The sequence below is a fragment of the Psammomys obesus genome, unplaced genomic scaffold (assembly GCF_907164565.1).
Source record: "Psammomys obesus unplaced genomic scaffold, mPsaObe1.curated_primary_1811, whole genome shotgun sequence".
Lineage (NCBI taxonomy): Eukaryota > Metazoa > Chordata > Mammalia > Rodentia > Muridae > Psammomys > Psammomys obesus.
Window position 1 is genome coordinate 10,904,711 of NW_026596085.1, and position 68,997 is coordinate 10,973,707.

A 68,997-nucleotide genomic window follows, 5' to 3' on the forward strand; every position below is an offset into this window, starting at 1 on the left:
AGCAGGATTAAAACACAAACTCAGAATTACAGTTTCTATTCACTTAAGAAAGAGACCTGTTGCCAAATGTGATAGAGTCTGCCTGTAACCCCAGTACTTGAAAGACTGAGACAGAAAGATCAAGAATTTTAAATCCAGCCTAGGATACATTGTTTTGTTTGGTTAGTTTTTGTCTATTTTGTTTCTTTGTTCAGATATCTGACTATTGTAACTGAAGTTGTCTTGGAATTCCTTATGCAGCCCTGGTTGGCCTCAAATTTGTGATGATCCTACTGTCTCTGAGAGGACCAGGCCTGACTCCAAAAGTCACCAATCCCAGGAATTAGGCCATAGGTCACCAATTCCAGAAGAATTCAATAAAATCCCCTACCCAAGGAATAGCCTGGAGAAAAAGCCACAAAAATGTGCTTCCACTACTCACCTCTGGTAATATTTAACCATCACCCCTAGCAATTGCTAATCAGTGAATTCCTGGAGTTTACCCAGGTGTTCTTTACAATATGTTGAGTTAAACAATTACAGTTTGGTCCCCTGGACACAATCACAGGACATTTGCTAAAATGTCAATCAATCATAGGCCCGCCAAGCTGTAATTCCCCTAACCTTGCTGTAACCCCAATAAAAACTCCTCACTCTGAGCTTGGGGCTCTACACTGCTGCGTTGGTGACAGTGTGGTCCCTAGCTTGAGCTTGTAATAAAGACCCTACTGTGTTTGCATCAGAATCGGCTCTTGGTGGTCTTTGAGGTCCGTGACCTCAAATTTAGACATTCTTAAGGAAATTTGATATTCATCTGGTGACTCGTCATCACAAAATATTTTCCCCCATTTATGTGTGCAGGTGTTTTATCTGCATTAATGGATGTCGCAGAAGCTGAAAGAGGGAACTGAATCCCCTCAGACTGTAGTTTTATAGGCTACCATGTGGGTGCTGGGAATTAAACCTGAGTCCTCCAGGAGAGCAACAAGTGCTCTTAACTAATGAGTTATCTCTTCACCTCCCCAGATCATTCATTTTCCTCTCCCGGAAACCAACTTCTATTTCCTCATCTTTCTAATGCTTTTTTGATGTGGGCATCTTATTTCCAACTTCTGTCCACATTCTTTTTTTTTTTTTAAGATTTATTTATTAACTATATATATATATATATATATATATATATATATATAGTGTTCTGCTTGCATGCATACTGCATGCCAGAAGAGGGCACCGGACCTTATTATAGATGGTTGTGAGCCACCATGTGGTTGCTGGGAACTGAACTCAGGACCTTTGGAAGAGCAGCCAGTGCTCTTAACCTCTGAGCCATCTCTCCAGCCCCTGTCCGCATTCTTATCTTTTGCCTCCTAGACATCCTTAAAACACAAGCTTTGAGATCCTGGTTTCAAGAATGTTCCAGATTTCACACTAGCTTACTCTGTTTCAGTTTCCTTTTCACTTTGTGTCTTCCGAGTTGGAATACACCCATAAAAAATCATTACATTGTTATTGGAATTTTAGTTGTTTTACAACAGAAGGGCTGTAGCTTATGTTGTTGGCAATCGGACTTTTTAAAATTCATCAGCCACATTCAGTACTTAGTGACTGTTTCTCAGATAGACAATAAGTGAATAAGTGAACGGGATTCTGCTTTGTTTATTATTTTTACAGTATCGAGGATTGAATCGAGGACTCTTCTGTACTGGACAATTATGCTACCATTGAGCTATTTCCCTAACTCACATTCTGAAACTTACAACATTTATTACACACAATGCAAGTAACAAAACACAGTAGCAGTAATCAAATTCATGCAGCCATGTCATACGCTGAGAATTTGTGTATCTGTCCAGCGTGTTGCCTGCTTATCCCAAGTTTTGTTTTGCAGTGCTGAAGATAAATCACCACGACTTCACAAATACTACCAGGGACTTATACTCAACTCTTACACCCAACTTTTGATGCTATCCACATCCCCTCAAGTAACCCCTCATGCCATAGTTTCTCAGGGTTTCTATGTTCTTAACAACTGTAAAATCCAGGCTTTAGGCAGGTTATAGATCCATGTGTGGCCAGTTTGAACAGGAAGGGATTTAATCAAAGGAAATAGTTCCTGTAGAATCACTGAAAGGTGTGATGGTTTGAATGAGAATGGCCCCCTTAGGCCCATATATTTGAATACATGGTCTACAGTTGGTGGAACTGTTTGGGAAGGAATAGGAGGTGTGGCCTTGTTGAAAGAGGTATGTCCTAGAGATGAACTTTGAGACTTCAAAATTCCATGCCATTCTCAGTTACTTCTCTCTCTAGTGGATCAGGTGTGAGCTCTCAGCTACTGCTCCAAAGTCGTGACTGCCTGCCTGCTGCCATGTTCCCTACCATGATGATCATAGACTCACCCTCAGAAACTATAAGCTCCCCAAAAACTCTTTCTTCTTCTTCCTCTTCTTCCTCTTCTTCCTCTTCTTCCTCTTCTTCCTCTTCTTCTTCTTCTTCTTCTTCTTCTTCTTCTTCTTCTTCTTCTTCTTCTTCTTCTTCTTCTTGAAGGAATACAATACAAGAACAATACTTTGGTCATGGTATTGTTACTGCAATAGGAAAGTAAGACAAGGATTGAAAGACAAGTATCTGTAGAACAACCTAGGAATATAATCTCCTCAAAACACCACCATTGAATCAATCCCTTAGAGAGTTACTCTTCACCACTCAGCAAACTGAAGAGTCAGAAAGTGACACTTCAGCTGTGGGTTCTGGATGGGCTACAATGTTCAACCAAAGTCGTAATCCCCTAGCTTATTCTGCACTTAAGCAGGATCTTGGGTGTGATTTGGGTAGTATCACTGTGCACCACTCCTAAGCCTACCCTATAAGCACAGGCTGACCCAGAGCCACACTCCGCTCAGTCCTGAATGTTCGCTCTTCATCCTTCTGATGATTGGTTACCGGAATCCAACATGCCTTTAAATCCATATATCAAAAAGTGGTATGGCTCCAGGGACGGTGAGACAGCTCAGCAGTTAAAAGCCTCGGCTGGCCCTTCAGTGGACCAGGGTTCAAAATCCAGCCGATGGCTATTCAAAGCTGTCTGTAACTCTAGTCCTAGGGAAACTGATGCCCTTTTTCAGCCTTCTCAGCCATTGCACACACATGCACACACAAAAAATAAAGTAAAATAATAATTTCAAAATATTTTAATGATACAGTTTTTCTTTTTTTTTTTAAAGCTGGATTTCTAAATGACTTAAGGGAGCAAAAAAGTATCCATAGTCCTTACCTATGTGATATAGACTTAATGTGACCGATAAATAAATACCGATTGTAAGCCACTAAGGTTTGGGGATTTTTGGTGGTGTTTGCTCACTTGATACAGGAGGAAAACACAAATAACTCCTATAGCCAGTAAGACAAAAGCACTGAGAAGCTATGGGATCACATGACGGGGTGTGAATGGTGTAAAAAGTTGATGTGAAAGCTGAGTATTGCTCTCTGGTGGTGTCTACTTAGCATTTGAAGGGTTCCAGAAAATAACAATCAAAAAGAGAGCTTGAAAGCTCTTTGTATGAGTCAGAAGACTGAGAACCAGGAAATTAACAGAGGATGTTCATATATCTATTATGTCCATTGTACGTCCCAGCCTATAGTCTCAACTATAACAAATACTAGGGAGGCTAAAGTGGGAGAGTCACTTGAGTCCATGAGTCTGTGGCCACCATGGTTATCAGCATAGCAAGACAGAGTCTCAAAAAACAACGCACGACACATCACCTAACCTCCAAAATCCCCATCTGGCCAGTGAACTCAAGGCCATCAGTGTTCGTTAAGGGCCATAAAACTCTTAGCCAAGGCCAATAACCTCTGAGTCCATGGAATCTCTTCCCCTAAGTCACGTCTTTTCTGCCTCAAGCCTGTATTTCCCCTGGTCGGGGAGGGGGTGGCCTTGAATGTCTCCCTTAGGAATGGCACTCAATATAGGGCTCCGGATCCAGGAATGAGTCATATCCAGGAATTGCTCCATTGTGTTGTAAATAAGTCCAGGACACATTCCTAAAACCCAGATCTTTTCCACCTTCCCCAGTGCTGCTTTCTGTTTTGTCCTAGGTTAGGGTGACTTTATAGCCAGTGGGTCAAAGGTATCTGGAGCTATCCAGTGCTGTTTGCCTGTCAAGGTGACCTCACCAGCCTGACTAGCCAGGTGGCCACTGGTCTACCAGCAGATCTTCACTCCTTCACTCTTCTTTTTGGCTGCATTTTCCTCCATTCCTGCCTCACAGTCAGCCTCTTCGGATCTTTCCGAGGATGACGCTGTGCTCTCCCTCCCATTCTGCGTGCATATGCACATGTGTGTTCATGTGTGTGAATGACATGTAATGAGTGTGTGAACATGCTGAGGACAGAGGTTACTGCTAGGTGACTTCCTTTATTGCTTTCCTCCTTATCTTGTTTTGTTTGTTTATTTTGAGACAGGGTTTCTCTGTATTGCCTGGAACTCTCTCTGTAGACCAGAAATTTGCCGGCCTCCACCTCCTGAGTGCTGGAATTAAAGGTGTGCGCTGCTGCCGCCCAGCTTTTCCTCTTTTTTTTTTTTTTTTTTTGAGACAGGATCTTTCCCTGAACCCGGTACTCACAGTTCTATCTAGACTGGCTGGCAGCAAGCCCCAGGATCCACCTGTCTCCCCCTCCCCCAGCGCTGCGGTTGTAGAAGCTGGCCTCCCAGATTTCATGGAGAGGCTGGGATCCGAACTCAGGTCCTCATGGTTGCACACCATGTACTTTTCCCCACTGAGCTGTTTGCCCCTCGACACACATCCACAGTATACCTCCTAATCTCTCGAGGGGCATCCTCCAGGCCCCCTCAGGAGACAACCAGGAGACAGCTGAACCGATGACGCACAACACGTACTCCCTGAGTGTGTGATGTCTTTCTCTCCACTAAACCAAGGAACCTGAAATATTTCACTATCATTCCCGCAGGTTTCTTGAACCCTGGCTTTAGTTACCCAAATAGAAACAGTCCTTCTAGCCATTCCAACCACCCTTACATTCCAAAATCCACGGTCACTGAATTGGCCCTACCTTCTTCCAATATCCGTTCTTTGAGACTTCCTTGAGTAAGATCTGTAAAATGGTTCAGTTGTTTTGGTGTTCAAGTCTTCTCCCCCCATACTCACTTTAAATGGCTCCAATCAGAGAGACCCGGTTGTCTCGTCTGATGGCTTTTGCATTTTGAGGGCCTTTAAACTTGTTTAGCACACCACTGTAGCTGTACCTCAACTCACCCTTATCACAGCTACCCTGATTTACACCATGACCACTGGCTGCCGTGACCACTAGATCTACTGTTCATTGTGGTTGCGCTGGGGCCTGGCTCTGCTGGAAGAATGTCCTTCTTGTGAGCTTTATTTAGTTCTTTGAAAGCCCTGGGAAAGAATTTTGCTGCAGCAGGATCAGCACTCCTAATAAGATGCTTACAAATTCTTCATTCTTCTCTAACGTTAGAAACTACAGTAGCAGTAGGACTTGCTTGTGGAAACTAGTTACCTACCTGCACTCACAGGTCAGGTGATTGATTACCAGAGGTTGTTTCCATGTGCGCTGACAGCAATTCCTGTTCTTCCCCTGAGTATATGCTTAAAGGGGTCTCTCAGGGTTCTCCCTGACCTTAGAGATTATGACAAAACCTGGCCCCTGATCATAGCGCAACTGAAAACTTGCCTTCTGCAAATCCAAGAGCCCCATCTTGTCAGCCAGCTAAGGCTCCATCAGGTCTCAGTCCTCACCTAAGATGTTTCCTCTTCTGGGAGAACTATCATTTCTGGTCCTGCTCAGCACCCACACACAACAATGACGTTATGGCCAGACAGTGGTGGCCTGCGCCTTTAATCCTAGCACTCGGGAGGCAGAGGCAGTCGGATCTCTGTGAGTTCAAAGCCAGCCTGGTCTACATAGTAAGTTCCAGGACAGCCAGGACTGAACAGGGAAAAGCCAAAAGCAAACAACAACTACAAAAACCAATGACATTCTGGAGAGGCAACGGGGTAGGGAAGGTGTTACACAGTACAAAACGAAGAGACCTGCCACACATTGCAAGGCTCCTTTCTCAACTGTGGGCGTTTGTCCAAAATTAGCAATGCCCCAGGCCCCAGGCAATCTGAAGCCACTTCCTGAACCCTAGCAGGCTACTTCCAACTGGGGCTCTGTTGTTGGGAAAAAAAAAAAAAAAAAAGGAGTTCACATCTCTAAAGACAGGCTGGCCTTCAGAGCTTGGCTTTGAACAGAGCTGACAGCATCCATACATATACCTCTTTCCAAGTTTCCCAAGGCTCGAGGTCAGAGCTGAGCCCAAGCCGCCTTCATGTGTCTATTCACCTGAGAGTCCTCAAGAACCTGGGAGAAAAGCACCACAATTTGCATAACATCACAACCCCACGCTGCCTCTCCAGAGAATAAGGGGTAGGTCCTGGGGTAGTTCCCAGCTAGCAACCGAAAGAGAAGAAAGTGCTTTTGGTTGATTCCTTTCAAATTACAATCCACAGTGCCCACCAGCTGTGAGAGCTCCAATTACAGTTTCAAAGATTTCTGGGCCACAGAAGAGCTTTCTGTCCTGACTCTAAATAGAAGGGCTATTGGCAACCCCCACCCCATGCACAGGCCCAGAAACCGTGCTGGAATGCGACACTAAGACAATCGCCAGCTGCACGCTGGCCCCCTGAACCCCACCCCATACTTCACATGAGGTCTGCTGTAGCCTCAGACCCCCTTTTCTTGTGCCACCTCTGGGGTCTCTGCCATTTAAACTTTGCTCCCGTGGTGCCCATTATCTTGCAGATTTCATCAGGAAAATTCCAAATGCCCTGGCAGCCAGGCTTCAGTGGAAGTCCATGACCAGTTTACTCCTCATTCTGAATCACTCTCATTCTGCCTGCCAGAGGGCACCTTCAAGCCAGTGTCACTCCCTATTTGCTTCTGACCCAACCCAAGCCTGTGTTAGGTCTCTGGGTGTACAGGGTCGTATCTCCTCATGTGAATCTGATTCCTGATTCACTGCTGTAGTCAGGAGGCCCTTCCAGGACCCTTTTTATCTTCCTCCTGGCTCCTGAGTTACAAACCAGGGAACGTCTACCCTTCCTGGGTGCTCAGGTCATGACCTTGTTGATGCCAGAGGTCTTAGAGGCCCACCCTAGCTTGTGTAGGAATCTGGACAAGGGACTGCCCTAGAAACAGCCACCTGCAAGGAAATACCCTGGAAGAGACTTGCCCGGAAAAATGACTCAGCTCAGGGGCTTTTGGGGGTGGGGTGATCTGGGAAGTCCAGTGACCAAGGGACCTCTAGATGTTAAAGTACACTAAAGAAAGTGTCCACTCTCCTACCCTCTGAGTGATAGATCTGTCATTCTTTCTTGACAGTTAAAACTGCTGACCAGGGCTTGGAGAGATGGCTTAGCGGTGAAGAGCACTGGCTGCTCTTCCAAGGAACAGGGTCCAATTCCCAGCACCCACAACTGTCTCTAACACCAGTCCCAGGGCTTCTGACACCCTGACACAGACATATGTGCAGGCAAGACACCAATGAACATTAAAATAAGTCATTAATTAGTTTTTTTAAAAAACTGGTGACAAAAAATGTTTATGCAGTTCAAGACTGTATAAATGGAGAATTAGAAACAAGTAATGTCTTCCCATGAGTTCCTCAATACTAATGTACCCTGAGCCATGCCACACAACCACCCAACAAGCCCTCTCACCTCCAAAACCAGACAGACACACACACACACACACACACACACACACATACACACACACCACACTACCTCTAACACTATGGACACACACATGCTAACTCAAACCCCACAGACACACACCCCACCTCTAGCATCACAGGTACACACACACACTCAACCTTAAACACCAGATGTACTCATGGAAGGGAGAGGATTTGATAGATCGTGTTTCACAAAAAAAGCACCAAAGGCGGTTGTGAGCAAAAAGCCAGCAAACAAATCTGATTTGTTTTCCTGATTTGTTTCAGACAGACTGCGCGGTTTTCTCTTTGCTTTGCTCATTCAGAAGAGGGATGCTGAGGTGTTTTAAACAAGGATCTTTCAAGCGTCTTATCAAGGGAAATGGGCCAAACAAACCACCATTCGCCAGAGGAACTCCAGACACGCACTATGCGCAAGACAGCAGGGGAGCCAGATAATTGATGTGGTGCACCGCTAGACAGCCCAGCAACCAAGCCTGCCGCGCAGGAGCATAAAGCTCAAGGTTACCAAGCCCAGCACCGGACGCGCCAACCGGCGCAGAGAAGGGTCCCGAGCGCGTGAGCAATCCCCAGCCTCACCCCACTCCTCTCGAGTCCCAGGTCCCCACAAGCCCCACCCAGGATGGGCCCACCGGCACACAAACCCGCCTTGCTCAGCTCCCCAGCACCGCCCCGTCCCGGCTCCACCCCGCCCCGAGTCCGTACCGCCCGGTCCCAGCGCCCGCCCTTCTCGAGCAGCCGAGTGTCACGTGACCGCCGGCGTATCCCAGAGGGCTTGAGACTGACGCTGTCTATGACCAGTTCCTTCTCAGTTCTGAACCGCCCTTATCCCGTGCCAGTGCCTCCCGGGTCAATGTGAAGTGCCGTCTGCTCCTGATCCCAAGCCTGTGCTGGGACTTCTGGGTGAACAGGGTCAGATCTCCCCGCGCGTGAATCTAAAGAAGCCCTGGTCCTTTAGGGGCTCTGTGGAGTTACAGCCCAGGGCACCCCTTCCCGAGTTCTGACAGATTGGCTGGAGCTTCAGAAAGTGGGCCTTTAGACCAGAGTGTTTGGGTCTGGGGAGGAGGAGGGCTGGGCAGGGGCCTCAGGCAGGGGCTGGCCTGGGGTCTCAGGGAACGAACGTGCTGGAATCGCTCTGCCTTCCCTACTAAGGGTCTGAGGACACAGGCCCATCTGTATCCCCGTCATGGGGACCCTGGGGGTCCTCGTTTTGGCATTGGCTGCAGGCCTGAGCACTGCTGGCCCACCTAACATCGTGTTGATCCTTGCTGATGACCTGGGCTATGGGGACCTGGGCTCCTATGGGCATCCCAGTTCCACCACCCCGAACCTGGATCAGTTGGCTGCAGGGGGACTGCGTTTCACAGATTTCTATGTGCCTATGTCTCTGTGCACACCATCTCGGTGAGTGAGGGACCCTCACCTCTGCCCCTGCTCATCCCATTTCTGTCTGTCTGTGGCTAAGTCTACACTACTCCCACCCTTCTCTGTGTTCCTCCCTGTGTTCATATCTGTGGGATTATGGATTATGTGGCTTGTACTCCAGGGCTGCCCTCCTGACTGGCCGGCTCCCAGTTCGATCCGGCATGTACCCTGGAGTTCTGGGGCCCACCTCCCAAGGGGGCCTGCCCCTGGATGAGATGACTCTGGCTGAGGTACTGGCTGCTGCAGGCTATCTTACAGGGATGGCTGGCAAGTGGCATCTTGGAGTGGGACCAGAGGGGGCCTACCTGCCCCCACATCAGGGCTTCCATCGATTCCTGGGCATCCCATATTCCCATGACCAGGTACAAACCATCCTCCACTGCCACCACCACACCCAAGCCTCATATCAAATGCCCCCTAGCCCATAGCCAGATCTCTCTCTCATTGGAACTGCTCTCCCCAGGGCCCCTGTCAGAACCTGACCTGCTTCCCACCAGACATTCTCTGCGATGGTGGCTGTGACCAAGGCGTGGTTCCCATCCCATTGCTAGCCAACCTGTCCGTGGAGGCCCAGCCCCCTTGGCTGCCTGGACTAGAGGCCCGGTATGTGTCTTTCTCCCAACACCTCATGGCTGATGCCCAGCGCCAGGGACGACCATTCTTCTTGTACTACGCTTCCCACGTGAGTTGACCCTGGCCCTGTCCACCTGGCTGCCCAAGACCTGTGCCCACCCAGTGCTGACTCTGGTCTCTGCCTCCAGCACACTCACTACCCTCAGTTCAGTGGACAAAGCTTCACAGAGCGCTCAAACCGTGGGCAATTTGGGGACGCCTTGATGGAGCTGGACGCAGCTGTAGGGGCCTTGATGACAACTGTGGGGGACCTAGGTCTGCTCGGAGATACACTGGTTTTCTTCACTTCAGATAACGGGTATGGGCCAGAGCAGGGATAATCACTGCACTGTCATAGGCCAGGACTCCAGGGTCCATCCACCCTAGCTATTGGTTGAAGACTGGTATAAAAGGCTCTTAAGGAAAGAGCCTTTAACATACTAGCCATGTTATAGTGATCTGTCGGGGGTCATAGACTGAGGGACCACAGGTACACAGAGTTACGAGTCTTGGTAAGCAAGGGAGGGAACGGGCAAGTTTATGTAATTCAAAAGACAGGGCTCGCTGGTCACCAGCATCTGATGACTTCCTTCTGTGTCCTAGTCCTGAATTGATGCGTATGTCCAATGGTGGCAACGCCGGCCTCTTGAAATGTGGGAAAGGAACAACTTTTGAAGGTGGTGTCCGAGAGCCTGCTGTGGCCTTCTGGCCAGGTCACATATCTCCTGGTCAGTCCACTGGCCCTCTCTTTTTGTAGACTCTTGCTCCCATTTCCCCAGCCTTGATGGTGACCTGAGTGATCAAGCAGCTGTCTGTCCACAGGTGTGACCCATGAGCTGGCCAGCTCTCTGGACCTGCTGCCCACCCTGGCTTCCCTGAGTGGGGCTTCACTGCCCACCACCATCTTGGATGGTTTTGACCTCAGCCCCGTGCTGCTAGGCACAGGCAAGGTAGGGCCAATAATCCATCCCTTAACACCAACTCCACTGCCCCACGCTTGGTCTTCCTTTAGGTCTGACTCTGGGCAATGCAGGAGAGTCCATGCCTCATGTCTCCTTTGATGAGTGGCCTCTGAGTACCATGTCTCAGGTTCCTGGGTGGGCCAAAAGGGGGGCCACAACCAGGGCCTTACACAAGAACTTTTGGGGATCTCTCCTACCCTGTGACCCTGACTTTGCCTTCAGAGCCCCCGGACATCTGTCTTCTTCTACCCGTCCTACCCAGACGAGGTCCATGGAGTCTTTGCTGTGCGGAATGGGAAATACAAGGCTCATTTCTACACCCAGGGTAACTCTCTCTCCCTTCTGGGCTTCCTCTCCCGAGTCCTGCTGACCCCCAGCCGCTCTCTATCTTCTGCCCCTTCTTGTGCAAAACGCTGACCCCTCCCCAGGCTCTGCCCACAGTGACACCACTTCAGATCCTGCCTGTCACGCCGCCAACCCTCTTACCGCTCATGAGCCCCCACTACTCTATGACTTGTCTGAGGACCCTGGTGAGAACTACAATCTTTTGGAAAGTATGGAGGATGTCTCCATGGAAGTTGTACAGGCTCTGAAGGACCTCCAGCTACTCAAGGCCCAGCATGATGCAACTGTGATCTTCAGCCCCAGCCAGATAGCCAAGGGTGAGGACCCTTCCTTGCAGATCTGCTGTCAGCCCAGCTGCTCTCCCCACCCAGTCTGCTGCCACTGCGCAGACACCCAGAACTGAGAGGATTGGAGAAATCACAGGGGTCCCCCAAGGGTAGCCCAGGACCCCCTATCCCTGTCCTGAGTGTGTGATGGTTCACCAGAGGGACAGGGGGTAAAGTGTGTAGTTTGTATCTGTAATGTAATAATATCCGCTGAGACTTGGAGGCGTGCTAATTCATCTAATCCTTGTGATAACTCTGAGATCAGTGCTGTCCGCCTGTGCCACAAACAAAGACATGGAGGCATGGGGAACCTCACGGACCTGTCCAAGTCCAATGTCACCTCAGCAGAAAGAGCTTGAACTAGGATTGGAACACAGGTATCCAGGGTCTGAAATTGTGTCCACGGACACATCATTGAAGCATGGGCCTGTCCATTCACAGAAGCAGCTAGTGCGTTCAGGTGCCAGGAACAACTGAGTGAGGGGTGGTGAGAGTATGATATCCAGAAAGACCCTAAAGATGCAAAGCACCTGGAAGATAGGTTTTCCTAGAAAAGCTTTGTTAGAGACCCTGGAGCTGGCCACCTTGGTTCTCACAGGAACTCAGGCATCTGGAATTAGGTGATAAACTGTTCATTCCAGGTAGAGTAAAAAAATAAAAAAAAAAAAAACAAAACTGGGGACTATGCTAGCTCCCAGGAAGGACCATTAGCAGCTCATGAGACTGTCCCCAAGGGGTTTTACCCATCCTCCCAAAGTCTGCATTTCTCCTTTGTGCATACTTCAAGTTTCCTTGTCCTGTCTAACTTTCTACAAAGTAATCTTTTAAAAATATCTATTGGGGGTCAATGAGATGACTCAGTGGGTAAAAGTACATGTCATGTAAGCCCACCAACCTGTGTTCAGTCCCCAGACACATCAGAAGGCCAGATACAGTGGCCCACATCTGTAATCCCAGCATTCTCAGGGAAGATAGGAAGGAAGAGAGAATTGTCCAGAACCTTGCAGACCAGCTAGCCTAGAGTATGCAGCATGGTAGAAACATGCCTCAACAAGGTAGAAAGAGAACCAGCTCCCCAAAGTTGTGCCCTGCCCTCTGCATATGCTCTGTGGCCTACACGTCTGAACTTACATACATCACACGCATTCGAGCAACAACAACAACAATAATAATAAATGTAAAAAAATGTATTGGGTTGGAGTCTACCATGTTCAAATTTCAAATAGTGACCCACCATTCCCTTGGGCCCACTGCAAGCTGGCCTGGGTGTTCTCTCCACTGTCAATATTCTGCCATAGATGTTAGCCTCTGTAGAAAGGGACCTTTTGACTACCTATCTGTGTTTACATGGCAGAGAGTGCTGTTACATCCCAGGTGCTCCTCGTTATTGGTTACATTGGAACAGCATCCCTAGAGTGTGCCAATATCTCTAGCAAATTATTGTTGCCTTTCTTCAGTGGGGAAAGTCTTCCAGAAGACAAGCATGCTAGCCTCTCTCCTTTAGGGTGGTTGACCATTCCAAGCTGGTTACATTTCAGTAACTGGTCCAGGAATGGCATGTAAGTGACTAGGAGTCCTGGTAGCGAAAGGTTGGGATGAGCTGGATGAGGACCTAGCTTTAGCTGTGGTGCTCACCCTGGGTGGGATCATGCAGTTATGCCAGTGTAGCCAGATGGCCTGCCCGGAGAGCATCAAAAGTAAAAAGGAAATCTTGCCTGTTGACGCTGCTGTTGCCACCAAATTATTTTGTCGCTTGTGGCTGATGCGGCCTGGCAGGAGTGAGGCCTGAATGGAGTGTATGGCATCCACTTAGAGGGGAGGGGACATTCGTGATACCAGATGCTTGCTCGGGGTCCTCCACATCTCCCTTTTCCATATAACTCTTCCATTACCCTCTTCCCTGGTTGAGAAGCTACACTGACCACGCTCCAAGGCCTGCTGTATCCCAGGCGGTGCACACAGGGTAGAAGTGTCTTTGGGTGTGTCCAGCAAGAACTGATCCTGGCTTACAGAGCCCCTGCATCACTTGTCTGAGTGGAGGGCTGGCCCCAGACGATCGGTACCCCAGTTCAAGGTGAAGAAGATAGAAAAGAACTGCAACAGATGGGTCACCCTCATGTCACGTTAAAAATACACACAAAAACAACGGCCTCTATACAAAGCTAGTAAATATCAGGACCTGGGTACAACCTTTGGGAAGAGTTTCTGCTCTCTTCTTTCACCAGCATACGGTATATTTTAATGATAATCCAATGATTTTTATTTTATGCTGTTGTGCTGGAGCAAGGATAAAGATAAGCTTAACATGAGGATGGCAGGTACACAAGAGATTTCAATGCCATGGAAACGATGGAATAGTGCAGAATATGGTGTATTGGTATTGCCTAGGCAATAGGAAACCTTGGGATGCTACAGTCTGAGTAGGGGGTGACATGAGGCATGTATGTAAATAAAACAGTCAATGTACACACTCAGGATTTTCATATCTTCTTATATAGTTCTGTAATTTGGCTTCAATCTTAGCGGTCCTCCAAAGCAGTAATACTGATCAGATGAAGTATGATCATAAAGTAGGAGTTGGCCGTGACAGTTTAAGCACCAAAATGTGTCTTTGCTATAATTCACACGAATGTGTAAGTGCTTGTTTCTCATTGTTTTAGCCCAATGCAACATATTCTCACATAGGCCATTTGCATGTACTTACATGTGCCAACACAAATAGGCAGACATGCCTATGTGCATATATGCTTAGGCACGTGTGCACACATTCACACAGGCATAGCAGGGATGTTTATGCAGACACATATAAGTATGTATACGTGCATTCACACATGGAGACAGGAACATATACACATGCACTTGAATATATATATGTATGTATGTATGTATGTATATATATATGTCATACACATACTCATAAACAGTTATGGCTCCCAGATGTTGTCCTCACACAATTATGATTTCATCATGTTTTCTTTGACATTCTGGAGCAAGGTGACCTCAAAGAACTGTTGATTTAAAAAACAAACAAACAAAAAGCCAAAAAACAAAACCAAAAACTAAGGACTGTGAGCTAGCTCTCATTTCCATGCATTTTTCCCAATTGACCAGAAGGGGGAGTAAAAGGGAACGTTTCATGGAATAACGTTTTATTCAATTCACCTCTTTTCTGAATGTTCTTAATTACAAAAGTAGTTTCAAGGAGGGCACAAGTCACTGGGATAAGTTCGTTCTGTCCCTCTCTGGCTCTATTTTTACTTATTTTACTTTTTTTAACTTATTTCCCTCCTGAGTCAATGTCTCCCGCAGTTACTTTGTATTGGGAATGACAGGACTGGTTAGAATTGCTTGATAAACATCTTTATATGAAGGGATTCAAACCACCCCCAGAACAACCTCTAAGCCTTGCAAGACAGATCACCCCTCAGATGAGAGCCATTGCCTCTGACAGCAAGATGGCGCCCTGGAGAATGAGCAGTCTTTTGGAAAGCAGATTGCTCTCACGTTAAAGGGTGGTCACTTCTCCAGAACCCCTTGCAGAACAAGAACTGAAATATAATGACCTGACCAAGACCATCTCCTCTCGCTTATGTAAACGCTCAAGCCCCCGTTTCTTGTTCTTTTCTATAAAATCTCCAGTTCCTGTTAGCCTCTTGAAGATGGTATCAAGATTCCAGAACCCCTTTGCTCTGCACATGGTTACAGTGATTAAATCTTTTTCTGCCCAACTCACTATTGTTGTCTTGGGATGGATGGCTCAGTCTCTTGGTACTGGTAAAGCTAGATACTGCCTGATACTTTTGCCAGCAACAATGTATCAACAGAGCAAACCACTCATTATTCTGGGAACTCAGTGCTGCGGGACCCAAACATCATTCTCTGTGGAGTTAAAATATTTAACCCTACAGGCTTTACTCAGCACTAACCTTACTGATGTTTCACCATGAACGCTCATCTTAGGAGTCAAAAAGCCCTATGTCTATTGTTTTAATTAGAGTTTTATTGCTGTGAAGAGACACCATGACTAAGGCAACTCTTATAGAGGCAAACATTTAATTGGGGCTGGCTTAGGGTTTCAGAGGTTTAGTTCATTATTGTCATGGCAGGAAGCATGGCAGAGCGAAGACAGATATGGTGCTGGAGACGGAGCTGAGAGTTCTACATCTTGATCCGTAGGCAGCGGGAAGCTATACCTCAAGAAGGGCAACTTGAGCATAGGAGACTTCAAAGCCCTCGCCCACAGTGATATACTTCCCCCAACAAGGCCACCCCTACTCCAACAAGGCCACACCTCCTAATAGTGCCCCTCCCTATGGGCCAAAAATATAAACACCTGAGTCTATGGAGGCCATTCCTATCCAAACCACCACATGTACCTATCTATCAGTAATGAAGGAAGAACACGAGTATTCATGTCCCTCCAGACTCCCTCAGACCCTTTGAGGGAGGAAAAGCCCATCCTCAGTGTATGGATACCATGCGGGTCCCAGGTTCCACCCAGTAATCACAGATGCTGCTAGGTCACACATAAACTATTCGTAAAGAAATCTTGTAGCCCAGTCTTAGGAGGGAGAGAGTTGCCCCCCCCCCCCTCAGGCAGCCTCAGGAGGAATGAACATGAGGGAGAAAAACTCTGGGGTCATTCAAGCTGCCACCCTTCCACAGCCAGGAGGGAAGGGAAACTTGGAAGTGACTGGATTCATGATTCCACAAGGAGTGGACACACTCCTCACCACCCTACAGACACTGCAACAATATGGACCAAGAAATACATTAGCTGTTGGATATCCAGAGCCTGCCCTCCTCAGAGAGTTTCCCATTCCCTGTGGGGCGGGGCGCTTCACCCCCTTCCAGAAAGTGAATCTCTACTCCCATGCATCAATTGTCCCCTAGCAGAGCTCAATACCCACCAATCCCTCAGAGGGCTAAACCCTATTTAGTGGCTTTTGCTCTTCCTTCTTTTGACCCCTTTATCCTCCCAATAAATCCCCTTTTAGAAATTTCTACTGGTTGGTTGTGGTCACAGAATATTAATTGGCACTGGAGGAAATTAAATACTCACACCCTAGCCTCCTAACCGCAGCAAAAGTGTGCCTGGTAAAAGAGACTAAAGTTGCCAAGGGCAGAGGTACAATATCAACAGAAGGTTCAGAATAAAGTGCCACATTCAGAATGGAGGAACAGAGGTCTTAGGGACCACCCTGTGCCCAGTGTGAGACCTCATCTTAGAAGAAGTTCCCTTCTGGGGACGGAGCCAGATCTGGACAGTATGACTTCCTTTTATACTACTCCTAACTGAATAAGGCTTTTAAATGAGATCACCCCAGTGTGAGTTGGTGTAAGACTCTGTCTTCCAGACAAGACATGGCCATTCCTGAAATGGAAGTTTCTGGTTTCTTTGAAGACTGAGTTTTGTCATGTGACAAGCTGAGGACATGATGTTTTGCTATGAGCACTCATATGTGAGGGGCATGACTTTGGCCAGCTGAGAACATCCATGGGTGGACTCTGAGGAAAGGACATATATAGAGGCCATGAACAGTGAGAGATCACTTTTTGGATTGTCATTGCTGTGCTGAACTTCATGCTTCAACACTTGACCTTAAAGAAAGAAACATTACAGAGAGCTTCTCTGGGCAATCCAAGTGAGTCCTGTGGCTTTCACTGACTTCGTGTTGCTGCTTGGTGTTGCCCTTTGGACTGGACTGTTGGTATCCTGATGACTGAGTCAAGTAATTAACCCTTAAAGACCCATCAACCCTTATCAGCAGGAAGTAGATAAAAGAGGTCTTTTCCCTACTAATCTACCTAAGGTTTCAGGGGTTGGAAGGGAAGTAAAGGTGCTTAAGAACCCTAAAAAAAAGTAGGTTTGGTGAAAAATCTAAGCCTATAAAACCCCTCACAAAATCAGGTAAAGTTACGATTACCAGTGTGAGATGAGACTCTCAGGAGATAGGCCCTTCTGACACTCCATTGTGGAAGAGGAGAGGAGGGTCACTATTGTTTATTTACAAGGTGTCCTGGCTAGATTTTTGTCAGCCTGACACAAGCTAGAGTCATTTGGGAAGAGGACATCTCAGCTGAGAAAATGCCTGCACCAAATTGGCCTGTAAGCAAGTCTGTGTGCATTTTCTTGGTTAATTTTTGGTGTGGGTTAGCCCAGACCACGGTGTGGGTGTGGACAGTGTCACCTTGGGCAGGTGGCCGTGGGCTGTATTAGAAAGCAGTAGAGCAAGCTAGGAAGTAGCATTCTTTCATGGTTCTACTTCATTCCCTGCCTTGAGTTCCTGCCCTGGCTTCCTTCATACTGCTCAGCTGACCGATCTGGAAACTTTTTTTTTTTTTTTTCTTTTTTAGGACAGGATTTCTCTGCATAATCTTGGCTGTCCTGGAACTCACTCTGTAGACCAAGGTGGCCTTAGACTCAGAGGTCCAGCCTCTGCCTCCTGAGTGTTGGGACTAACGGTGTGCCACCACTACCCAGCTTAAAATTGTTGATAAGCGAAATCAGTGTTCTGTTGGTGGTGGTTTTGCCTTTCTCTTGACTTCAGCTGTTGTTTTAAGATTTCTCTCAGCAGTTTTTAACTCATAAACTCTAACATACTATGTATAATTCTTCATAGTTCTCTTAACAGTGTTACAAGTGTTTTATTAAATATTTACAAGCATATTTTTCATATCTTGATAATCCAATTATGTAAATGCACCTCAATTTAGTAAATGCCATTGCTTAATAGTTAGATTACGTGTATGCTTTCTTTTGTTGTTTTCATTTGTGTGTTGCTGGGAATTGAACCCAGGACTTCATGCAGGGACACACACATTCCACCACTGAGTCACGCTCTAGCCTGCTTTTGGTAATTTAAGTGAGATATAAGTCATATCTTGTGCTTTGTTGAAAATAAAAACAAAAAACAAAAAACAAAAACCTGTGTTTAGGGTGCATCTCTTGAGCTGTTTCCAGGAGTTAGAGTATCAGAGTTGCAAGTATTCCACAGAGCTCTGAGGATTTTGCAACAAACCAGGTGCTACACTGGTATTGCAGCAACAAGAAAAAAAAAAAAGCTCAGGGCTCTTAATGCCCAGGTGGATGGTTACCAGGCAACAAACAAGGGCAGCAGGTGCTCATGAACACTGGTAATAGCAGGAGAAAAGGGAGCTGGAGAAGAGTTTAGATAGACCAGGCTGAGAGCTAAAAAGTATCACTGCAGCATTTACTGACAGTGATCTACCCAGGTGACTGAAGGTGCTAGAGCAATGAGCCCCAAGGAAGCTGGGTTTTGGACAACGGTCCAGGAGGAAACTCAAAGCAATTTGACCCAAGTTGAGAAGGTGGGGGCAATGGGCAGACTGCAGGGTGGCAAGGTGGAGGTTAGGGTGGCAAGAGGAATCAGGTTTATCCTCAACCCCAAGATCCAGGTGACTGAGAGAAAAAAAAAATGTAAGATGCAGAACACAAATGATTATAGTGGGTGGGAAAAAGTCTCTTGTAAGTTCAAACTCTAGTTCAGAGTGGGTGTTGTCCCCTGAGCAGTCCTTCTTCACATTAGCCCAGTGACCAACTGCTTGAGTGGCGACTCTGTGGGGCTGATTGTGCCGTCAGCTGGAGCTGGGAGTATGGCAACACGACACAGTAGTACCTGACCTGCCCTCGTGGCCAGTTCCATGGGAGGCACAACGCTATTACCAGTGGTCTTGGTCTGGGCTGGGCATTTTCAGGTTCTTGACATCTTATGTGAGAAACTGAAATAAGCACACACCTTATAAGCCAGGTTAATTTTATTCAAAGCAAAGCGATAGTACAGGTCAAATATGTTGTCAAGAGTGACCGAGGGCCATAGAGTGAAGATACCCAAGGGCTCCAGATTGCCAAGGAGAGGCCTCTTCTATGAAAACTAAAGGAAGGAGGAGATACTATTGGCATGGTTGGGGTGGTTCTCTAATTTGAAGGGCAGGCTTCAAATACATAAACCCTTTGTCCAAGTGCACAGGTCCCTTTCATGCCCATAAAATAGGGAAGTCTCCTGAAAGTTCACCTACAGAACAGTTTGCCTTAATGCACACACACCCCCAAACCAGTTCACACCAAATAAGCCTCCCTATTCTCATACGGGACATAAGTGGAATATGACTGAGCGGGATATAAAGTTTAGTAATCATTAAGGGAAGGAGAAACTTACTCCATTTTTTTCAGCATGGAATATATGTGCATCTCAGCACAGGTGGGAGTCCTAGGTCCATTATTTAGAAAGGGCTGTATGTGCATAGTGCATGCAGGTAAGGATCTCAGGCTGCGAAGTGCGCGTTATTGCAAGAGGGATGTGGCCCAAACCAAGTGGAGCCCCGGCTTGCTAAGCTATCCCCAAGCTTGTCTGCCTTAAAGCCAGTAAGGAAGACTCCAGGAAAGGACAGGGTTTGTGGGGCAGCTGGAGAGGTAGGAGGAAAGCAGCAAGGAAAGACCACCAAGCATGTCCCACAGCTGTCCTCATTGCCAGGCAGGAGGAAAAATGTTAACCATATAAAAAAAAAAAAAAAAAACAAGAGTCAGGGAGGGTCAGGGGAGGGAGGCCAGGCCCTAGGAGGGACACAGAACTGGAGGTGGAATGGTCTCTGCTGCAAAGCTGTGTGGGTCTGGAGACTATGCCTCCATCACCCAGCACAGAAGGACGGGTTTCATTCTACCCCTAGGCGGCTGTCTGCCTCTTACGGCATTGCCAAACAGCAGGAAGATATTTACAAATCTTCTTGGACATGTTGGATGTCCCGGCATATTAGCTAAAAAATCGACAATTCCACAGCAAACTGGTCTTCATCCCTGATCTTCACATGTATTGTTAATATTTCTGTTTGTTGGCACACTGAAGTAACATTTATGTAAAGATGATTTTTATAGTTACTACTCTTTTTTTTTTTCCAGACAGGATCACATCATAAAGCCTCGATTGGCCTTAAACTCACAGTCATTCTGTCTTGGCCTCCAATGTTCTTGGAAAAGTAGGTACTACCACGCCCAGCTAAGACAATACTTTTTTTTTCTTTCTTTTTTTTTTTTTAATTTTTATGTAGCAAACTGTCAAGCCTTCTCTTTGTTCACTGTTTCATTCACAACCTCCACCTGTTCTCTTACTGTAGTACTGAGTAAGGTCAGAAGGTACAGATCTACCCTCAGGGGCCACCTACTGTCATACTGAGAGATCCCCTGACGTTGGAGTCACTTGGGGGGGGGGGGTTCCAGGAGAGAATCTTGGTGAGGAACTAAAGTGACACACAGGCACGGTTTAAAGAGATAAAAAATAAAGTCACCTGTTTTCTTCTTGGCTTTCTGTGTAAGACTTTTAAAAAAATACCATTTTTAAGACCCACAGACATTGTTTCTCAAGTTCATGGCCCACACACAACACACACCCCACACCTCTCCGCACACCCTGCATGGGAAAGACACAGGGTCTAAGGCGAGTGTCTTCTTTCAGGCTGGGCTATCTCTGCAGAAAATCAAGTGTGTTTGGGGTCTGTGAGGGTCTTCAGACACCACCTCCAGCAAGGCTCTAGCATAGCACTCAGTGGCCCACCCTCAGCAGGACTTGAGAAAGCACCAAAGACCTCCCCCGGAGCCCCTCACCCTGGGTCCTCCCTTTCCACTGCCACAGGTAGTACCTAGGACCTGGACCCCACCGGGGCACCACCTTAAAAACAGCCAGGGTCACACAAGCAGAGTTTATTGAGGCCGTGGGTGGGGCCCACGTACACAGCAGGTGGCGCACGCAGGGCAGATACTCACTCGCTGGACTGTAGGGGTGTTGGCGGCAAAGCAGATGACCTGTGGGGAGCACCCTCTGGGGTGCCCTCCTTCTAGCAGCATTGGGGGCTTTGGGTGAGCATCAAGAACCACCTAGTTGCCCTAAGGTTCTCTTAGAAACCCCTCCCTCCTTCCCCTGAGCTCCTTGTGAGTTGGGGCTAGGGTCCCTTCCTGTGATCAAAGATGGGATGATCCCTTGAGGTTCACTATAAAAATTAAAATTCATTTATAAATCACAGGAGGAGGGCAGGAGGGAACCACCGGGGGACCTGACTTCATCAGTTACCTTGAGCCTACTCCCCTCCCTCAAGTTCTAACCCCAAAAGAGAGAGCGAAGAGCAAGGTCTACAGGCACAGAAAGGGGCGAGAGACAGAGGAAAGGGACTTGGAGGAACAGGACAAATGAGGACAAGAGAGAAAAGATGCATCGGAAGAAAAGTATGGCTGCCGAGGCTCCTCTCCCCAACAGCTCCCAAAAGCCAGGACCTGGGGATAAAGGATAAAAGTTCCCAGCCCAGGGACTCCCACAATGTAAGGTTCCAAAAGTCCCCAATCCAGTCCTTGCTCAAGCCATGGTGGCCTTGAGATACCCAGAGCTTGTAGACAGGAGCTGAGGGAGGTGGGCGCTACTCCAGGTAGATATCCTCTGTGGGGCAGGCAAATGCCAGGTGCTCCTGGTAGTACTCCAGGAAGGCCCGGCTGCAAAGAGGGAGATCACAGTCCTTAGCCCAGGGCTCCCTCCTATTTCTCCCCCAGCCATGCTCTACTGTCTTGATTCGCAATCATATCCACACAGCACACTTTGCAGCAACCTGTAGTCATGCCCTTCCCATGCACCCGAGCCTTTCCACGCCCTGTATCCCCCCTGGGCTCTTGCTCCATCTTCCTACTCACCCCACGCTCTGCGCCACTGGTCTCATAGACTCCTGGGACACAAAGACGTGGCAGGCAAAGCGGCTTAGCAGCGGGTGTTTGGTGATGAAGCCAAAATAGCTGTGGGGACATTGACAGAGGGGGTGTCAGAGCACTGACCTAGCCTGGGGCACCTCATTAATACTAATAGCAATTGTTATCCAGATGAACAGCTTGAGACTCCAGATTCCACCCTGTCCCCAGACTGTGGCCAATCAGATCTACTGCCCCATACCTAATGGATGTTATTTGTAAGTATTATTAAGGCATCATCTTGAAGCATTTATGTTAACTCACATGTTTCATAATAGCCCTATGAGGTAGGCATACCAACAAACAGCATTATCGTCTTGCCAAAGGCACGCAGCCAGACCATGGCAAAAACGAGATAAGGGAGGCAATCTGTGACCTTAATACCTAATACCATGTATCCCTAACCTTATATAGACCCAGATATTCCTCAGCCTCCACCTCCTTCACAGTAATGTAAACTAGCCATCCACCCACCCCAGTTTTCCTTAGGACTTGTCATAGTGGACCTGGGATGGATTCTGATGTGTCTCTGTAGAACTGCAGCTGGCCCAGTGTCTAGCCTGACTGGCATGGACTGGGCACCATGTCAGCATAAGTGGAGCCCTAAGGGTGGATGGGGGTTGGAGAGCAATACAGGAGGAACTGGTAAGCTCTTACCAGCTGTTTCGGGGGTGACAGCCACAGAAGGAGATGTTCTTCATCTGGAAGAAGTGGCTACAGCGCTGGAACTAGAGGAGAGGTGGGCAGAATCATCCCAATTTGACTAAGAGAAGCCTGTGGCCGCCCCTACTACATGCCTTCTTGCTGTCCCTGCCACACAGATTTCCTTGGCTTTAACCCCCCACACCTCCTCCAAATGTCCCTCTGGTCCCCCCAGTCTATCACTCCCACCTCAGGTCCTCCTCCGCTCAGACTCAGCTTGACCCCCCGAAGAGAGATCTCAAGGTCACAAGAGGCAGGAGGGCGCAGATGGACGGTTAGTTTCCGGGCTGTTGCAATCTGAGGGAGAAGTTAGAGGAGGGGGGGAGGTCTTGAGGAAGCCATCATGGGCCCTCTCTCTTCATGCCTCTGTTCATTCTAGATTATCTGAGTACTCTTGCCACCTCAGGGCCCCAGAGACAATTCTGGAAGACAAAAGGATGCCCTTGGCCATCTCTGCTCTCTGAACAAGCTGATGGTCACTCTGTTCCTAGCTTGCCTCCATTCTGTGCCAACCAGGCAGCTTCTCTTGGTCCAGGTGCCAAGCAGTTATTCTGCCCACACCTCACTGCCTGATCCCCATAACCTGGCAGGAGCTCTCTAATATAGAGCTGCTCCGCAGGGCCCATGAGCCTCAGTTTTGGTGGGCAGATCAGCAGGTACGGATAATTATCCACTGAGTGAACAAGGGAAGAAGAGAGAAGAGTTGGTTTTAATTTTCAGACAGAAGGTCGATGGCTTAAGGGAGGAAGAGTGAGCAGAGAGGTGAAAGCTTTACTGAAGAGACCAACAGAGCCTGAGGTAAAGGGGACAGCTGCTTCACTCTACCCTGGGTCTTTCTGACTGGGCTTCTCAATCAGGCCTGAGAGCCAGCCCTGTAACATCTCCCTTCAAGGCTGGAGGCCCGGGAACCACAGGAGCTGTGCCTCCCTGTAAGCGTGACACCCAGGTGGGCCTCCAGCCTGTGCCTGCCGCCACCTCCACACTGACCTTTTGCATGGCTGCACACAGGATGCCGTTGCCCTGGTGACACGGCACCTCCACGGAGCCCAAGAACTGCACATCGAAGCGCTCCACCCAGCAAGGGCTTCGTTTGCTCCCTGGGGGCGGGGGTGGGGGTTAGAGGAAAAGTCACGTGGGCCCAAGTCAGGGGGTGCCAGAGGGGAAAGCGGGTGTTGGCCAGCTTCCTCCTGGAGTGGGATCTTACCCAGCAGGTCCTTAGCAGGACCAGGCACCGCGTGGGCATAGAAGGCAGGGAACACCCCACGCTCGCCTGTGCGCATGTTGAAACCACGGAACCAGAAGTCATCCTCTTCAGCTTCCACCAGCACAGGGTCGTCCACATCTAGCTCCAGTTCGTCCGGATGTCGAGGGATGAACCTGACGTCAGGTGAGAGGTCAACTGAGGCCGGGCAGGCCTAGGTATGTCACACACAGCAATGTCCCGGGGGATCATCATGGGCAATGATGTACCTGAAGACGGCCCGGTGTGTCTGCTCTCTCTCCTCCCCATTCACCAGACAAGAAAAAAGACCAAAGGACTCAGTGCCTGAGAGACAGAGACCGAGAGAGTCAGGAACTCCATAGTGAAAGAACGTACTTAAAGGCCTGGCTTTGGGCTGGAGCCAAATCCCCTCTCTGCAACAGACTGTTTGGGTATCCTAAGTCAGGGAGAAAGGAACAGCAACCCAGGAGGAGCTGACTCCCTGCCCCCTGGAGAGGACCACTCCCCATTGTCCTAGGGAAAAAGTGAATTGTCCAGCCTTGACAGCCTCCAGAACTTATAGGCCCCTGGACACTTTGGGGGAACCAGACAGGGCCTGGGGCCCTGGACGGCGCTTCTTCCTCTGCAGCCACCCCGCCTTCCCCTACTTCCTACTCACTGGAGGACCGAGATGTGCTGTTGACAAAGACATTGAGGAACTTCTTGGAGAAGGTGAGGTCGGGACTGTCAGGAGAGGCATCATCTGGCATCTGGTCACCATCTAGTAATGTCGCTCCCGCCTCTTCCTCGCTGGCCTCACAGCTGCTGTCCTCTTCACTGTCGTTGCCCAGGCCTGCACAGCGCCGCAGGCTCACCAGCTCTAGCTGCGTGTGTTCGTCCACTACCAGCGTGTACTTTACGGCATCATACACCAGCGAGGCGTCCAGTGGCGCAGTGGAGCCTGTACTCCTGGAGCCAGGGGGGACTATGCTGTCCTCAGCGTCGTCGTCCTCCTCGTCCTCCTCGTCGTCGTCCTCCTCCTCCTCCGAGCACGCCGCAGAGCAGGAGCGGCCAGGGCGGGCAGTGCGGCCCGGTGTGGCCCAAAGCGGGGTGATGGTATCCCGTGTTGGGTTACTGAGGAAAAGGCAGGGACCAGGCTGCGCAGGGCCGAGCCGAGGCGCTGCGGGGGCTGGCGGAGGTGGCCCGCAGAGGGTGTCCATGTCCACCAGCTCCACGTGGGGCCCGGCTACTGCCTCAGGGTCCTGGCAGTCCTGGGGTACCCGGCTGGCCTCTTCCGGCAGGCGTGGTGCGGGAGATAAGCACTGGCCCGGGCAACGAATGGGCGAGGAGCCCTCAGAGATCATGCGGCTCACCAGGTTGCTGAGCAGCCAGGGCGAGTCGGCATCCTCGCTGAGGTCAGGCTCAGACTCAGAGCCCGACTCATACTCGCTGTTGGTGTCGTCAGGACCCACAGGCAGGAAGGCAGGGCGGCGGGGAGGTTCATGTAGTGGCTCAGGCTCAGGCTCAGGCTCTGAGGCTGGCGAGGAAGCCTCCTCAATAGAGTTGGTGAGGTGTGACGAGCGGCCGCTACTGCTGCCACCATCACTGCTCAGCTCCAGCTCTGTCTCGGAAATGGACGAGATCATGCGCCCTAGGCGTGCACCGCCTGCGTCCTCAGAGTCCGAGCCCGGCGATGAGAGCTCCTGGCTGCTTCGCCGACCCTCGTGGCCTCCACTGGAGTGGCTTCTCAAGTCAGCCTCAATACCAGGATCAGAGGAAGGGGAGGCCCCATCTGACGCTGGTGGCTCCGGGGGCTGGTTCCCTTCACAGTCACAACCAGGACTAACGAGGGACTGTACCTCAAGGGGCTCCTCTTCTGCTGGCGGGAGAGGAGCTGGGAGCTCTGCGGGGCAGGGGTTTGAGTTACTGCTTCCGGAAAGTAGGCCTCCTTTCAGCATCCAGCCATTCGTCCCTTCCCTCCCTCTTCTCCTGGGCTCCTACCGGCCTCCATCCCTCACCTTTAAGGGGCTCCTGAGCTGGCAAACGCAGCCCTGTCTCCTGCCTGGAGGACGGGGGTGCAGAGGTAAAGCCTCCATTGTTGTTATTCAGGGAGTCCTGGGTAAGAGGACAAATCTGTGAAGCTGAGAGCCACTCCAGCAGTTGAGAGAGGGAAGGGCCTGCCACAGGCCCTCCGAACTCAGTGCTGGTATTGTATGTATGAGGACACTCACCTGGGCTCCAAGCGTAGCCAGGTGGAGAGTGGTGGGTCTGTGCTTGTGGGACTCCTCTAGGGAAGGAGAGGGAATAAGGGACTCTCCAGCAAGTGCCTCGGAACCACATCCTCCCCCTGCTTTGCCCTCCCCATCTCCTTCGTCCTCCTCTTCCTCCTCTTCCTCCTCCTCCTCGTCTTCCTCCTCCTCATTGTCATCGATCATCTCAAACTCCTGGAAATCATCTTGGAAGGAACAGATAGGGTGTGGCTGCTCTGAGCGACCCAGGGAGAGGCTGTCCTGCAGGAAGGAGGGACAAGACAGGGCTGGGCCAGCGTACAATAACCTGGAGTCCCAGGTGCTAGAAGAGGGGAAAGCAGGAGACTGAAGAGCTCCTTCTAGTTCACTGTACCCCATCAGCACCGCCATGTTTGAGAAACAATCTGCTTGAGACACGTAATAATCATCGCACTTCTGGGAAGGGCCCAAATCTCTCAGACAGTCTCAGAGTAACCCCAACTCCCTTTCCAGCTTTATTCACCCACCCCCAAGCCCCATCATGTTTGACACTGCCACTCTGTTGCTTTCATAGCAACGCCTGGAACGATTCACAGCTCATGGCTTCTGAACTGTCTTATCCAGCAGATGGTAAGACCACCAGACCAGGGGCATATCCACATTATACAATGGTGGTACTCACCCATGGGAGAATCATCAGTAAGGACCAAAAAACCGTATAAATATGGAGAGCCTTTGCCCCGATGATTCACCAAGTTTGTACCAACCCCAGGGTCTTTGGCATAGTCAGTCCTTCCGCCAGCCAGCAATTCCTCTCTTCCACATCTTCCCACCTACCCCCATCTGCCGGGGTCCTGCTAACCTCAGGGTTATATGACTGACATTTCCTCTGGGAAGTCTTCCTGTTTCCCTCAGTCTGGGTTGGATTCCCTTTCTCCTCATCACACTTTGTGTCCAGTTGGGAATCCCTCCACTAGTATATAGGTGATCACTTTCTCCACTTTCTCGCTTGTATTTCTCCCATGCTAAACTGAAAGCTGGGGGGGGGGGTGCTGCTGTCTCTCCTCCCAACACCTGGAAGTCCCCCTGCACACTTGACACGTGCCATTTTTTTTTTTCAAAACAAATGAAAATGGAGACATATAAGGGCAGAACCAGGAGGCAGGAGGGGAAAGATTTTAGAGGCAGTTGAGACAGAAAGGAGACTGCAGAGGTTGGGTTTCAATAGAAGTGGAAGGGTTCAGACCTTTATGGGAAGTGATCTGAGGACAGAGGAACCCAAACAAAAGCACACTTCTACCTCTTGTGGCATTACTCTGGGAAGACCTAAAGGAGAAGGCCCTCTGAAGGGCCTACAGTGTGTTAAGAAAGAAGACCGATACCAAGGGACTCTCGGCAAGGGCAGGGGATTTCTCACATGGAAGCTGAACTCAGACTCAGTCCTAAATGCACAAGAATGCTAGGGAAACTAAGCCTAGTGAAGCTCTTCTTTAAATCAGACCCTACACACCCAAACCCTTTCCCCACCTTCTCGCAGTGGTCCGAGTCGTAGCTAAGGCCCAGGCCACAGTCGTCAGTGATCTCAGACAGGTCTTCATCATCAAATTCTTCCAGGCTTATATCCTGGGGAGGCCTGAAGAAGATGCCAGGGTCAGAGAGCCACCAGTCCTAGGTTCCCCGCCTTAGAGCTGACCCTGAGGACATTGGTGGAAAACTTCCAGCTCCCAAGGCCCCCGACTCATAGGCTAAAGGCATGTCATTTTGACCCCTCGCTCTGCTCTGCTCTCCCCTGGATCCCCTCCTCCATCATAGCAAATGAGCCCAGAGGAGCGATCCATCCACAAACCCCTCCCACTCCTCCTCAGCTCAGCTCCCAGCCCCTGTGGGTCACAGCTTCAGCCTCTGGGGAGACACCTTGAGCCAACAGGGGGATGGGAAGCTGCCACAACAGGAGAGGGAGGGGTCCGGCTGCTCTGCTTGTGTCTCCACTCCCTCCTACCAAGCAGGCCTACACCAAAGATCCAGCCCCCTTCCATGCCAACCTCCCCATCCCACCCTCAAAGCTTCAAGCTTGATTTCAGTCTCTACGGGCCTGGAGGCTAGGGGCCAGGCCCTAGCCTCTATGGAAGGAGATATAACAAGGCCAAAAGGACACTGCCAGAAACGGACCAGGTGCTGGGCACCTTGCCTAAAATCCCTCAAAGGGACTCCACCCTTGCTAGGTTATCGGTCCTGACTGGGTGCGGTTCAGCATCCCAACGGGTGATGTGGGAGAGAGGGTGCCATTGGGTCTGTGCGACGGGGAGCAAACACGGAGGGACCCAGAGCCCAGGGTGGGGGATGGGAGCATCCATCAGAGGCCTGCAAATAAAAGAGGGGTCCCAGCCTGGCCTGGGTAGCTGAAGTCTATGGGGTGGGGTGGCAGGCCCGGGAGACCTACATGAAGATGAGACCCGCCGAGTGCGTACCTGCAGCCGGGAGGCGACAGCGAGTGGAAGGTGGAGAGAGAAAACATCTCCGCGCGATCCGCCATCTTCCCAGGAACCGCCGGCCGGCAGCGAGGGGGAGGGGTGAGGAGCACCGCTCGCCCTTGGTGCTCAGGCTCGCGGCCTCTGTCTCCCCACTCACCTCGTGACACGCCCTGCGACACCCGTCGGCGACACACCTCAGCTCCCTGCCAGGACACCGCGGCAGCGAGCCGCGCCGCAGGGGTGAGGGGAGGGAGTGGCGCAGGGCGGGGCCTGGAGGGGGGCGGAGGAATGAGGGTCGAGCCGAGGGGGGATGTGGGGTACCGGATGGTGGCGGTGGCGGTGGTGGTGGTGGGATTCTGGTCGGGAGGGCTGGTGTGTGGCTTGCGTGGTCCGAGCAAGGAACAGGCGAGAAGGGAGAGGTGGGAGCAGGGACCCGCTGGTAAGCGGGTAAGATTTCTATAGGAGGCGTGGGAGCTGCGGGAGGAAATGGGTGCGGTAGACCCAGGAGCCAGGACCGCGGCGGCCCAGGTCTGCGCACCTCTACTTCTCTGCGGAGCGCAGCGCTCCTAGGAGGTGGGCGGTTCGTGGGGACGGGTGAAGCCCGAGGAGCAGCATTCGTGCCCCGAGAAATCAGAAAAGCAGAGCAGAGTCGGCCAGAAAGCCCTCCAGACCAGCAATCTGCTAGACCTCCTAACTGGCGGCGGGAGCTGTCCACCCGTGGGTGCTGATCAGAGCTTGTCGGAGCTGTTCTCTGCTGGGTGCTGATGGGGCCAAAGGAAACTTCTCCCTAAAATCTGCTGACTACGGCTAGTGCAGTCATTTCCCTGACAGTGCTAATGGGGCCAGAACAGTGACATTGTCTCTAAGGATGTGGAAAAGGTCTGGATTTAGTGTCTCTCATCCAGAGGTCAACACTGAACTTTCTCTTTGTGGTACAGACTGTAGAACCTGGATGGAAAGAGATACCAGTGGGCACCAGAAGCTGACGCTATGTTCATTCAACTGAGCCGCTGTTTCTTGAGGCCACCTCTGCTCCTAGCTCTGTTCTGAGTATGAACACTCTCCAACCTGAAACATGGGCGTACTAAGGATATCTGTGTAGAGAGAAAAGGCAGAAATGGAGCCAACCGTGAAAGGAGAGAGATCAAAGTTGGTGATGGAAAAGCTGGAGAAGGGGTAGAGAACCTCAAGTTGGAATTAGTTTTGAAGGAAGAATGAGGCACTAGAGTATTAAGGCTGGAAACCACAGGGCAGAGGTGGGCTCATATAGTCAGGAGGGACATCCTGGTTAACCAGTTTCTTATTTTCTGAAAGGCCAGTGAGTGTGACTTCTCCATGAAGTCTCCAGGATTTCCCACAATTCATTCTGAATTGTACAACCTTGAACTCATCTCACACTTTAATTCCCACACCCTCCAAAAGCCTCCGTTTCATCAGATGATCATACCCAGATTCCAAGAGCATAAAAAGCATGGGGACAGGGGTTGGGGGTGAGGGTGGGGAACTTTTACCTCCCATTTTACTCACTGAGTTTCTCTTCAGCTCCCAAGAGCACAGATTCTCCAGATTTAGGATCTGAGAGATTGTGGAACCCATGTTCATTCAGCCACCAACTTTCTGAACATGAGCCAATTTTTCAACACATCAGAACTCAAGTTTCTCCATCTGCTCAAAGATTCTGTGTCACACAGAAACCCACACACACAGTGATTCATTAATGGTCACTCAATATCCATCTTTCAAAAAGTGCACAGGCAGGTGTGGTGGCATGTGTCTTCAATCCTGGCATGCAGGGAGCACAAGTAGGTGGGCCTCTGTGAACTGGAGATCAGCCTAGTCTACGTAGTGAATTGAAGGCCAGCTAGGGCTACATAGTGAACCCATCAATCACTCCCCCCAGATGAAAAAGAATATACGAAAGGGCAAGAGCGACATGCATAACTTCCTTAAGGGAAGGGACTTTGGGGAGAGGCCCCTGATAGATCCTTCTCATCTATCATACTCAATGTTTCCTAACTTCACTGTTTTAATATTAACTTTCCTTTTTGCCTCAACATCCATTTCTACTGCAACACATTTTGACAATTCTCTTTCTTCTTCAGCTGCACATAAAAACATCTCCATCACTGGTGTTCTGAGGTTTCAAGATGGTGTGTCTTAGTGAGGATTTATCTAACATGTCTTCTCTGCCTGAGACTCACTGATCTTAATTATATGAATCTCTATTTCATCAGTGAAAAATCTGACAGACATTTCCTCTAAAAAATATGTTATCCCATTATCTCTTCAAATATTGTCCCAGAGACAACCATAGTGGCACATGCTGTAGTTCTAGCACTTAAGATGTTGAGGCAGAGAGAGCTCAAGTTTGAGGCCAGCCTGGACTACATAGTGAAATTCTTGTCTCAAAAAAGCAAACAGAAAAAATATGGACTCTGCTCCATTTCTTCTTTCCTTCCAGCGCTCCCATTAAACTCATGTTGAATTTTCTGTCTCTTGCCTCTTGCTCATGTTTTTCATGTCTGTCTTTTCAGATAATATTTTAATACTTTATTCACATTTATATTTTAGTTTGTTTTTCAACTGTTTACAATCTGTGAATAAAGCTGTATACTATCTTAAATTTCATTAAATTTAAGATTCAACAATTTCAATAACAAAGCCAGGCATGGTGGCATTCACCTTTAATCCCAATACTTGGGAGACAAAGGTAGGTGGATCATTGTGAGTTCAAGGCCAGCCTGGTCTTTATATGAGTTCCAGGACAGCCAGGGAAAAGCCATAAAAGCTTTTATTTATTTATTTATTTATTTATTTATTTATTTATTTAGACAGAATCTTGCTATGCTGGTCTCAAGTTCATAATCCTCCTGTCTCAGCCTCCCAAGTGCTGGCATAATAACCCTGTATACATCTGGCTCATTTTGGTTTCTACACCTATTTCAACCTTGCCTATTATTACTTTGGAAGTACTAAATATATTACTAATTTGATTTTTATTGTTTGTGCATGTGTTCATGGATGTGCAAATGCACATGTGTGGATATACAGATGTGTGTATTGCATTCAGAGGACAAAAGATGACTTTGCATATGGAGATCAAAATATAACCTTGGGTATCACCTCAGAAAGCTGTCCACTTCCTTTGAGATAGGGACTCTCCTTGGCCTGGACCTCACAGTTGAGCCCCTGAGTTGCTCCTATCTCTGTCCCCACAATACTGGGACAAGACATATATGTTGTCATACCTGGCATTTTTGCATAGAGTCTGGGTATCAAACTCAGTCTCTCATACTTCTGAGGCAAGCACTCCACTGAATGAGCTATCTTCCCAAACCACAGACATTCAGTAATTTTTTTTTTTTTTTTAGTAATTTTTGAAGTGTAAATGTCTGGTTTATTTAAAGGCTTAAAGAGAAATGGTTACTTACTTTTCTTGAACTCGGGCCCACACACTGGTGAAGCTGTAGGCTTTTGCCTTCTCTGCAGCCTCCCAGGTCACCTGGTGCCTGTGGAAGAGCTACTCAGAGGATGGTTCTTGGATCCTGGCCTGATAGCACCATGTTTCTGCTCAGGTCCAACTCAGATTCTCCACCTCTCACATAGAAAAGACATAATTACAATGAACCACTCAGCTTTAAGTTGCCCTGTGAGCTCAGGAAAGCTCTCCTGCAAAGGTCTGCCTCCTTGCCAACCCTGTCTCCCCAAACGAAAACCTGGGCTTGAAGATGTGGTCAGGAAAAGTCTAGACCATATCAAGTCTGGTTGTCCACATTGAAGTCTGACTTTGACTGCTGTCACAAACCTCCCAACAAAAGCAACTTAAAGGAGAAAGGGTTTATTTAACACACAGTTCCACAGTCCACCACAGCAAGGCATTCCAGGCAGCAAGAGCTTGAAGCATTCGGCTACATCGAATCCACAGTTAGGAAGCAGAGAGGAATGAACCCATGCCTCTCAGATCTGTACCCCGTGCACATAGGCCAGGCCTTGCCCACAGTTAAGATGACAGTCTCCCACAGGTATGCCCAGAGCTCCCTCTCCCAGGTAATCCTAGATTCTGGCAAGTTGACAAGACTAACCATCACAATTAGAAATGCAGGTTTATTGTTCAAAGATGTGTTTCTAAGTTCTATGCAATAGTAACAGTGTGAAGCCAATCTGAACACCTAATCCTGAAAGATAAGAAAATTTGAGAATTTATTACCTGAGGGTACATTGGCAAATGCTATATAACTCTTCAAAACCATGTTTTCAAAGAATCTATAAAGTCATAGAGAAATTATGAATATTTGATGACAAAGATTGCATATAGCATAGTCTTGCTTGTATAAAAGAAAAGATTTGGGGTATATTCATAAAATGCACAAACACACACACACACTATATATATATACCTCTCAGTTTTAAGTTGCCTGTGGGTGAGCTCAGGAAAACTCTCCTGCAAAGGTCTGCCTCCTTGCCCAACCCTGGGCAGGCCTGTCTCCCCAAATGAAAACCTGGGTTTGAAGATGCAGTCACTTTGTAGACCAAGCTGGCCTTGAACTCACAGAGACCTGCCTGCCTCTGCCTCCCAAGTGCTGGGAGTGAAGGTGTGTGCCACCACACCTGGCTGCCCGAAGTATTCTTTAAAGGAGAATAAAAAAACCCAGACACTCAACTGGGCAACACTCACATTAACCTGCATCCATAAAAAAAACATCATATAATAAAAAAAAAGGTTACAAAATACTTACTTTTTTTTAAATGCTAGACCTGCAGTGAAGCAGTGAAAACTTAGAGGGAAAAAAACTTACTCCAAACTGACTCACGAGGGACAGAACAAGAGAATGAACAAACATGGACTTTAGAATAGCTTTCATGGTCATGCACAGAATGAAAATATGTACATAATGGCCAGAGAATGGGAGCTATAAGGAAGAAAAAACTAGAACTTGTTTGGGGGGTTAAAAATTAATAAAAATAAATCTGAAGGGGCTGAAGAGATGGTGCAGTGGTTTAAAGACTTGCTAAGGACCTCTCGTAAGGACTGGGTTCCATTTTTAGCACATGGTGGCACACAGCTATCTATAATTTCAGTTCTTGGCAGTCCAATGTCCTATTCTGACCGCTATGAGCACCAGGCACACCGTATGTATGTGTGGTGTACATACATACATGTAGGCAAAACATTCACACACATAAATCTAAAATATGAAAAATAAATAGGCCTTAAATACAGTGGGGAATAGGGAGATGGCTCAGCACCTATACTGGGTGCTTTACAGCTAGTAACTCTAGCTCTGGGTGATCTCATGCCTCTGGCCTCTGTTGTACCTGCACTCATGCATGTACCCTGTCTCCAAGATACAGGCAAGTAAACATAATTAAAAATATAATATTTTTTTTTGTTATTTCAAGACAGAGCTTCTCTGTGTAGCCTTGGCTGTTCTGGACTCGCTTTGTGGTCCACGCTGGCTTCAAACCCACAGTGGTCCTTGTGCCTCTGCCTCTCCGAGTGCTGGGATTAAAAGCATGTAACACCACACCTGGTTGAATTTATTTTCTTTTTTATGTGAGCTGTGACAAGGATGAAGGCTCAGTGGGTAAAGCACTTACTGCACAAGCCTCCTGGTCTGAGACTGGATACCTGGAACCTACATAAATGCCAGATGTGGTAGTGAGCATGTGTTTTTAATCTCGATATACCTGTAATGAAAGATAAGAAGCCGAGAGAAGAGACCCGCTGGAAGCTGGAAGGGCAGCTAGCCTGACATGCGCGGTGCTGAGCAACAGACTCAAAGCAAGGTAAAAGGTGGGGACTAGCAGCTAAGGTTGTCATCTGACTTCTACATATGTGCCAAGGTGCATACTCGAGCACACACACACACAATTTGAACTAAGTTGGGTGGTATAGGCCTGTAATCCTAGCATTCTGGAGGCTACGGCTGGAGGAGCTAAAATTTGAGGTCACTCTCAGGTACGTAAATGGGACATAACTTTAAAAAAAAAAAAAGGAAAGCTTCATTTTGGCTCATGGTTCCAGAGGTTGATTGATTCTGCACATTTACACAGAACTTCGGGGCAGTGAGAACACCGGAGGGAGAGATTATTTGCCTCTTCATAGAGAGGAGGGACATAGGACCCGGGGCTACACATAATCTCAGTGCACACCTCAGTGACTTTCATTCTCCAGCTAGGCAACAACTCATTATAGTTCACAGAACCTACCAAAACAGCGCTGCCAGCTTGGAGCCACGCGTTTAACACATGAGCTTGTTGGGGCCTTTTATATTCAAACCACAATTACCACATCTGTAGGGCCAAAGCATTTAACAAATCTCACAAAACAAAATGAAACCGCTGAAAATCTGTGAATAAGAGAAAGACCTTCAAAATCAATCAGGGTTTCCAAATACGTGTGGAAACCACACATCTTTCTTATCAGAAAATGTGCCTTAATGGTCCTAATTAAACCTCTGCTGACTCTGTTCTGGAATTCTTTCTCTGAGAACCTCTAAGACCCTCAGCCTGATATTATCTCTAAAGGACCATAAAGGGTTGAGCAGAACCCTGCTCAAGAAAAAGGTACTCCATCCCACACCTCTGTGTTTTTCTTCTCTTCTCAACATCCACTGCTTCTGTGCGTTTTTTCCCTGACCTTTTTTACACTAAGATAGTTTTGCTACTCAAAATGGTTAAATTTTTTTTTTCTTGGCTTCAGTGTAATCCGTTCTGTTATTCCTAGGCTCACGTGAGACTAAAAAGAAAAAAATGTAAAAGAGCTTTTTAAAAATTCAAGCATCAATAAAGTCTATGTAAAAACTGTAGAAAAATAAGAACTTGTATTTTTGCTGCAGGTGAATAAATGATGCAGTTTATTCATTCTGTTACAAGTACAGGTTGGGTTCAGTGATCTATTGGTAAATTGGTGAATTTATTTTGATATGTTGCTGTCTCATGACTAGATCTTTTATATATATACACATATATATGTGTGTGTGTATATATATACATATATGTATGTATATATATATATAGAGAGAGAGAGAGAGGGAGGGAGAGAGAGAGAGAGAGAGAGAGAGAGAGAGAGAGAGAGGGTTTCTCTGTGTAGCCTTGGCTGTTCTGGACTCGCTTTGTAGACCAGGCTGGCCTTGAACTCAGAGATCCAACTCCCTCTGCCTCCCTGAGTGCTGGGATTACAGGCATGCACCACCGCACCAGCTCATGACTAGATCTTTAGTGTATTTTGTGATGTTAACAAAGGAAACAGGGTAAAAATATGCTAGTAAAAAGATGGAGGAATGAAAAGACGTAATTAGTAGAACATTTTGAACTAAGGATGGACTTTATATAGCAAAATAAGACTTTTTTCCTAAGATTGTTCCAAAATAGACATAGATAAGGGCCAAATCAGAAGGTTAAAAGTATGTTGCAGGAAAAACAGGACAAGATTTGTGTCATGCTGGAATGCCATCACAATGCAGTTGAAAGAAGTGTGTATTACGGAGAGTGAAATAAAGTAGTTTCCTGTGTTCAGCAGCCATCAGCCTCTCTCTCCTCAGTAAACTGATACAAGGGGTGGGGCTGAGAACTGTTAAGGCTTTGTTTAGCTCCTGTGTTCCACGTTTTGATTTTGTCTGTTTTCCGGTAAGCTTCCTTGTTCTCCATCGCCCATATGTGCGGGAATGCTTAGTTATTTTGCTGTTCCGGTTCCACCCTGTAGGGAAAGAAGTTATGTGTGTATCTTTGCTGTTCGACATGAAGACATGTCCCTCAGGCATTACCCAATCTACTCCGACTGCCAAACCCACTCTCACAGACATCAGCAACCTGGTTAGAGACACAGCCAGACCTCCTCCAGCAACCTGAGGAACTCTTTTTCAGAGATGTTCACTCAGGTAAAACTGGATTCTTAGGCTCACTGAAGAAAGGAATTTTTCAGGACAAGCCAGTATTAAGTAGAATTAGAGTTTATTATTAAACGACATTTGAAACATGGATTTAAGCATAAAGGTACTCAGGAGTGAGGCCCATCCAAGAACATGAGTATGGGTGTCTTAGTGTTTCTATTGCTGTGATAAAACATCATGGCCAAAGCAACTTGGGGAGGAAAGGGTTTATTTGGCTTACATTTCCACATCACAGCCCATCATCAAAGTCAGAGCAGGAACCTGGAGGCAGGAACTGAAGCAGAAGCCTTGGAAGCATGTTGCTTACTGGCTTACTCTTCCTCAGCTTGTTTATAAAGCCCTGGACCATCTGCCTGGTAGGAGTACCACTTACAGTGGACTATGTTCTTTCACATCAATAATCACTCAAGAAAATGACCCACAGGGGGCTGGAGAGATGGCTCAGAGGTTAAGATCACTTGCCGTTCTTCCGAAGGTCCTGAGTTCAATTCCCAGTCAACCACATGATGGCTCAGAACCATCTTTAGTAAGATCTGGTGTACGGGCAGAATGTTGTATAAATAATAAATAAATCTTAAAAAAAAAAAAGAAAATGACCCACAGGCTTGTGTATGGGCCAATTTGATTTGAGGACTTTCTGAGTTCAGGTTCTCCCTTCTCAGATGACTTTAGTTTGTGTCAAGTTCACAAAAACAAAAAAGAAAAACAAATCAACAAATAAAACAAAACCAATCGGGCCTTCTCAAAGTAGGCCTCTCAAGCAAGAGCAATATTTAATTTATCTCAATAATAGCCACATGTACAGTTTTTGTTAGTTATGAAATTAGAAACTTTAAAAGGTTAAAATTTTTTAAATAAGATCACAGGATGGCCACAGAAGATGACAATGCAGCCACTCCTGATGAGATCTGATAGACTAGGAGGAGAAGGAAGGAGAGGAAGACCTCCCCTATCAGCAAACTTGGGGAGGGGCATGCGTGGAGAAGGGGGAGGGAAGGTGGAATTAGGAGGAGATTATGGGGGGATACAAAGTGAATAAAGTGTAATTAATAAAAATTTTAAAAAATGTTTAAAAAAACAAGATCACAGGATGGTGCCTAATCTGTCCCCAACAAGATTATAGTTGATAAAGCAAAACTCTAAATCACAGAGATGCAGGAAGTTAGGACATCTTTACTAAAAACAAAGTTAACAGTTTTATTTCTGAGGTCCAGGAACTATGCAGGAGAGGAGTGAATCGTACCTAAGGGCACATATACCCAGGCCTTAAACCTGGTTAATTGCTACTTTAACATTCTTGCTTGAAAATATTTCTGTATGAAAGAAATACTATCTCCATGTAGCAACAACCTTCATAGCAAATGATAATTGTGCTGACTTTTGCTGCTGTTATTCTGGCTATCTACTGCTGCTCCTCTTCCCTCCAGCCACCTCACCCTGACATTTCCTGCCCCCATCCTTCTTGCAGACTCCAGGTTCTTGCTGTCCCTCTGCCTCTTATTTGAGGTGCAGGACAGACACCTCAAATGGGACCTAAACTTGGCACACACCTAATAGGAGCCCTCAGGGCTGAGACAGGAACAAAAGGGATGGCTTCACTCTCAGCAGAAAAGAGTAGAGCTTGGTAAAGTGAGGGCTCCTCTAACCTGGAGTACTGAAAATGAGGTCCTGGGGCAGAGGTAAGAATACTGACCTGTCCTCCCCACCTCCACCCTACAGCCTAATAGTCCTCCCACTGAGAATACTCAGTGTTTAATTGCTTCGACTTCTGGCACCAGTTAGAGCACCATTTAGACCACCTCTCTCTCCAGCCCAAGCTGCTCCTTAATGAAGCTGATCTTGTACAGATTGAGTTTCCAGCACTGCAGGTACATGCTCTACACATTTCCTCTCAAATGGTTCTAAAGACTGAGGGAAGACAGGAGACAGTTAATTTTTAAATAGGCAGACAGCTAGAGAGAGACACCCTGGATCAGATCAGGCTCAATCCCAGTTACCCTCTGTCTTAGTGTTCTATTGCTGTAGAGAGACACTATGACCAAAGCAACTCTTATAAAGGAAAGCATTTAATTGGGACTTACTTATGGTTCAGAGGTTTAGTGTTCTGGTTGTTTTTTCCTCCCAACCCTAAGCTTCCGGAATAATGACACATGAAACTCAAGTGTATTTACAAAGACCTAGGCCACATAGCTAAGCTCTTTTCTAACTAGCTCATAATTTAAAATAACCCATTTATTCTAATTTACATTCTACCATATGGCGGTTACCTCAGCTCAGGCACCATGTGTCTGTCCTCTTCACATCTTGGTGAATCTCCTGCACCTGGCTCTCTCCCAGAATCCTCTCTGCCTACCCGATGTCACACCTTCTATTTCCTGCTATAGTTCATCAGATTTATTATTGACATATGCTACATCCATACAATGCATAAGACATTCCTTCTACAGTTTAGCCCATTGTTATCATGGCAAGAAGTATGACAACACACAGGCAGACATGGTTGGTGCTGGAATAGTAGTATATTAAGAGTTCCACATCTAGATCTATAGGCAGCAGAAAAAGATAGAGATACTGGGCCTGGCTTGAGCATTTGAACCCTCAAAGCCCACCCCCACTGTCACATTTCCTCCATCAAGGGCACACCTACTCCATTCAACAAGACCACATCTCCTAATAGTGCCATTCCTTGGTAACCAAGCATTCAAATCTATGAGTCTATGGAGGCCATTATCATTCAAAACACAACATCCCCCCTCTTCCCTGCCCCCAACTCCCATTTTCCTTCCTTCCTTCCCTCTTTCTTTCTTTTTCTTTCTTCCTTTCTTTCCTCTTGAGACAGGGATACAGGATCTCATTATGCAGTCCTATCTGTTCTTGAACTCACTATATAGACCAGGCTGGCCTCAAACTCACAGAAATCTACCTGCTTCTGCCTCCCAAGTTCTGGGAGGCAGAACTTGGCGTGTGCTACTACAGCTAGCTCCAATTATCTTTTGAACTGAAATGGCTTATTGCCAGGTTCTTGGTCAAAAAGAAACCTTCCTGTTGGAGAGGCTTCCCACCCACCTTTGGTAAGATGGATGGGCTAACTGCCCTTCAGTCTCATTCTATTCTTTTTGGTTTTTTGAGACAAGGTTTTTCCCTGTGTAGCCTTGGCTGTCCTGGACTCGATTTGTAGACCCCAAACTCATAGAGATCCATCTGCCTCTGCCTCTCTGAGTGCTGGGATTATAGGCATCTGCCACCACGCTGACTACCTCTCACTCTCACTAAATCCAGGCCAACCCAACCCAAGCAGAAACTTCAAAGGTTTCCCCCACCTTATCTCACCCAGCCAGGTTCCTGTTGTCTTCAAAATGACGAAATCCACAAAGTGAATCTGCCAGGTCCAATTCAAGCCCTGTTCCACACCCTACTAACAACACATACAAATCTGTCCCACCTAGTACAGCTGTGGGCAATACAGGAGCTAGGATAGGGGAGTAATAGCAGAGACACAGGATTCACTTCAGGAATGAACAATTTTTATTTTTTCCACTGCTGTTTACGTATTATTTAGCTAACTACTAAAGATAGCTCTGCAAGCAGAACTTGAGCATGAAGTCTCTCTGACCCCTTTATCTGAGTTCCTCCTTCACTTCCCTGTCCTTGTGGTCTTGTTTTGCTTTGCAAGGGATTTCTTCTAGGCTGTATTTTCTGCCTGCAGTTTTCCACAGTTGCATGTAGGTCAGAGTTTGACCTGAGAAAGGAACTAAAGACCATCTGGACAGTCCCAAGGGCAAATGCTGCTCACCAAAAACATACACACACACACACACACACATTAGTGAGCTGTGACTTTGTGTGCTGTGCTCTCTGTATGCTATATTTTGCTGCAATAAATCTTGTGTGCAGTGAACCTCAAACTCTCATCCTAGAACTATTTATTGGATAGAGAAACTGAAGCAAGAACTAGCAAGCTATGAGACTATTTGCTTCTCCTGCAGGCCTGCACAAGAGTCTCTCCTCCACCTCCCTGCCCTGGTAGTCTTGTTGTGCTTTGCAAGGGACTCCTTCTAGGCCTTATTTTGTGCCTGCAGTTTTGCATATTTTGTGCCTGTTTTGCATATTTCCTGAAGATTCTCTTGTTTTTGTTTTTCTCTCCTTTAAGACAAATCTAAGTACATTGAAGGAGAGAAGCCAACAGTAGGAGTCCCTACTCCTAACAAACTTTTTTCACTAGTGACTTTGTTTACCTGAGAAATTTATACTCAACCTCAGGTATATAGATAATATAAAGTGAGTACACAAATAAAACATTTAGTGATACTAATTCACAAAACATTTAAAAATAATTCATATATATATATATATATATATATATATAACTTTACCATTTATTAAGATGGAAAAAAATGCTTTCTAATGAGACAGACCAGCTTACGTTTACATAAAACATTAAATCTTGACAAGACAGTGGTAGCACACACCCTTAGTCCCAGCACACAGGAGGCAGAGGTAAGTGGATCTGTGAATTCCAGGCCAGCCTGATCACTCTGTAGAGTGACTTCCAGAATAGCCATGGCAATACAGAGAAACACTGTCTCAAAAAAAAACAAAACCAAAATAAAGCAAAACACAAAAATATTAAATCTTGGCTGAATGTTTGATACTCTGGGGTGCAGAGCATCTTCACCATTTTTTTTTTCAGAATTGATTGATACTATTTTATAGTTATCCACGCTGAGAGTATGGCTTTAAAAATGTAGTACATAAAAAAAAAAATGTAGTACAAAGGGTCTGGAGAGATGGCTCAGAGGTTAAGAGCACTGGCATTCAAGTCCCAGCAACCACATGGTGGCTCATAACCATCTATATTGAGAACTGGTGCCCTCTTCTTGCCTTCAGGCACAAATGCAGACAGAATACTATATAAATAAATAAAGATTTATATAAATAAATCTTTTAAAAAATGTAGTACCAAATAGTATTTAGACCCATTTCAGAAATACTTCTTGCCACCAAGATCCTTGGAATTCCTTGTTTCCATATGTCAAATAAAGTTACTCATGTTTTCCTTTACTGTCTTCCTTCTCTATTCTTGAAGAGTTGACAAGAACCTGGCCAGACACAGGAGACCACCTTCACTCACCAACTGTCTCTAATATACAATAGTCTCAAATCCTAGCCAAGCTCTTTCAGGTATTTTTTACCATATGGTGGCATGACAGCATGTATAATGAATGCTGTATGCGTGCTGTGTGTTCAAAACTGAGATTACAATTAAGTTGTCTAGTGGTCAGAGACATCTTGAATTCATTATGCCTGGATTTTAAAAATTAATTTCTGGTTATTACTTGTTTGGAAATCTTTACTGTTGCCAACCCTCTCACCAATCACATTTGGTCAACCTCATTGAGTTATACATGACTCACAGGTTTAGAAGCTGACCTCTAATAAGCCACATTTAAAGGGCAAGCTACGCCAATCCAGATCTGACTTGAATTATTGATAGGAGCAGTTATGTGAAAAACAGATTGATATGATAGGGTCTGGTCTGTTCCAATCAGACAGTAGAATCAAGGCCACGTTCACCCAGAACCTCTGCCCAGGAAGCAGAGCCTGTAACTCTCCCAAGACTTTAAAGCTAGCCAAAAATGAAATCAGGGCCTAGTATCTCCAGGCATGTCTAGCTTCTTAACATTGCAACATAACACAATGTTATCATCTACAAAGTTCACTCTCCACAAGGTTCATGGTCCAAAGTAGTGTGGCTGTTAGAACACTCCCTGCACACTGCACTAATGTGTCGTCATTGCCCCCTCTCCTGCCACACCCCTCCCCCCCCCGTCACCCCCCCCACACACACACACACTTCTAGCACACAGGATTTCACTGTGTAGCCTTGGCTGTTCTGAACTCACTCTGTAGACCAGGCTGGCTTCAAATGTACAGAGATCCACCTGCCTCTGCCTCTGGAGTGCTGGGATTAGAGAGGTGTGCCTCCGCCACCCAGCACCAGCCTTCATCTTTAGGCAAACTCCCATAGCCTCGATCAGCAGATGCCTCTCTGAAACTCTCAGTGGGATGAAGAGTAAAACTGCCTGTACTGTGAACTGACAACAGTCCACGATTTATTGTCCTAAGGAGTTCCTGGCTGCATGTTCTTTGTCCTGTATATTAGCTGCATTGAACCAGATAAGGTGATATGAAACTTCCTTATAATCCCAGGTTTAAAAAAAAAAAAAAAAAAAAGTCAAATTTCTTTTTTATTTAAATTGGTCTGGAAAAAAATGCCTCAGCGGTCTGCTTCAAAATTGCTCTGCAGGCTGCTTTCTCATCGGCTCCTCTGCCCACCCCACCCCATTAATTTTCATAGCAACTCTCTGTTTTCTGAGACAGGGTCTCACTAAGAAGCTCTGGCTGGCCTGGAGCTCGGTATGTAGACTAGGCTGGCCTCAAACTCACAGTTAACCAACCACCAATTTCAGCCTCCTGAATGGTGGGAGTAAAGGCTTGCACCACTACGCCTGCCTTTTTAATACACGCACTTTATGAAGTTCTTCCCTAGGCTTTAAATTTTTTTTTCTTTTAAAGTCTCCTGTTTAGAGCTCCAGATTTTATATTTTATTTTATTATTTCTGTGTGATTCTCTCTCCCCGATCCCGAAACTCAATTATGGCTTTGAGGCCCTTTCATTCTAATAAACCTCATTCCTTTAAAGGAATTATGAATTGTGCTGGCTTCCCTTCCGGCCTGACCACTAATGTCCCCCTCTCCCCGATATTTAACAGGAGACAGATAGGCAAACACACACACACCATCTCGGGTGTGTGTGGGGGGAATCCACCTCATAATATTTCAGTTTATTTTGTTAGGTCGCAGCGTTGGGCACGACCGACTGATTGCTACACGCCTTCCAGCATTAGATATACATGCTGCCTTGTGGAAAGGAGACCTGATGGAATTTAAAATTCCATTCTCTCCTTTCACTCACCCAGTGCCACTGTACGCTCGATCGCTCTAAGCCCTAGTCGGCTGTCTCACAATGCAGGTGTTATAATCGAGTCACAATCTAGCATCATCGCCTAGAGCCTGGCCCCAGGTAACTGAGCTGAAGCCCAACGGCCTGCGGCGCTCCGGATTGGCCTACGTCACTTCCTCGGTTCCGGACACAGTACACGCAGCAGCCTGTCTTTGCAGAGACCCGCCTAGAGGGCCTAAGCAGAGCGCGCCCCGCTCAGAGAAACCCGCCGTCGGTTTTGGCCCTCAACACCGCACCCCTGAGAATCTCATCTGGCTTGGAAACCAGCCCAGGGCTGGAGGCACGCTCCGGACGGCCGGAAGCGGAACCGAGCTTAGCCGGAAGGAGCTAAGCCCACCTGAAGGTTGCTGAGCGTCGGCAGACGTTGAGCCCAACGGAATCCACGTCATGGCCTCGGATGGGACAGGTGTGGCCGGAGGAGGGGCTGTCGGCGGCTGCCTGACCAAGAACAGTTTTCAGGATGTTAAGCGCCCGGCGGCCATCCCTGGTCGGCGGCGCATTTCCTCGCTGTCTCGTGAGGCGCAGTGCCGAGCCTATCAGTGGTGCCGGGAGTACCTGGGCGGGGCCTGGCGTCAAGTGCTGCCGGAGGAGCTGAGCGTTTGCCCCGTGAGGTCAGGGGTCAGCTTCAGGGTCCTCGAGACACGCCCTGTTCCGTTGCTGTCAGTGCTACGCGGGGGCGGGCCGGGTCTGCTGGCGGCTGTGCCGGGGGGCGTGGCGAGATCCTCTAGGGAGGTGGGGCTAGAGCGGGTCCCCACCAATCGGGGCAACCTTCGCTGAGCCCGAGACCTGTGTGGCTCTGCAGCGGAGGCCTCAGCAACCTGCTCTTCCGATGCTCGATACCCGACCACCTGCCCAGTGTTGGCGGGGAGCCCCGCGAGGTGTTGCTGCGAGTGTATGGAGCCATTCTGCAGGTGAGGGCCTTAGTCTGAAGTGAATTTGGACCTCTGGAGCGCAAGTGTTGTCTAAATTGTGAAGCTAAATATGCTGATGCTCCAGAATTCCTTGTAAGACCGGAAGTCCTAGCTATGATGGATGAAGAAAACCTCGTTTTGCACCGGTGCCCACTTACCTCTGGCACTTTCTGACTTGGGCCCCTTTGCCATTCATCTTCCTTCAGGGTGTAGACTCCTTGGTATTAGAAAGCGTGATGTTCGCCATTCTTGCAGAGAGGTCCCTAGGGCCCCAACTTTATGGAGTGTTTCCAGAGGGCCGCCTGGAACAGTACATCCCGGTAAGAGCCCAGTTTTTGTTGTTGTTGTTGTTTTTTTACCAAGCCCTTCCCTTTCCCCACTGGCTGCCTTCAAATCCCAGTTAGGGAAATTTCCCTAAGACCTTGATCTCCTCCCATCCCATATCCCTTCCCCCTCCCGCCCCAGCCCCCTCACCATCCTGACAGGTTACTGGGTACAGAGCCGGCCACTGAAAACTCAAGAGCTCCGGGACCCAGTGTTGTCAGGAGCCATTGCAACAAAGATGGCCCGCTTCCATGGTATGGAGATGCCCTTCACTAAGGAGCCCCACTGGTTGTTTGGGACCATGGAGCGGTGAGTCAAATTTGGGAACCATGCAGCTAAACCAAACCTCTAGTTGAGTGAATAGGTGCTCCAGGATTTATCATGGAATCTCATGATTCTCACCCAAATCACAGTGACAGGAAAATTTGAGAATCAATAGGGGTAGGGAGTGGGGAAAGATAGAGTGAATGAATCCTCTTTGGGGTCTTACAGGTACATAAAGCAGATCCAGGACCTGCCCTCCACTGGCTCCCCCGAGATGAACCTGCTGGAGATGTACAGCCTGAAGGATGAGATGGGCAACCTCAGGTAATGGCACACACTGGGGCGGCGCCAGGCATCTCTCAGCATCCTCCCCAGGATTTGCTGAGGACCAGATCCAGGAGCTGGCCTAGGAAGGTGGCTGTGGTCACAGGCCTTACCACCTATGCCCTTCTTCCTCTATAGGAAGTTACTAGATGCTGTCCCATCACCAGTGGTCTTCTGCCACAATGACATCCAGGAAGGTATGAGAAAGTATGTCAATCTTTGAGCCAAGCTGAAGGGAGCAGAGTGCCCTGAAGTAATCAAAATCCCCATTCCCCCCAGGGAACATCTTACTGCTCTCAGAACCAAAAAATGATGACAACCTCATGTTGGTTGATTTTGAGTACAGTAGTTATAACTACAGGTAAGAGTGGGAGGACAGCCTCCTGTGGGACCTCCTACAGGGCCCTGACAAAACAGGCCTGGCCTTCATCTCTGCATCCCAGCTGCTCATGGACTGAGTATTTGCTCTCTTTCCCCAGGGGCTTTGACATTGGCAATCACTTTTGTGAGTGGGTTTATGATTATACTCACGAGGGATGGCCTTTCTACAACGCAAGACCCACAGACTACCCCACTAGAGAACAGCAGGTATATAGGCTGGCAGTTGGAAAAAGAGAAACATTCTGGTTTTGGTTTGTTTTTTCATTTTGTTTGGGAAAAAAATACTGGCTACAGAGGGTGATAATCTCTCGAGTTTCTGACTCTTGTCCTTTGATCTCAGCTCCATTTCATTCGCCATTATCTGGCAGAAGTCCAGAAAGGTGATGTCCTCTCTGAAGAGGAGCAGAAGAAGCTGGAAGAAGATTTGCTGATAGAGAGCAATCAGTAAGAAAGGAAGGGAAGGGCGGGGAGGAAGGAGGGAGGGATTAGAAGAAAAAGAAGTAGTACAGGTAAGGTGCCAGTGTAGAGATGGAAGATAAGATCAAAGGCCAGCAGAAAAAAGCAAAAAGAGTCACAGTGAGGGAAGGGATTAGGAAAATGGCAGAGCAGATGGGACTTTGGAGACCGACCAGCCTGGAGGAAGCCAGGCAATGCTAAGTGGATTCTTCATGGCATCTCCTTTTCCTGCCCCGTTCCCTAGCTATGCTTTGGCATCTCATTTTTTCTGGGGTCTGTGGTCCACCCTGCAGGCATCCATGTCCACCATAGACTTTGGCTACTTGGTAAGTAATTAGTACAGTGGGCATGCTGGGTGGGGCTGGGGAGTAGCACTGGTCAGGGCCTCCAGGAAATCTGGGCAGTCCCCGGGGGCTATGGGCAGAACCCAGCAGGTAAAGGATAATTGCTTCCAAGCCTTAACACTACTCTGTATTATGGGTTTCCTTCCTTAGGAGTATGCCCAGTCTCGGTTCCAATTCTACTTCGAGCAGAAGGGCCAGCTGACCAGTTTCCACACATCATCTTGACGATCCAACCCCACCTCAAATTTCATCTGGAGCCTCCAGGGCAGGACCTTGGAGGGAGGGCCAAAGAACAGGAGACCCCAGAGACTGGGCTGTGCCTCTAAGTGAGACTGTTGTTGAAATAGCTGACCTCTGTTCCCCTGTCTGAGTAGTTGCCTGAGGTGGGCATATGGGAACCCTGGGGCTGTATACCAAAATAAATGAACTTCTTTGGAAATGCAAACTGAGGGATACAGATTTAAGTGATTTCTGTTTAGTGAATTGGGCTTAAAAGTGGTGAGGGGTCTGTTCTACTCATTGAGATCTCCTATCTGTAATCTTCCCTGGCTCCAGTTTAAGGTGACAAATGATGAAGATTGCGCTTAGAACTAACAAAAAGGGGACTTGCAGGAGAGAACTGGAGAGGGAAGGGGCAACATTGGGCCCTAGATGTGACTGCCAACCTTGAGACCTGGAATTAGGGAGCAGGCTGCACAGCTGACTCCTGGTGACCTTTCCCCTACATTCAGCTATTTTTAGTACTGATGCAACTATGCTCACGTGAGACCCTCCATTCCCCAGCCCTTCCAGCAACCTTCAGCAGGCTTGTGGGAACCCTACCCACCCTTCCTAGGCTGTTCCCATAAGGAGGGGGTTTTGGTTTCCGCCTATATCTGTTTTCTCCACCCCAATTTGGGACTGGGTGTCAAGTTCCCAGTGAGAGCAGGGCGGGGCCGGGCAGGGGTGGCCAGGCCTGAAGGACGTGGGGACATGAGCCAGAGTGGCCAGACCCATACACCGACAGAAGCAAACCTGAGCTGTGAGTGGGGGACCGGTACAGGGAGGCCAGCAGGACCCAGAGCCATTCCATCCCACAACGCTTCACCCTTAGTCTCATCGGAGCTGTCCGAGCAAGGACAGTGCAGGGAGCACCCGAACCTAGTCTCTGTCTAGGCTCGCTCCCTTCCCTGGGCGTCTTTCCCCGACCCCAAGGAGAACGAAGGGCGGCACCTGGAGCCCGACTCCAGCACCATTGCAGATGGGCCTGTCCGGAACCCCACGAGGGTTCGGCGGCAGCGGCGGTTGGCCAGGCTTGGAAGGGCCCAGCGGGGCGCGTAGCGTTGGGGCACGGGCGGGTTTGGGGGTGGTCGCACAGGGGACCGGGCAGGGGGCGGAGGAAGCAAGGACCAAATGGGGCAGTGGGGGGGCGGAGCCTCAGCTAAAGGTGGCTGGGCGGGGGCGGGGCTGGGCCGGGCACACTAAGCACCTTCTGCCCCTACTCTTAGGCGCTGACTAGACCCCCCGGGATGGCGGAAGCACACCAAGCAGTAGCTTTCCAGTTCACTGTGACCCCGGACGGGGTCGACTTCCGGCTTAGTCGGGAGGCTCTGAGACACATCTATTTGTCTGGAATCAACTCCTGGAAGAAACGCCTTATTCGACTCAAGGTGTGGGCATAGGTGGTCTTCTGGGCCTTTTTTTTTTTTTCCTTTCTTTTTTTTTTTTTTTTCTTTTTTTCTTTTTTTTTTTTTTCCAGCCATGTCTAGGCAGAGGCCAGCTGTCAGCAGTTAGCCTCATTGTCAGCGTCTGTCTCTGCTTTTGGCCCGCAGTACTGCTGGTTATAGATAAGCTCGACCCTTCGAAGTGCAGAAATCAGGATGATGAAGATGTGGTGGGGACATATAATGTAGGTGTAATTGTGTGGAGGAAGAACACCGAGACTGGATGAGGCAAAGCCCAGGCACCCTTTCTCAAGACTTCCCAGGTGCCTAAATTGCACATTTTCCTACTCCACAAGGATTCCTGTTTCTTCCCCTACAGAATGGCATCCTTAGGGGTGTGTACCCTGGGAGCCCCACCAGCTGGCTGGTTGTTGTCATGGCAACAGTTGGTTCTAACTACTGCAAGGTGGATATCTCCATGGGGCTGGTCCATTCCATCCAGAGATGCCTCCCTGTAAGGTAAGGCACCTGGAAGACACGAGTTTGAGGAAGAAGGGCCAGGTCAGTTCCCAAGGCCAGGATTCTTGTCCTGGACAGATCCAGAAAAGCAGCCATTGGTGGCCAAGGGGCCTTTTCACAGGGCTACCACCTCTCAGTTTGGAGGCAGTTTGTATTTGACACACTCAGACCTGAGTGCATCCAGAGAGGTCCTTCTCTGTTTCTTCCCCCAAGACAGTTCATAGCCATCAACTGCAATCAGAATTCCCTGAAGGATGGCCTCAAAGGGATATCCTGAAGCCTTCTGCCTCCTCTAATAGGTATGGCCACTACGGGAGCCATCAGACCCAGACACTTGTCAGCATGGTCCTCTTCTCTACCGGAGTCTGGGCAGCAGGCATTTTCTTATTCCGTCAAACCCTGAAGCTGCTGCTTTCCTACCACGGGTGGATGTTTGAGATGCACGGCAAGACCAGCCATGCCACCAAGATCTGGGCTGTGAGCAGAAGCACTGGAGGGTGCAGGCATCTGGTTTGAGATCATGGGGACTCTCATTGGGGTTCTGAGGAAGAAGGGAGAGGCAGACAGAACACCAATGCCTGATGCATGGGTTTGTCCTAAAGGAGCTGGGAGGATTCTGAAAGTCTTAGTAATTTCATTTTCTAGTTTGTGTCCATTCTTCCTGCTAGCTCCTCCCTCAACACCGTGCTCTGTACTTTCAGGTCTGTGTTCGCCTCTTGTCCAGCAGACGGCCCATGCTCTACAGCTTCCAGACATCTCTGCCGAAGCTTCCTGTTCCCAGTGTGCCAGCCACAGTCCAAAGGGTAAGAGCCTGAGCACCAGTGAACACAAAATCCCAGATTCAGAGGACCAGTTCAAACTGATAAGGACTGTTTTCTACAAATAGCTGGCTTAAGAATGGGGTCTGGTTGAGGAGAGGTGGTAAGAAGGTTAAGATGGAGGTAGCCCTCTTCATGTTAATAATTTGGCTGGACAGTATCTGGATTCTGTGCGGCCCTTATTGGATGATGACGAATTTTACCGCATGGAGACACTGGCCAGAGAATTCCAGGACAAGACTGCCCCCAGACTGCAGAAATACCTGGTTCTCAAGTCATGGTGGGCGACCAACTATGTAAGTTTGCCCTCCTGGGCTTGTTATTATGCTCCGTGTTCTTGAGCTGCCCGCCTCAGCTCTAACCTCCAGCCCGTTTATCCACAGGTGAGTGACTGGTGGGAAGAATACGTCTACCTCCGAGGCAGGAGCCCCCTCATGGTGAACAGCAACTATTATGCCATGGTAAGAAGCAGAGCCACCCAGGGCTCCTGTGCCCAGCCCTGGAACAAGGATCTAGAGTACAACCCAGAGCCTCTGCGTCCGTTTCCATGGGCAAGTTAGGCCTGAGAGAAAGAAAAAGGGAGGAAAGATCCTGGGGGAGCAGGCTAGAATCTGCCTAGGGGGAGTGGAGATCCTGACAACAGGGAGAATTCTGAGACTGTCCTTGAGTTTCTCAGGCTAGCTACAGCGTATTCCATTGCTCCCTAGCCCCTTGCCCGCTCTGGCCTCGCAGGCCCTTGTTCTCAGCTATCTTGATACCACTTTCAGAGAACTTCTTTAAAATCCACACTTTGCTTTTGTCCCTTTGTGGCACCAGACCACGGGGTGAATGCCAGCTTCTTGTAATACCCAGGAAGTCACTGTCTGTCTCACTTCATATGATTGGTATCCCTACCATATCCCTGTGGACAGGTAGCTAGCTGGCCTTCCTGCTGTCCAAAGTATACCCTGCTGTCCTCCTGGAATTTCCCTTATCTACAAACTGTCTTTTTAACAACTTACAACCTGTCCAAATCAAAGATTTGTTTTTGTTGTTGTTGTTTTATGGTAGAACCCCACTGAAGCAAAATAAGCAAAGTATGAATGGGCAGAGAGCAGGTCTGGTTGAAACTAGAGCCTGTCAGTTATAGGTTCCTGGAAGATCACCCTGACATGCTGCAGGATAGAACACAGACAGGGGATACAATACCTCAGTCCTCTGAAAAAGTTTCCTCAGGCTAGTGAGACCCAGGTGACACAGGTGCCCAGCCTACAGACTCTGCTCTGTCTGTAGGATTTCATACATATCAAGAACACAAATGTGCAAGCAGCACGTCTGGGAAATGCTGTTCATGCCATGATCATGTATCGCCGCAAACTGGACCGTGAAGAGATCAGGCCTGTGAGTTGCGTGAGGGTTAAGGGGTGGAGTAAGAAAAGGAGGCCTGAATCTAAGCAATGCCGGCCCTTCCTCCCAGGTGATGGCACTCGGCATGGTGCCCATGTGCTCCTACCAGATGGAGAGGATGTTCAACACTACACGAATCCCAGGCAAAGAGACAGGTACTGGGCTAGGCAGGCACCCACGAGGAGGAAGTCCTACCCTCCCAGGCACCCATCGAGAAGTCCCTAGCCAGGGCAGCTCAGTGCCCAACTACTATTTGTCTCTAAGCACTCCAGTGTCTCATGGTGGTGAATGTGTGAAAAGTGCTCTGTTTATGAAAGATTCTGGATTGGACAGTTGTTCTTTGCAGACATGGTGCTGATGCTGGGACCCCAAGGGGTCCAGAATAGTGGCTCTCCTTCCAGGGCCTCCAAGTGCCTAGGAAGGTAGTCATGCGTAAAGGGCAGCGAGAAGAGCGGTGCTGCTGTGGTGGAACTCGGGAGCAGACAGCCAGTCCCTAAAGAGGAGGCAGGGGACTCACTTGGGGCACAAGGACTGGCCTAGTGTTTAAATCTACCCCTAGAGGAAGGAAGGCCCGGCTCAGATGTGGGGCCTGGCAGAGTCTGCAGGGATCACCTGTGTGGGTGAGATGGGCCATTTCAAGGCTCCAGAGGGGAACTGACTGTTCTCTGAGGTCCTGCCTCAGCTGCTCGCCGGCTTCTGTCACAGATGTGCTACAGCACCTGGCGGAGAGCAGGCATGTGGCCGTCTACCACAAAGGTCGCTTCTTCAAAGTGTGGCTCTATGAGGGCTCTCGCCTGCTCAAGCCCCGAGACCTAGAGCTGCAGTTCCAGAGAATCCTGGATGATTCTTCCCCACCTCAGCCTGGGGAGGAGAAGCTGGCAGCCCTCACCGCAGGAGGAAGGTACCCAGGGCCTGTGGGGAGGCCTTGTCCACGTCCAGGTTCAAGGCTTCACGAGAAGAAAAGCTTGGTCCCACCTCCATCTTAGAACTAGGGGCCAGAGGTGCAACCAAGGATAGTAAAGGGTACCAGTGGTAAGGGCAGAGGACATCTTTCAGGGTACCCAAGTGGCTGCACCTCATCTTATCTCCAGATTCAGCCAGATCCTAAGAGATACCCTGATTTAAACAAACAAACAAACAAACAAAACAATCCTCAACACACACCCCCCCCCAAAAAAAACCCCTAAAACATTGATTCTACTGCTTTCCTCAGGGTAGAGTGGGCAGAGGCACGTCGGACCTTCTTTAGCTCTGGCAAGAACAAGATTGCTCTGGATGCCATCGAGCGAGCTGCTTTCTTTGTGGCCCTGGATGAAGAGTCCCGTTGTTACAACCCTGATGATGAGGCCAGTCTTAGCCTCTACGGCAAGGCCTTGCTGCATGGTAACTGCTACAACAGGTATGTGCCCCAGACTCATGGGTCGGGGGTTAGAGTTAAAGTTTGGTGATTAGAACTAGGTGATTAGACTAGTAGTTAGGCTTAGAAGATTAAGGTAGAAGTCAGGTTCAGAGTTAATGGGTAGGTAGCATTATTTGGGGTAAGGTGGTTATAGTTAAGATTGAATGTTGAAGGTCAAGAATAGAGATTGGGGGCTGGAGAGATGGCTAAGCAGTCAAGAGCACTGGCTGTTCTTCCAAAGGTCCTGAGTTCAATTCCCAGCAACCACATAGTGGCTTATAACCTTCTATAGTGAGAACTCTTGCCCTCTTCTGGTATGCAGACACACGTGCAGGCAGAATATCACATAAATAATGAAGAAATAAATCTTAAGGAAAAAAAAAGAATAGAGACTGGCGAGGGAGGGACAGTGAGAGAGCTCAGTGGGTATTGGTACCTGCTGCTAAGCCTGATGACCTGAATTCAAACCCCTGGACCCACATGGTGGGATGAGAGAACCATCTCCCGAAACTTATCCTTTGACCTCCACAGAGCTGTGTGCATGAAAACACATATTTTCACACACACACACAAACAAATGTAATTTAAAATAATAATAATAATAAAAAAAAAAAACAATAGAAGTTAGGGTGAAGTTCTGGACCACTAGTTAGAATTGGATCTAGAGTTACCAGTATAGAGTTAGGGTTGTGGGTTTGGAGACCTGTATAATTTCTGAGTTTTCAGTCTACCCTGATCTACTCCTGCAGGTGGTTCGACAAATCTTTCACTCTTGTTTCCTTCAAGAATGGCCTACTGGGCCTCAACACAGAACATTCATGGGCAGATGCCCCCATCATTGGGCACCTCTGGGAGGTAAAGGCCTGGAGAGGGGACCTTTGGGGCAGGTACTGGCCATGAAGCTTTTTTTCTCAGTTTGGTTTTATCCCTGTAGTTTGTCCTGGGCACTGATACCTTTCACCTGGGCTACACAGAGACTGGACACTGCGTGGGTGAGCCAAACAAGATGTTGACACCCCCGCAGCGGCTGCAGTGGAACATTCCTGAGCAGGTGTGCAGACTAGAAATGGTGGGTTAGGGCTCATCCTCAGGAGGAAGAGACAGGAGCTTCTCAGGGGGCCATGTTGGGGCACAAGGAAAGCAGAGAACCCAGCATTGTCTGGTTAGAGAAAGACAATGGTGGCACTTGTCCATAGAGCACCTGAAGATGCCTCCCTCCTCACCAGGCTTGTATAACGTCATGCCAAATCCTTATAAACTGTCATTTGTGTCTCCAGAGGCTGTTGGGCTGACTCTGCCTCTCCTCCATCACCTAGACTTCATACCTTCTTAGATCTAAAGACCTGAGAGGAGGAGGACTTTGCTCTTCACTGACCCTTTTCCACATGTTGGCAGTGCTGGGCAGCCATCGAGAATTCGTACCAGGTAGCCAAGGCCCTGGCTGATGACGTAGAGCTATACTGCTTCCAGTTCCTACCCTTTGGCAAAGGCCTCATCAAGAAGTGCCGGACCAGCCCTGATGCTTTTGTGCAGATTGCCTTGCAGCTGGCTCATTTCCGGGTAGGCGCTCCTAAGGGCTGCTGAGTGTGCAGGGCCTCCTCAGGGTCCGCCTGCTTGATTCACCCTGCTGTGTACCCCAGGACAAAGGCAAGTTCTGCCTGACTTATGAGGCCTCAATGACAAGAATGTTCCGAGAGGGGCGGACTGAGACAGTGCGGTCCTGTACCAGTGAGTCCACAGCCTTTGTGAAGGCCATGATGAAGGGGTCCTATAGGGTGAGCCCCTACACCTAGTTCCTCTTCCTCCTTCACCCCTCTTTACTCCAAGTGCCAGGGCCGTGCTACCCCTTTGCTTTTGATTCCCCAGAAGGAAGACCTCCAAGAACTCTTCCGAAAAGCTTCCGAAAAACACCAAAACATGTATCGCCTCGCCATGACTGGGGCTGGGATTGACAGGCACCTCTTCTGCCTTTACATCGTCTCCAAGTACTTAGGGGTCAGCTCTCCTTTCCTGGCTGAGGTGAGTGGAGTTCTTGGATATGACCTCTGTCCCCTTGCCCTTAGGCCTAGAGCAAGGCTTTCTTGCAATAGGGCTCTGTGGAATTAATGTTTCTTATGAGGAAAAGCCAATAACTATGTGCTCTGCCAGACGGTGGCAGTACTTGCCTGAGGAGAGCAAAAATGGGCAGAGGCCAAGGGAGGGACAAGTCAGATGGGACTAAGGAAGCCTGGCAGAGTTCACGCAGATGCTGAGGTTTTCAAGTGTGCAGTCGTTCAGCCATTCCACACATGTCCATTTCTGTACCCTCAAGTAGTGCCTTCTTATGTCTTGTATGGTTGGTTGGTTGGTTGGTTGGTTGGTTTTTGAGTCAGGGTTTCTCTAACTTGGAATTCACTGTGTAGATCAGGGTAGACTCGAACTCAGAGATCCATATGCCTCTGCCTCCTAAGTACTAGGATTAAATGTGTGAGCCACCACTGCTGAGTTTGTGTTTTTCATTGTCTTGTTTGTTTATTTAAGACAAAGTCTTTTTTGCTGTGTAGCTGTGGCTGGCCTGGAATCCACTACGTAGACCAGGCTGACCTTGAACTCATGGATGGTCCTCCAACCGCTGCATCCTGAGTGCTAGGATTACAGGCGTGTACCTCAATGCCTGGCTGAAGTAGTTCCATAGACAGGTGCGCACTGAGTGCCTGATGTCTGACAGGCGTCTACCTTCCTGTTACAGGTGCTTTCAGAGCCCTGGAGCCTCTCCACCAGCCAGATTCCTCAGTTCCAGATCCGCATGTTCGACCCAAATCAGTACCCTAATCATCTGGGTGCCGGAGGTGGATTTGGCCCTGTGAGTGCCCCACAAGGGTGGTGGTTGGTAGCACCTGGACCCCGGAGTTTCAGTTTGAGGGGTACCGTGCCTCAACCAGGTGACATGGGGTACAAGCCCTTTATTTAGAGAAGACCTGTGTGAATGTAAAATAAGAGCTGCTGACCCGGGCCAGCAGGCACTAGTGCCTACCCATTCCACATCCCTCGCCAGTGAGCCATCACCATGCCCAAGGCTAGTCTCTGGGGGACAAGGCAACACACTGAGCCCTTCAGAAATGTATTCACCTGAGAACAGTTCGTTCTCAGTGGAACATTCCCATGAGCTGCTCTGTCAGGAGGCTACAGATTGCTACAGAGATGGGCAGGAGGTGAGTCCCTGAGGAAATAGGAGTCCTAGACCCCTAAACACAGAGGCAGCATTCTTTAGAGGAAAGAGAAGCTCCAGTCTTGGAACCAGAGGCTCAGTTCTTTGATTTACAAACTACTTCCTGGATTAGGAGAGTGCGGGCTGGTCTCAACAGGTAGTGTCTAGCATGAGACCTCCTGTGCATCTGTAGGAAGGGAAATACATCGGCTTGGCTTTGGGTCTCATTTGCTTCTTGTTCTCAGGTGGCAGATGATGGCTATGGGGTGTCTTACATGATCGCAGGTGAAAATACTATGTTCTTCCATGTTTCCAGCAAGTTCTCAAGTTCAGAAACGGTGAGTCTCTCCTGCTCCCATTTTGGGGTGGCCTCAACAAGAGCTTATGCCTGGGCTTGCCTAGAAACACTCCATCTCTGGTGGGGAAAAATCTGCTTGTAGCTACAGTAGCTACAGTGGGTAGAGACGGGTGGGAACTATCCTGGAAACGTGCCTAAGCTCTCAGTTCCCACAGAATGCCCAGCGCTTCGGGAACCACATCCGCCAAGCACTGTTGGACATCGCTGATCTTTTCAAAGTTCCCAAGACTAACAGCTGAGGACAGGAGAAATACCGGCTGCCCTTTTGTCCCCACCTGGTGGAGGAAGAGGCCTGTGGCATACAAACACGTACCCAGTTCTGAGACAGCTCTGGCGGCAGGTGCTCCCCAGGCAGAGACTGCTCCTTAAAGGGCCCAGTTGGAGGTGGGATTGGAGCAGCAAGGGAATTTTGACTTTTTTTTTTGTCTTGGTAGATGCTAATAAAAAATAAGGCTTTATAATTCTCTCTCAGCCCTTAGGTGCCTGTGTTTTGTTAGAGAACTATAAGGCCATCTTCCTGCCCCAGCGTGGGCTAAAATACTGGCAGTGGAAGGGCTAGGAGAATGTTCATGAGGGCTTGTTACCTGCTTTGAAATACGTGCCTTTACTGAATAATGCAGGCTTTGAGGGTGCTGCCCACCTCTCATGTACACTCGGAATAAATCCTTGCCGTAGAACCTTTACCTGTACGGTGGGACTACTTCTGTTTGTCTGCCAGAGAGTGGGGCCCAACTGCCTACTCCATTCCTAGGCGTGTCTTCTACCCCAGTCTGGGCTAGAGTGCAACTCTGTGACATCCTCCCAGGCCTGAGGCCAGGGTGTCACGTGATCTTATCTGTGAGGGCACACAGGGTAGATACCCTGCAGCAGCAAGCTGCTTAAGTCTCACATTCTTTCTTGTTGAGGTATCATTAAACCAAGTTGGACATGATGGCTCAATACCATTTAGACTCGCCTTCAATACTTCTGAGATAGTATTGCCTTGCCTTGCACTTAACAGGCTGAGGCAGGAGGATTGCCAAAAGCTCAAGGATAGTCTAAGCTGCAGAGTGAAACCATGTCAAAGAAAGAAACAAAAAGAGTAAACCAACAACAATCTTTTCTGAGGGCATAAAAAGCACTTAGTAACTACAGCTGCATACTTGAATGAATTAAGATTCTCCACTCTCCAGGTGTTAAGAACCCACAAACAAATCAGATTTAGAAATTTGTTGAGCACAAATGTGACCCTGTTCTGGAAACTTGGTGAAGAACAGGATACTGTCTCTGCCTATACAGAATTCACTACTAGAAGAGACTGGTACGAGTAGTGCAGCTGATGGACACAAAGCTATTTTTGGAATGACCCATTTAGCAAGTGTTTGCTGGATGCCTGTAGTGTGCAAGGCAAGTGAAGTAGCAATGAGCAAAATTAGCAAACACTCCCTCCTTTGGCACCTAAGCACCTCAGTAAGGGACACAGATAACAACTAAAAGTGTACATGACGTGGTAAGCCAAATGTAAAGTTAGTGCTCAGGCGAACGTAAGTGGAGAACAGACAAATGCAAGGATGCAATTTCAGATGGTGGTAAAAGATCCACTTAACTGAGGCTGCCAACTTAGAGACTTGAAGAAGAAAGAAATAAGCCATTTTCTTCCTATCTTTCATGTCTCCAACCTGAAGGCAGAACATTCCTGGACAAAGAGGGAAAGCAAGAGCCAAAGGTGTGTGTCGAGAAATAGCTGCTGTAAAGGATTAGCACATGCTGACCTAATGGCTTAAAGCAGAGCAGGAGGGGCAGGCAGATGCAGCTTGAAGACCAGAGTTTGTCTTCAATATCAGGAAACAGGTTTTTCTGGCCAACCAGGGGGGTATAACAAAAAAGGATGCAGTCATGGGGGAATCAGGAGGCCTGTCTAGAAGCAGCGGTTGTGAAGAAGATGGCAGAGGTGGAAGAAATGGCAGGATCCACACTAAGCCAGTGCCATACACAGGACTGGAAAATTAGGAAGCTGAGACTGTCAAAGGTCTGATGTGCATAGAAGTCAGAGGGGAGGGGTCAGAGTCCCTGGAACTGGAATTACAGATGGTTGTGGGCCACCAAGTGGAAGCTAGGACCCAAACCCAGAAGAGCAAGTGCTCTTAACCACTGTGCCATCTCTCCAGCCCCAAATTATTACACTTTTATTTTGTGTGGATGCATATATGTGGCAGTTAAGGACCACTTCGCAGCAGCTGGCTCATTCTCACCATGTGGTTCTAAGGATTGAAGTCAGGTTGTCTAGCTTTGAAGCAGGCACCTTTACCTGCTGGGCCATTTTCCTGGCCCTGTAATTTACATTGTTTTTGGTTTTTTTTTTTTTTAATTTTGAGTGATACGGTGATTAGATGAAAAACTAAAATGTGAAAGGCTGGGGGTGTGATTCAGTCTGTAGAAAGCTTCCCTGGTATATATGAAGCTCTGGGTCTGGTCCCCAAGACCATGTAAACCAAGTATGATAGTGAATGTGGCTGCGTAGTTTGAGGCCAGTCTGAGAGTCACTTGGCACCCTACCTTTAAAAAGGAGGGCGGGGAAGAGGTAAGAAAAGGGGGAAATGTTTGAGAATGTCTCATAGCTTCTTAGACTATAAATTAAAAGCTAAGAAAGATCTAAGGTTCTTATAATAGTTATTATAGTAGTTATTAAAACCTTATAACAAAGCCAGGCAGTGGTGGTACACACTTTTGATCCTAGCACTAGGAAAGCAGAGGCAAGGGGATCTCTGAGTTCCAGGCCAGGCTGGTCTCCAGAGCTAGTTCCAGGACAGCCAAGACTACACAGAGAAACCCTGTCTCAAAAAAACAACAAAAAAATAAATGGGGGGGGGGGGGGTAGGGGCTAGAGAGATGGCTCAGTGGTTAAGAGTACACACTGCTCTTCCAGAGGGCTGGGGTTCAATTCCCAGCACCCACATGGCAGCTTACAGCTGTCTGTAACTCCAGTTCCAGGAGATCTGGCACCCTCACACAAACATACATGCAGGCAAAACACCAGTGCACATAAAAATAAACAACAACAACTTAATAACATGAGAGGATTCCCAGAGTATAAATTCCTCATGTCTTTTGAATCTCCACGAACTTGAAAAGTATAAATGTGCTCACATAGGGTTACATTCCATGTTAGAGCATCATCTTTGAACTTCCAAAACACTTTCACAGACTTCTTCCTCATGAGGCCTTTGTAACCTCCCATGAGGAAGTATCTAGGTTTCAATAGGTTTGGGGCAGAATTAGTTCACCCAGTCTGGGAAAACTGAACTGGGGATTTCCAGCAGGCTAGCTGGTTTGTAATTCATGTTAAAATTCAGTCATTAGAATTCTTATATCAAGTTGGTTCTTAGTTAAAACATTTGAGAGCAAACTCGGTAATGCTGAGCCAGCGTGTAAACCTCTGACAACCACCCACCTAACCTGGATATACACCAGGAAGTCCTGTATGTTTGGAAAGTCTGCATTAGTTAAGACTTCAGCTGTGGAGCCGGAGAGATGAGCCACTGGTCGGGATGCCTGCTCCTCTCGCAGAGGACCCAGGTTGCAGTTGCCAGCACCCACCTGGTGGCTCTCAACTGTAACCCGAATCCCAGGAAATCTGACACCGTCTTCTGACCTCTGGAGGCATCATGCATGAGTATGATGCACATACATATATAAGGTAAAACACATACGTACATATACAAAACTCATTCGCATAAAATGATAAAACAAATCTTTTTTTTTTTTTTTAAAGCCTTCGGCTTTAACAGACAAATCCTGATCTCATTGCCCAGTACTTTACTATAACTAGAAAGCTCTAAGAAATGTTGTCAGGTTGTATACCTAGAATCCTGGATCATAAGGGAATCTCCAAAAAAGAAAAAAACCCAAACTAAACCAAACCAACAACAACAGAACAATGAATGGATGCTCACTGTGTCCAGAACTATTTGTCTCAACTCCCACTGTATTCCTCTCTGGCAGTCTGCTAAGGATAAGGGTCTCAAAGAGAAAATTCTGCAGGTCCTGGATGGTTTATATTCTCAAATCTCAAACTTAGTGTCCAAAGTTAGTTCCAAACTGACCTGTCTCCTGCGTTTCTCACCTCAGCTTGAGTTACCCCTCACCTCCCACGCTGCCAGACGCTTGGGATGTTTTAACTGTGTACTCCCCTCCTCTGTGACCATGCCTTCCTTTGTTCACACTACCATCATTTCCCAAACAACAGTCTATTACATCTCTGCCCTGCCTCCAACAGCCAGAAGTTCATTTTAACCATTTCAACCCTCCGATGACATGCCTCAAACAATACATCCATGGCCTCTGAACAAAACTTGATTTGGGGGTAGAGGCAATGGCTCAGGGAGTAAGGGCACTTGCTGGACAAGCATGAGGATCCATGTTTGAATCCCTGGCACTCATGTAAGAGCCAGGCATTGCCACACGGATCTGTAACCCCAGTGTTGGGGGATGGAGAGGGGCAGACCCCCCAGGAGTTCACTGGCAAGCCAGTCTAGCAGAAACAGTGGGCTAATTTCATTGACACACTGTCTCAAGGACGTAAGACAGAGTGACAGAGCAGGAGAACCAGTGTCCTCTGTGACCTCTGTTACACATGCGCCCGCATGCACACACACACACACACACACACACAGATTGGGGAGATAGATAGTTAAGCGCTTGCCTTCCAAGCAAGAGGATCTGAGTTTGATCCCCAAGATGAGAGGGGATTGGTTTGAACTAGCTTTCTATCAGCCTACTCCCAACTTGAGATTTTTTTTTGAGATTTATTTGTTTATTTATTGTATTATGTGTGTTTTGCCTGTATGTCTGTTTGTACACCGTGTGCATGCCTCCAAGCTATCCTTGGAGGTCAGTGAGAAGGTGGCTTTGGATCTTCTGGAACTAGACGCAAAGATGGTTGTGCTGGGACCCAAATTCTGGTCCTCTGTAAGAATATAATGCTGCCTTCGTTGGTTGGTTGGGTTTTGGTTTTGGTTTATTTGGGTGGGTTTTGTTGTTGTTGTTGTTTTGTTCTGTTTTTTGTTTTGTTTTTTGATCCAGGGTTTCTCTGGGTAGCTCCTGTCCTGGAACTTGCTCTGTAGAACAGGATGGCCTTGAACTCACAGCGATCCACTGCCTCTGCCTCCCACTGCTGGGATTAAAGACTTATGCCAGCAACGTCGAGCCTCCCACCGCACCTCCACCCCCAAGTACAGCTGTACGCTCTTGGTCCAAGAGCAGTAAGTACTCAGTGGCTCGGTTGCCTGTCCTTGCTTGGTGATAGAGGGACCTATTCCGTGGAGACGGGACCACTACCAGGCAGACGGGAGCTGGAATTAGCGTGTGCTCCTTCCGCGTAGCAATGCCCCTGCCTCATTCTCCCTTTTGTACGCACCTCCCCGCCCCCCCAAGCACTGATTTCCCATGAAAGGCGGAAACAACGTCTGTCATAAATAATACTGGACATTCAACAAATGTTTATAGCACCTTCTAAGCCAGGTGCTGTCCTGAACACTCGGGACACAATAATCAGACAGGGCCCTGCCCACGTGGCCACACACAGGAGCACGTAAGAAAGGAACATAATTGTCAAGCCCTGAGGGCTGCGGGGGTTGGGGAACCCAGGCAGGAGGCAGCATAGGCCTCCCTAATCTCTACTCCATTCACACTCAACCCCCAGCCACCTAAAGCCAGGCTAAAAGCCAGGTAAGGCCAAGTTGAAGACCACAGAACAGGCCCCGCCCACCGAGAAGTCCCGCCCTCAGGAGAAGGCTAGCCAATGAAGGGGAGAGGCCAGTTCCAGGGGCGGGACTAGTAACGGAAGGGGCGGGGCGTCGTTGCCAGGTGTCCCTCCTTCCTCTCCCGCCTCGCCTCTCCTCGCCTCGCCTCGCCTCGTGGGCTGTGGAGCTGACCAGAGCGTGGGCCCAGCCAGAGGTGAGCGAGGCCGCCACGCACAGGGGCATGCCTGGACCTTAGGGATTCATGGGCGCTGGGGCAGGGGTCCCCACGGTACTCACCACCTCACACGAAAAACCTTTAGTGCTAAACTCGCCACTTGCCTACGTCATCTGCCTCTCCTAACACCTCACCTTTCCTCTTAGTTCCTACACCCCCAAACCCTGACGCTTTCCGTCATATCCTCACCCTACAGCCTAAAATACCATCCTTCCGTCTCCTCCCACACTCCAGGCACTTGCCCTCAGTTCCATCTTACCACAGCAAAACTGGCTCCTGGATCTCCTCAAACACACCCTACCCTTCTCCCCTCAGCTTCCTCAACCCACACTGAAGAAGCCGCCCCTCATCTCACAAAGCTTTATCTCCCTCCCGTCATTTTCCTCAGTCTCAACCTTCCCTCAGCCCCTCAGCTTCCTCTCACTCCATACCCCTGATGCTACCCTCAATTCACCCCACATCTGTATCTCCCTCCCCTCAGCTTTCTCAGCCTACACCCCAGATGCCTCCTATCTCAACTCACACACACTCTTTTTGTTTTTCCAGGCAGGGGTGTGTGTGTGTAGCTCCAGCTGCCCTGGAACTTGCTCTGTAGACCAGGCTGGCCTCGAACCCACAGAGAGCCACTTGCCTCTATCTCCTGAGTGCTGGGATTAAAGGCCTGTACCACCACTGCCTGACTTCAACCTACACTCTTTTGTTGTTGTTTTCAAACCATACTACTTCACTGGTCCTTGGCAATCTCCACTATTTTTTTTTAACTTTTAAAAAAGATGATCTATTTGTTTATTTTTAAATTTTATGTACACTGATATTCTGCCTGCTTGTATATGTGAGGGCGTCAGATCTCCTGAAACTGGAGTTACAGACAATTGTGAGCTGCCATGTGGGTGCTGGGAATTGAACCCAGGTCCTTTGGAAAAACAGCCAGTGTTCTTCTCTTAACCACTGAGCCATCTCTCCAGCCCCTCAACCCACACTCTTCCTCTCTTCAGCTTTCTCACCCCACAGCCTAGATGCCTCTCCTGTCCCTTCACTCCACACTCTTATCCTCTCCTCAGAATCTTCAACCCACACCACACATCCTTATCCCTCTCCCCTCATCTCCTTATCCTTATCCTTTAATTCCTTTTTGCTTCCTCAACTCACACCCTAAATGCCTCCCCATTCATTGCCTCACTCCACTCTTTATCTCCCTTCTATCAGCTTTTCAACACATATTCTCATCCCCTTCCCTCAATCTCCTTGTTCCTCTAAGACTCTGGTCCAGTCTCCAAATCCTTGAGATCTCTTCATTCAGTCTCCTTACCCAATATCCAAAATCCTTTGCCCTTAAGCTTCTCATCTATAACCAAAGCCCCCAATCCTCACTCTGTTCACCATAAACTCCCTTAGCTTCTCTTCACATCTGTGGTGGTTTGAATAAGAATGGCCCCCATAGGCTCTTGTATTTGAGTGCTTGGTCACCAGAAAGTGGAACTCTTTGAAAGGATTAGAAGGATAGGGAGGTATGGCCTTGTTGAAGGAATTGTGCCACTGGGGGTGAGCTTTAAGGTTTCAAAAGCCCATGTCAAGCCTATGTGCTCTCTCTGCATATGGACCAGGATGTAGCTCTCAGACTACTCCAGACCCTGCCTCCATGCCACCATGTTTCCTACTATGATGATGATGGACAAAACCTCTGGAACTGTAAGGAAGCCCCCAATAAAATGATTCCTTTTATGAAAGTAGCCTTGGTCATAGGGTCTCTTCATAGCAATAGAACAGTGATTAGGAGAGAAGTTGGTACCAGAGAATGGGCATTGCTGTGACAGACCTGATCATGCTGTTTTTGTTGGAATGTGGACCTTGGAACTTTGGATTAGGAGCTTAATGGACCATACTAGTAGGAGCATAGAAGAGATGTAAAGAGATTTACATGCTGAGATGTAAATTCTGATGGCATAGCTCATGAAGTTTCAGAGGGGAAGCATTATTAGTGTCTGGCCTAGAGAGAATTCTTGTAATAGTTAGGCAAAAAATGTGGCTGATTTTTGTTCTAGTTCAAAAAAATCTGCCTGAAACTAAATTTAAGAGTTTTTGGACTAATGGTATTGACAGAGGAGATTTCAAGACGACTAATATTGACTATTCATGTGGTTATTAGTGATTGTTCTTAGGCAGTACTACAGTGAAAAGGAGCAAATGGGGCAAGGAAAAAAAAAATACAATGTGAGGAGAAAAGTAACACCGGGGAATATTTTGTTGGAGCCAAGTCCAGTGCTCAAAGAGATAAGTTTAAAGAAGAGGCTGAAAAAAAGATAAAGAAAAGATTAACTTTGGGGCTGGAGAGATGACTCAGCAGTTAAGAACACTGTCTGCTCTTCCAAAGGTCCTGAGTTCAATTCCCAACAACCATATGGCAGCTTATAACCATCTATAATGAGATCTGGTGCCCTCTTCTGGCATGCAAATGTACATGAAGACAGAGTACTCACATACATTAAATGAATAAACAAATAAACAAATCTTAAAAAAAAAAAAAGGTTAATGTCAAGAAAAGAAAAGCCTCATGCCAAATGCAATAAAGAGAGTAGTGACCTCAGGGCAAGAACTCACACAGCTAAGCTTCCAACTTATGAATGGAATTAAAGCAAACCATCAACAACAGAAGGCTGAGGCAAATGTAATTGAATGAGGAAGCCATGTTCCAGTCTGAGCAAATAGTAGAACTTGGCAGCCTAAGCCACATGGTTCTGGCTTTAGAATCAAGGATACAAGAAAGGGGTTGTGGAATGTCCCTCCCCAGCTAAGGAAAACTGATGAGGCCAGGTGTATGTCAGCTATGGAGGCCTAGAGAGGTCATTGCACAAAGCTGTGAAGGTGAAACCTGGATTGTGTTGAAGACCCCAAGGTGTTAAAGATGTCAGAGTTGTGAGATACCTGCCAGTGGGGGCCAGGGAATGGAAACTGGTGGTTTGAATAAGGATGGCCCCGTAGGCTCACATATTTTAATGCTTGATCACCAGGGAGTGGAACTCTTTGAAAGGATTTAGAAGGATTAGGAGGTGTGGCCTTGTTGGAGGAGGTATGGCCTTGTCAGAGGAAGTATGTCACTGAGGTGGGGCTTTGAGGTTTCAAAAGCCCATGCCAGGTCTAAGTTCTCTCTGCCTATGGATCCGGATGTAGCTCTCAGGTCCTGCTCCAGCACCTGCCTGTATGCTGCCATCTTCCATGCCATGATGATAACGGACTAAATCTCTGAAAGTGCAAGCAAACCCCAGTTAAATACTTTCTTTTATGAGTTGCCTTTTCATGGTGTCTCTTCACAGCAATAAAACAGTGACTAAGAGAACATCCTAAGTCCCCTCACCTCAGTTCTCTCAACCCACAGCCTAATCCTCTACTGCCAGCCACATCCTACATCCTAGGACTCTTCCTCAGAACCCTTCCCTCCCACCCCCGAAGTCTCTTCTCCCTAAACTCCAGACACCTTCCCTCAAGCTCTTCACACCCTAATCTCCTGACTTCAGCCTCCTCAGCCCTCACTCCAGGTGCCTCCTCTGACTCTCATACCCTTAGTCCTCTTCCCAAGGTCTCTTACCCCAGACCCTAAAATTTCTGCCATCATTCTCACTGTATAACCTAAGCCCCCTTTCCTCAGAATTTTTATCTTCTATCCCAAGACTCCTACCCTGGTCTCTCCAATCAATTCCCTGTCTTCTCTCACCCCACATCCTAAATCCTCTCCCTTCAGTCCCTACATTCCACATCACAGGCATTTCTCTCTCAGTCTCCTGTCCCCACAGACCCTGCTCCTCGCCACATTCTCTTCACTTTACACACCCCAAGTCCTGAAGTCTGTATACCCTAGACTTATCCCATATACGCCATGTCTCACTCTCACCAATCTCAATTCTAAGCCTGAGATAGTCCTTGCCCTCCTCAGCTCTCATACTCTCTCCCTGGATTACTTCCCAAATTCATCAGTTTCTGAGATCCAAAGTCATGTAACCGCAGCCACTAACCTTCTAGCTGCCTCTTGCTCTGTGCCCCAATTTACCTGCTCCTCTATTTATAGAAATATGCATTTTTGCCTCGTTTCCACCAATTATCTTGCCTTCCCTTAAACTTTTTTTTTCACTTGTTGCCTCAGTGTCCTTTACATTGTTCATCCACCACATGTATGTTATATACTCAGATGTGTTATAATACTTCACCCATTTTCTCTGTGTCATTCTAGGGTGAGGGACCTTCAGTCTTAGCAGTATTCATTATATTACTCTTGATTCTCTGTTGCATACCCAAACACCTACCTGGAGGAAGGCACGAGATTTGCCAAACATTTATCATTCTCTCCAAGCCAAGAAAGCCCACTGTTAGAGGTGGAAGGGGAAACCCTTTATATCACCATTGTGGAGAGTTGGAGAACATCAGCCTTGAATTCTCCCCTTGCCTTCCCACCTTGGTCTGACCCTGTCTTTCTCCATCCTTCCTTTCTTGCCTGCCCCAAGTTTTATAGATATATGATTTATTGTTGAATATAAATATTTGTTATTGATTTATTTTTTAGTTAACAGTGGTTATTTATAAACCAGCTGTATACCCAAATCACCACACAGAGGCAAGGATGTATTTAGTTAACCTAGAGCACAATGCTGGGCAATGATCACTCCATCCTAAACCTCCAAGTCCACATAGCTTCCTCCCATTCAGAATTTCCAACATTATACTTGCTTTTAGTCATATCTTACTTAGGTTTGATTCATCTCTCCTTGTGGTTCCAAGTCCTGTCCTGCCGATCTCTGTTCTCTGACTCCTCCCACTCCTTTCTCCTCCCCTCTGGACCAGGGTGTCCCACCCTATTCTCCCCATTGCACAGCATTGGCTGGTTGTTTTATTGAAAATACAGAGAACAAATGGTGGCATATTTACACAAACTTGAGACAGGTGATGCTTAGAATGAACATCACAATGCAATGTCTGGATTGAAACCAGATAGTGGGGTAGAGAAACCAGCATTTGAATGAACAAGGGTAAATTGTATACATTCCACAAGAACATTATACCAACAATGATCTTTTATTTTTATAAAACCAATCCCCACACCACTGGGCACTCTTTCTTCAGATTCTTTATCCCTTTCTGTTCAACCAGATTTTCTCACGAAGAGAAATGTGAAGACTTTTTAAATTATTTTTTTAAATCCTCACAAAAAATTTCCAACTCTATATTACTACTAGCTAAGTTACATTTTTCTTTATCTAAATCTGGGTACACTATCTGCTTTGCCAAGAATCAATTAATTCTCTCTCACACACACACAAACACACACACACACACACACACACACACACACACCTGATCTCATGTGTAGCTCTGGCGGTCCTGCTGTCCTGGAACTCTGGCCTTGAACTCACAGAGGTGTATCTGCCTCTGCCTCTGGAGTCCTATGATTAAAGATGTGTGGCCTATTAATTCTTTAGCTCATAGAAATATTGAGTATTGTTCTTTCAAGGTCTGTAAAGAATTGCATTGGAATTTTGATGGTAATTATATGGAATTCATAGATTGCTTTTGGTAGAATGCCAATTTTTACTATGGTAATCTTACCAATCCATGAGCATGGGAAATCTTTCCATCTTCTGATATATTCTTCTATTCTTTCTTCAAAGATTTGAAGTTCTTGTCATACAGGTCTTTCACTTCCTTGGTTAAAGTTACACCAAGATATTTTATATTATTTGTCCCTATTGTGAAGGGTGTTGTTTCCCTAATTTCTTTCTCAGCCTGTTTATTGTTTGTATAAAGGAGGGCTACTGACTTTTTTTTTTCCAGTTATTTTTGTATCCAGCCACTTTGCTGAAGGTGTTTATCAGCTGTAGGAGTTCCCTGGAAGAATTTTTGGGGGTCACTTGTATATACTATCATACCATCTGCAAATAGCAGTACTTTGACGTCTTCCTTTTTAAATTGTATCCTATAGGCGTTAGTTTTTTAAAAAATTCTTTTATTTACATTTCTTATATATTTTTTCTCCCCACTCCACCCCAGTCCCTTCCAACACCCCAACACCAGATAGGACAGAGAAAGGGTTAGTGGGAGAGGGGGCGCAGCAGTTTTTTCTTAGCTGCTTCCTGCTGTTTAGGTCGTCTGGTTCCTTGGAGCCAGTCCATTCCTCCTTTCAGTACATTTCCAACTTTTCGTTTCACAACAGCAACCAGAAGCAGCAAGGGAGAAGCAGGAGCAGCCTTATTCTTTCTCCCTCCACACTCTCTAGGCTCTGGCATTTATTCTTTCTCCAGAGTCCTCAGATTTAAACTGTCTTCAGCTGGCAACTTCATAGCCTGCACAAAACAAATAGTCTGCTGCTGTGGACCATCTGAATCAGTCCCACATCCCACACCTGGGACCAAAGCAAAAACATGTTCCTCTCCACAACAGTATCCCCTTGATCTTCCTTTAGTTCTCTTATTGCTCTAGCTGAAACTTCAAGTGCTATATTGAATAGATAATGAGAGAGTAGACAGCCTTGTCTAGTTCCTGATTTTCATGGGATTGCTTTGTTTCTCTCCATTTAATTTCATTTTGGCTATATTGCCTTTATTGTGTTTAGGTATGTGCCCTTGTATCCCTGAACTCTCTAAGACTTATCATGAAAGGCTGTTGGATTTTTGTCAAAGGCTTCTTCAGTATCTAATGAGATGATTATGTGGGGGTTTTTTTCCTTTCAGTTTGTCTATACGGTGGATTACACTGATAGATTTTCATGTGTTGAACCATCCATCTTTGAAAGTCTGGTAGAATTCTGCACTAAAACCATATTCTGCATAAAACCCTGGGCTTTTTTTTTTTTTTTTTTTTTGAGAGACTTTTTTTAAAAAATTCACTTTACATCCTGGTTGTAGTCCCCCCCCCCCGTTCTCTTCCTCCCTTCCCCCCCTTCCTTATTCCTCAGAAAAGGGGAACCACCTTTCCCATCCACCCCAACTCAATGTCAGGACTGAGTGCATCCTCTTCCCCATGGCCTGGCAAGACAGTCCCAGTAAGGGGAAGTGATCAAAACCTGGCAAGGAAGTCTA

The 68,997-nt window shown here is 47.8% G+C and overlaps 5 protein-coding genes across 10 annotated transcripts in view; 4 read left to right on the top strand and 1 right to left on the bottom strand.

The window, feature by feature from the left end:
* The first annotated feature begins 8,500 nt into the window (after positions 1–8,500).
* On the top strand, positions 8,501–12,598 carry Arsa (arylsulfatase A). The gene is made up of 8 exons (XM_055627133.1): positions 8,501–9,142; positions 9,285–9,525; positions 9,627–9,845; positions 9,925–10,094; positions 10,379–10,503; positions 10,598–10,725; positions 10,960–11,062; positions 11,166–12,598. Exons 1-8 carry the CDS (start codon positions 8,925–8,927, stop codon positions 11,483–11,485), a joined length of 1,524 nt encoding a protein of 507 aa, XP_055483108.1. The 5' UTR covers positions 8,501–8,924; the 3' UTR covers positions 11,486–12,598.
* Positions 12,599–21,108: 8,510 nt separating this feature from the next.
* On the bottom strand, positions 21,109–28,931 carry Mapk8ip2 (mitogen-activated protein kinase 8 interacting protein 2). The gene is made up of 12 exons (XM_055627124.1): positions 28,749–28,931; positions 27,808–27,913; positions 26,284–26,562; positions 26,071–26,167; positions 24,732–25,955; positions 24,322–24,397; positions 24,056–24,228; positions 23,839–23,948; positions 23,041–23,148; positions 22,807–22,877; positions 22,099–22,197; positions 21,109–21,903 (listed from the first exon to the last, which is right to left on the bottom strand). Exons 1-12 carry the CDS (start codon positions 28,811–28,813, stop codon positions 21,831–21,833), a joined length of 2,481 nt encoding a protein of 826 aa, XP_055483099.1. The 5' UTR covers positions 28,814–28,931; the 3' UTR covers positions 21,109–21,830.
* Positions 28,932–43,798: 14,867 nt separating this feature from the next.
* Chkb (choline kinase beta) lies at positions 43,799–47,116 on the top strand. Of its 3 annotated transcripts, none has more exons than XM_055626874.1 (11): positions 43,799–44,278; positions 44,470–44,578; positions 44,785–44,898; positions 45,078–45,211; positions 45,395–45,490; positions 45,629–45,687; positions 45,770–45,851; positions 45,970–46,078; positions 46,212–46,315; positions 46,572–46,653; positions 46,822–47,116. In XM_055626874.1, the coding sequence occupies exons 1-11, from the start codon at positions 44,055–44,057 to the stop codon at positions 46,894–46,896; spliced, it is 1,188 nt and encodes a 395-aa protein (XP_055482849.1). In that variant the 5' UTR covers positions 43,799–44,054; the 3' UTR covers positions 46,897–47,116. The 3 variants fall into 3 exon arrangements, with proteins under 3 accessions (XP_055482849.1, XP_055482850.1, XP_055482851.1); XM_055626875.1 differs by having other exon boundaries at positions 43,801–44,073; positions 45,064–45,211; XM_055626876.1 differs by having other exon boundaries at positions 44,218–44,278; positions 45,064–45,211.
* A 1,012-nt stretch (positions 47,117–48,128) lies between these two features.
* On the top strand, positions 48,129–56,650 carry Cpt1b (carnitine palmitoyltransferase 1B). Of its 4 annotated transcripts, none has more exons than XM_055626869.1 (18): positions 48,129–48,320; positions 48,694–48,833; positions 49,133–49,310; positions 49,535–49,636; positions 49,810–49,947; positions 50,035–50,112; positions 50,924–51,031; positions 51,108–51,192; positions 51,743–51,938; positions 52,251–52,436; positions 53,186–53,291; positions 53,371–53,487; positions 53,832–53,996; positions 54,077–54,211; positions 54,303–54,455; positions 55,165–55,278; positions 55,869–55,961; positions 56,137–56,650. In XM_055626869.1, the coding sequence occupies exons 1-18, from the start codon at positions 48,180–48,182 to the stop codon at positions 56,218–56,220; spliced, it is 2,319 nt and encodes a 772-aa protein (XP_055482844.1). In that variant the 5' UTR covers positions 48,129–48,179; the 3' UTR covers positions 56,221–56,650. The 4 variants fall into 4 exon arrangements, with proteins under 4 accessions (XP_055482844.1, XP_055482845.1, XP_055482846.1 ...); XM_055626870.1 differs by having other exon boundaries at positions 54,306–54,455; XM_055626871.1 differs by having other exon boundaries at positions 48,306–48,320; positions 48,483–48,833.
* A 5,205-nt stretch (positions 56,651–61,855) lies between these two features.
* Positions 61,856–68,997, top strand: part of Syce3 (synaptonemal complex central element protein 3) — a 25,281-nt gene continuing 18,139 nt past the window's right edge. Inside the window, exon 1 of the mRNA XM_055626793.1 lies at positions 61,856–61,915. The gene's annotated coding sequence lies outside the window, so the exon portion shown is untranslated. The remainder of the gene's footprint in view (positions 61,916–68,997) is intronic.

Bases quoted from the DNA above. Each gene is read 5' to 3' on its own strand.
- Mapk8ip2 (XM_055627124.1), bottom strand. From the start codon at position 28,813: ATGGCGGATCGCGCGGAGATGTTTTCTCTCTCCACCTTCCACTCGCTG. The intron at 26,168-26,283 runs GTGAGTGTCCTC...CCTCTTACCCAG, and splicing joins TGGCTACGCTTGGAGCCCAG to GACTCCCTGAATAACAACAA. The intron at 24,229-24,321 runs GTACATCATTGC...ACCTGACGTCAG, and splicing joins ACACACCGGGCCGTCTTCAG to GTTCATCCCTCGACATCCGG.
- Chkb (XM_055626874.1), top strand. From the start codon at position 44,055: ATGGCCTCGGATGGGACAGGTGTGGCCGGAGGAGGGGCTGTCGGCGGC. The intron at 44,579-44,784 runs GTGAGGGCCTTA...ATCTTCCTTCAG, and splicing joins TGTATGGAGCCATTCTGCAG to GGTGTAGACTCCTTGGTATT. The intron at 45,852-45,969 runs GTAAGAGTGGGA...CTCTTTCCCCAG, and splicing joins TACAGTAGTTATAACTACAG to GGGCTTTGACATTGGCAATC.
- Cpt1b (XM_055626869.1), top strand. From the start codon at position 48,180: ATGGCGGAAGCACACCAAGCAGTAGCTTTCCAGTTCACTGTGACCCCG. The intron at 54,456-55,164 runs GTGAGTGGAGTT...TTCCTGTTACAG, and splicing joins GCTCTCCTTTCCTGGCTGAG to GTGCTTTCAGAGCCCTGGAG. The intron at 55,962-56,136 runs GTGAGTCTCTCC...CAGTTCCCACAG, and splicing joins AGTTCTCAAGTTCAGAAACG to AATGCCCAGCGCTTCGGGAA.
- Arsa (XM_055627133.1), top strand. From the start codon at position 8,925: ATGGGGACCCTGGGGGTCCTCGTTTTGGCATTGGCTGCAGGCCTGAGC. The intron at 9,526-9,626 runs GTACAAACCATC...TGCTCTCCCCAG, and splicing joins TCCCATATTCCCATGACCAG to GGCCCCTGTCAGAACCTGAC. The intron at 10,504-10,597 runs GTCAGTCCACTG...GTCTGTCCACAG, and splicing joins GCCAGGTCACATATCTCCTG to GTGTGACCCATGAGCTGGCC.